General features: G+C 44.1%; 1 protein-coding gene across 6 annotated transcripts; it reads left to right on the top strand.

The window, feature by feature from the left end:
• Positions 1-11,689: 11,689 nt before the first annotated feature.
• LOC138651064 (carnitine O-palmitoyltransferase 1, liver isoform-like) lies at positions 11,690-48,866 on the top strand. 6 transcript variants are annotated; one of them, XM_069741021.1, is made up of 19 exons: positions 11,690-11,841; positions 25,009-25,172; positions 27,030-27,169; positions 27,356-27,527; positions 29,347-29,448; positions 30,147-30,284; positions 30,408-30,485; positions 32,254-32,361; positions 34,748-34,832; positions 36,274-36,469; positions 38,160-38,348; positions 38,555-38,660; positions 40,389-40,505; positions 40,762-40,926; positions 41,144-41,278; positions 42,117-42,269; positions 42,360-42,473; positions 42,788-42,880; positions 44,086-48,866. In XM_069741021.1, exons 2-19 carry the CDS (start codon positions 25,032-25,034, stop codon positions 44,161-44,163), a joined length of 2,310 nt encoding a protein of 769 aa, XP_069597122.1. In that variant the 5' UTR covers positions 11,690-11,841; positions 25,009-25,031; the 3' UTR covers positions 44,164-48,866. The 6 variants fall into 6 exon arrangements, with proteins under 6 accessions (XP_069597122.1, XP_069597119.1, XP_069597123.1 ...); XM_069741018.1 differs by lacking the exon at positions 34,748-34,832 and adding an exon at positions 33,793-33,880; XM_069741022.1 differs by lacking the exon at positions 11,690-11,841 and adding an exon at positions 20,229-20,321.
• The last annotated feature ends 23,223 nt before the right edge of the window (positions 48,867-72,089 follow it).

Here is a 72,089-nt window from a genome sequence, read left to right as displayed (position 1 = left end):
AGGACTCCAATAGAGGAGGGGATGGAGGCTGCAGTGTGTGTTATGTAGGAGCAGGACTCCAATAGAGGAGGGGATGGAGGCTGCAGTGTGTTATGTAGGAGCAGGACTCCAATAGAGGAGGGGATGGAGGCTGCAGTGTGTGTTATGTAGGAGCAGGACTCCAATAGAGGAGGGGATGGAGGCTGCAGTGTGTGTTATGTAGGAGCAGGACTCCTATAGAGGAAGGGATGGAGGCTGCAGTGTGTGTTATGTAGGAGCAGGACTCCAATAGAGGAGGGAATGGAGGCTGCAGTGTGTGTTATGTAAGAGCAGGACTCCAATAGAGGAGGGGATGGAGGCTGCAGTGTGTGTTATGTAGGAGCAGGACTCCAATAGAGGAGGGGATGGAGGCTGCAGTGTGTGTTATGTAGGGACAGGACTCCAATAGAGGAGGGGACGGAGGCTGCAGTGTGTTATGTAGGAGCAGGACTTCAATAGAGGAGGGGATGGAGGCTGCAGTGTGTGTTATGTAAGAGCAGGACTCCAATAGAGGAGGGGATGGAGGCTGCAGTGTGTGTTATGTAGGAGCAGGACTCCAATAGAGGAGGGGATGGAGGCTGCAGTGTGTGTTATGTAGGAGCAGGACTCCAATAGAGGAGGGGATGGAGGCTGCAGTGTGTGTTATGTAAGAGCAGGACTCCAATAGAGGAGGGGATGGAGGCTGCAGTGTGTGTTATGTAGGAGCAGGACTCCAATAGAGGAGGGGATGGAGGCTGCAGTGTGTGTCATGTAGGAGCAGGACTCCAATAGAGGAGGGGACGGAGGCTGCAGTGTGGGTTATATAGGAGCAGGACTCCAATAGAGGAGGGGATGGAGGCTGCAGTGTGTTATGTAGGAGCAGGACTCCAATAGAGGAGGGGATGGAGGCTGCAGTGTGTGTTATGTAGGAGCAGGACTCCAATAGAGGAGGGGATGGAGGCTGCAGTGTGTGTTATGTAGGGACAGGACTCCAATAGAGGAGGGGATGGAGGCTGCAGTGTGTGTTATGTAGGAGCAGGACTCCAATAGAGGAGGGGATGGAGGCTGCAGTGTGTTATGTAGGAGCAGGACTCCGATAGAGGAGGGGATGGAGGCTGCAGTGTGTGTTATGTAGGAGCAGGACTCCAATAGAGGAGGGGATGGAGGCTGCAGTGTGTGTTATGTAGGAGCAGGACTCCAATAGAGGAGGGGATGGAGGCTGCAGTGTGTGTTATGTAGGAGCAGGACTCCAATAGAGGAGGGGATGGAGGCTGCAGTGTGTTATGTAGGAGCAGGACTCCAATAGAGGAGGGGATGGAGGCTGCAGTGTGTGTTATGTAGGAGCAGGACTCCAATAGAGGAGGGGATGGAGGCTGCATTGTGTGTTATGTAGGAGCAGGACTTCAATAGAGGAGGGGATGGAGGCTGCAGTGTGTGTTATGTAAGAGCAGGACTCCAATAGAGGAGGGGACGGAGGCTGCAATGTGTGTTATGTAGGAGCAGGACTCCAATAGAGGAGGGGATGGAGGCTGCAGTGTGTTATGTAGGAGCAGGACTCCAATAGAGGAGGGGATGGAGGCTGCAGTGTGTGTTATGTAGGAGCAGGACTCCAATAGAGGAGGGGATGGAGGCTGCAGTGTGTGTTATGTAGGAGCAGGACTTCAATAGAGGAGGGGATGGAGGCTGCAGTGTGTGTTATTTAAGAGCAGGACTCCAATAGAGGGGACGGAGGCTGCAGTGTGTGTTATGTAAGAGCAGGACTCCAATAGAGGAGGGGATGGAGGCTGCAGTGTGTGTTATGTAGGAGCAGGAATCCAATAGAGGAGGGGACGGAGGCTGCAGTGTGTGTTATATAGGAGCAGGACTCCAATAGAGGAGGGGATGGAGGCTGCAGTGTGTGTTATGTAAGAGCAGGACTCCAATAGAGGAGGATATGGAGGCTGCAGTGTGTTATGTAGGAGCAGGACTCCAATAGAGGAGGGGATGGAGGCTGCAGTGTGTCATGTCGGAGCAGGACTTCAATAGAGGAGGGGATGGAGGCTGCAGTGTGGGTTATATAGGAGCAGGACTCCAATAGAGGAGGGGATGGAGGCTGCAGTGTGGGTTATATAGGAGCAGGACTCCAATAGAGGAGGGGATGGAGGCTGCAGTGTGTGTTATGTAAGAGCAGGACTCCAATAGAGGAGAGGATGGAGGCTGCAGTGTGTGTTATGTAGGAGCAGGAATCCAATAGAGGAGGGGATGGAGGCTGCAATGTGTGTTATGTAGGAGCAGGACTCCAATAGAGGAGGGGATGGAGGCTGCAGTGTGTGTTATGTAGGAGCAGGACTCCAATAGAGGAGGGGATGGAGGCTGCAGTGTGTGTTATGTAGGAGCAGGAATCCAATAGAGGAGGGGATGGAGGCTGCAGTGTGTGTTATGTAGGAGCAGGAATCCAATAGAGGAGGGGATGGAGGCTGCAGTGTGTGTTATGTAGGAGCAGGACTCCAATAGAGGAGGGGATGGAGGCTGCAGTGTGTGTTATGTAGGAGCAGGACTCCAATAGAGGAGGGGATGGAGGCTGCAGTGTGTGTTATGTAGGAGCAGGACTCCAATAGAGGAGGGGATGGAGGCTGCAGTGTGTGTTATGTAGGAGCAGGACTCCAATAGAGGAGGATATGGAGGCTGCAGTGTGTGTTATGTAGGAGCAGGACTCCAATAGAGGAGGGGATGGAGGCTGCATTGAGTGCTATATAGGAGTAGGACTCCAATAGAGGAGGGGATGGAGGCTGCAGTGTGTCATGTCGGAGCAGGACTTCAATAGAGGAGGGGATGGAGGCTGCAGTGTGGGTTATATAGGAGCAGGACTCCAATAGAGGAGGGGATGGAGGCTGCAGTGTGTGTTATGTAGGAGCAGGACTCCAATAGAGGAGGGGATGGAGGCTGCATTGAGTGCTATATAGGAGCAGGACTCCAATAGAGGAGGGGATGGAGGCTGCAGTGTGTCATGTCGGAGCAGGACTTCAATAGAGGAGGGGATGGAGGCTGCAGTGTGGGTTACAGTGGGGCAAAAAAGTATTTAGTCAGTCAGCAATAGTGCAAGTTCCACCACTTAAAAAGATGAGAGGCGTCTGTAATTTACATCATAGGTAGACCTCAACTATGGGAGACAAACTGAGAAAAAAAATCCAGAAAATCACATTGTCTGTTTTTTTAACATTTTATTTGCATATTATGGTGGAAAATAAGTATTTGGTCAGAAACAAAATGTCATCTCAATACTTTGTAATATATCCTTTGTTGGCAATGACAGAGGTCAAACGTTTTCTGTAAGTCTTCACAAGGTTGCCACACACTGTTGTTGGTATGTTGGCCCATTCCTCCATGCAGATCTCCTCTAGAGCAGTGATGTTTTTGGCTTTTCGCTTGGCAACACGGACTTTCAACTCCCTCCAAAAGTTTTCTATAGGGTTGAGATCTGGAGACTGGCTAGGCCACTCCAGGACCTTGAAATGCTTCTTACGAAGCCACTCCTTCGTTGCCCTGGCGGTGTGCTTTGGATCATTGTCATGTTGAAAGACCCAGCCACGTTTCATCTTCAATGCCCTTGCTGATGGAAGGAGGTTTGCACTCAAAATCTCACGATACATGGCCCCATTCATTCTTTCATGTACCCGGATCAGTCGTCCTGGCCCCTTTGCAGAGAAACAGCCCCAAAGCATGATGTTTCCACCACCATGCTTTACAGTAGGTATGGTGTTTGATGGATGCAACTCAGTATTCTTTTTCCTCCAAACACGACAAGTTGTGTTTCTACCAAACAGTTCCAGTTTGGTTTCATCAGACCATAGGACATTCTCCCAAAACTCCTCTGGATCATCCAAATGCTCTCTAGCAAACTTCAGACGGGCCCGGACATGTACTGGCTTAAGCAGTGGGACACGTCTGGCACTGCAGGATCTGAGTCCATGGTGGCGTAGTGTGTTACTTATGGTAGGCCTTGTTACATTGGTCCCAGCTCTCTGCAGTTCATTCACTAGGTCCCCCCGCGTGGTTCTGGGATTTTTGCTCACCGTTCTTGTGATCATTCTGACCCCACGGGGTGGGATTTTGCGTGGAGCGCCAGATCGAGGGAGATTATCAGTGGTCTTGTATGTCTTCCATTTTCTAATTATTGCTCCCACTGTTGATTTCTTCACTCCAAGCTGGTTGGCTATTGCAGATTCAGTCTTCCCAGCCTGGTGCAGGGCTACAATTTTGTTTCTGGTGTCCTTTGACAGCTCTTTGGTCTTCACCATAGTGGAGTTTGGAGTCAGACTGTTTGAGGGTGTGCACAGGTGTCTTTTTATACTGATAACAAGTTTAAACAGGTGCCATTACTACAGGTAATGAGTGGAGGAAAGAGGAGACTCTTAAAGAAGAAGTTACAGGTCTGTGAGAGCCAGAAATCTTGATTGTTTGTTTCTGACCAAATACTTATTTTCCACCATAATATGCAAATAAAATGTTAAAAAAACAGACAATGTGATTTTCTGGATTTTTTTTTCTCAGTTTGTCTCCCATAGTTGAGGTCTACCTATGATGTAAATTACAGACGCCTCTCATCTTTTTAAGTGGTGGAACTTGCACTATTGCTGACTGACTAAATACTTTTTTGCCCCACTGTATATAGGAGCAGGACTCCAATAGAGGAGGGGATGGAGGCTGCAGTGTGGGTTATATAGGAGCAGGACTCCAATAGAGGAGGGGATGGAGGCTGCAGTGTGGGTTATATAGGAGCAAGACTCCAATAGAGGAGGGGATGGAGGCTGCAGTGTGTGTTATGTAGGAGCAGGACTCCAATAGAGAAGGGAATGGAGTCTGCAGTGTGTGTTATGTAGGAGCAGGACTCCAATAGAGGAGGGGATGGAGGCTGCAGTATGTGTTATAAAGGAGCAGGACTTCAATAGAGGAGGGGATGGAGGCTGCAGTGTGTGTTATGTAGGAGCAGGACTCCAATAGAGGAGGGGATGGAGGCTGCAATGTGTGTTATGTAGGAGCAGGACTCCAATAGAGGAGGGGATGGAGGCTGCAGTGTGTGTTATGTAGGAGCAGGACTCCAATAGAGGAGGGGATGGAGGCTGCAATGTGTGTTATGTAGGAGCAGGACTCCAATAGAGGAGGGGATGGAGGCTGCAATGTGTGTTATATAGAAGCAGGACTCCAATAGAGGAAGGGAGGGAGGCTGCAGTGTGAGTTATGTAGGAGCAGGACTCCAAATATGAAAATTGAATTGCATTACTGCACTAGAAAATATGAAAAATTGAGAATACTTAGCACATAAAATGACCAATTAATGTGTACCTGGCTGCCACGATAAGGCGACTCTCGCTACCAGGACCTGCCTAATGTGAATCCTGTCTTAGACTAAAGTCTACACATGAATTGGCCAATTTATGCGCTAAGTATTCTCAATTTTTCATATTTTCTAATGCAGTAATGCAATTAAATTTTCATATTTCATGTTTGCATGCTATAGCACTACAGAGTGCTACTTTATTTGGCTACTCTTAGTAAGCACCTGTGCATACCTGATTTCTGTTTGTGATGGTCAGACTTTTGATATTTGTATGCATTAGCCTTCTGCCTGAGCACTCCTCCCCTTAAGGTACCGTCACACTTAGCGACGCTGCAGCGATACCGACAACGATCCGGATCGCTGCAGCGCCGCTGTTTGGTCACTGGAGAGCTGTCACACAGACAGCTCTCCAGCGACCAACGATATTGGTAACCAGGGTAAACATCGGGTAACTAAGCGCAGGGCCGCGCTTAGTAACCCGATATTTACCCTGGTTACCATCCTAAAAGTAAAAAAAAACAAACACTACATACTTACCTACAGCCGTCTGTCCTCCAGCGCTGTGCTCTGCACTCCTCCTGTACTGGCTGTGAGCACAGCGGCCGGAAAGCAGAGCGGTGACTTCACCGCTCTGCTTTCCGGCTGACCGACAGCGATGTCTGCGGGGAGTCCAGCGACCAAATAAAGTTCTGGACTTTCTTCCCCGACCAGCGACAGCACAGCAGGGGCCTGATCGCTGCTGCCTGTCACACTGGACGATATCGCTAGCGAGGACGCTGCAACGTCACGGATCGCTAGCGATATCGTCTAGTGTGACGGTACCTTTAGCCTCAGGCGTTTTTAAAGGGAACCTGTCACCCTCCCTCCCCCCTAGACGTTTGTAACAAAAGAGCCACCTTGTGCAGCACTAATGCTGCATTCTGTCAAGGTGGCTCTTTTAGTTCTTGGTGCTGTAACTGCAGAAATATTCGATTTTGCAATTTGTCCAAAATACCTTGAAATAGTCCTGGGGGCAGGTCTTTCCCCCCCTAATGCAGACGCAGCACCGCCGTCACTTATGCCATCTGTCTTCTGATTTATTCACACTGTGGGGCGGGATCTAGGGCAGCGCGGCCACACAGGCGCAGTCAGCAAGACATCAAATGATGTCAGAAGACAGGCAGCGCTAACTGCACATGCCCAAGGCATAAGATAACAGCGCAGACGCCGGGACAGTTGAAAACAACGCTGAGGAAGCGGTGCCAGGCGCCAAGAGGGCACGAGTGACGGCGGTGCTGCGTCTGCATTAGGGGGGGAAAGACCTGCCCCCAGGACTATTTCAAGGTATTTTGGACAAATTGCAAAATTGATTATTTCTGCAGTTACAGGACCAAGAACTAAAGGAGCCACCTTGTCAGAATGCAGCATTAGTGCTGCACAAGGTGGCTCTTTTAGTTACAAACGCTTGGGGGGGGGGGTAACAGGTTCCCTTTAATTACGGCAGGATCATACCTTCACATAGAGATGTAGACTTTAGTCTAAGAGAGGATTCACATTAGGCAGGTCCTGGCATTGAGAGTCGCCTTATCGTGCCTGCCAGGTACACATGAATTGGCCAATTTATAAGCTAAATATTATCAATTTTTCATGTTTTCTAGTGCAGTAATGCAATTCAATTTTTATATTTCACGTTTGCATGCTATACCGCTACAGACGGCTATTTCATCTGTTCACTGCAGTCACCCAGACACACAGGCATCGCTACTGAGGTCCCATGTGGGCATGATATCATGATTCACAACAGCCGGCGTCATCGCCAGCTCTCTGCAAAACTTGAGCGCCGTTCTTTCATACGAGTTATTGCACCTTTGAAGCCGGTTGTACGTTTCGCACTGCAAATTTATGCAAACAAAGAAGAAGCCTGATGTCAACGGAGGAGCCGGAGATGAAGCTTGTCCTTCGCTTCTGGACATGTGCAGTGCGCCTCTAAAGTTGGAGAACGTAGAGCCAGCTTCAAAGGTGCAATGACGTGAAGGAGCGAAAGTCGTGAACATGTGCGAGTTTTGCATAGCCCTGGCGATGACGACAGCTCTTGCAAATCAGGTTATGGTGCCGACAGGGGCTGAGTGGGACGACTAGTTTGGGGAAACTAACACCCCATCGACTAGTCGAAAGATTAATTTGCACATTAAAAACACACTTTAGAAATACTTTTTCTAAAGTTCTGTTCTGTTAGCTGGTCATCCAGAAAAAAAGGGTCTGTAGGGCACGGGATTTATAAAGGAAGGTACAAATGCTGGCGATTTGGGGGGAATGGCGGACCTATTAGGTTCCCTTTAAGTTTAAACTAAGGGGCTTCAGTAGGGGCACTATTTCAATGTATTATTCTGTGGCCTCAGACGCTGCCCAGCAACCAGCCTGTAATCTGGAGGGGTATCTCATTAGAACACAGCAGGCTGAGCTGCCAATCCCAAGATGGCCGCTCCCATGAATGTGATTTTCTCATAACATAATTCCTCTATTCACAGTCATTATTTTTCCAAAGGCGATTTATTCCAAGTTTATTTATACATACAGCCTCTTTACTATGATATATGCTAATATGTGTAAAGGTGATAGGTTCTCTTTAACTATTCAATCCCCTGCCGCTCCAACACTGGGACCATGACCTCGATTTTTTTTAATTATTTGCTGCATGCATTGATGTTTTTTCTTCTAAAAGGTCATATGCAGTTAATTAATTTTGCTCATTTTCAAAAATGCTCATTATTTTGTCCTTTTAATTCTATTTTTTTAGTGCAAAAAAAGTCACACAATCTATTAAACTGTTGCAAGTTAGTCATCTGCCAAAAACATTACCTGCACCAGGGACTGGAGTGAGATGCACCGAAAAAAAAAAATAGGACATTCGTTTAATAAAATCAGTCTAAAGACATCTAGATAGGTAATGTGACGCGAGTCACTATAGCAATAAGTCCCAAAAATGGAGCGAAAGAATACAATAGCAGATAGTAAGATAATACTGCTTTCTGGATTAGTAAAGGGAGGTCAAACAATCCGAGGTCAGGACCCAGAAATGGCGCAGTACAACAAGGGGTAGTCAGAGACAAAATCCAATTCACGAGCCGGGGTCAGGGAAACCAGGAAGGCAATAGAGTTTACAGGGAGCAGGCACAAGAGAAGTCAGGTCACAAGCAAAGAGTCTAAGTCCAGGAAGGGAATAAAGTCAGGCTGGGTCAGGCGCAGAGCACAGAGGGATCAGAATTACACCAGACAGCAGCAAGTGTAGGATTGACACTGGATGGAGGAGCCAGCTGAGGACTAATCAAGGAAAGTGAACACAGAAGATGCAGCCCAGACCCAGCACAATCCCTACACAAAGTAACATATCAGACAGAAACAGAGTGGAGATCATGACAAATTAAAGAAAATAAAAAAAATTGAAAAATTACCTAAAAAAAACCCTTAAAAAATGGCGCCAAGGTTTCCCAGATTAAGCCACTTCAGAATAACGTTGCGGTTGCTGTTGTTCTTAAGGCGACTCAGCTGACTGCATTTTTTTACTCCATACTTTCAAGTGTAGTAAGCGGGTGGCTTCTTAGGAAGTTGCCCCAAAAAATTAGCATAAACGATTCAGGTTTCCGAACCTTTAAGTAGTGAAATGTTATAAGATGGAACATGTGCACAGCAATGTGATTCATCGTTGCTGCACATTATGTTCATTTTATGGGACGCTTTTGCAGCACTTTTTAAAAGGCGGATTCATGGCAGAATCCACCTGAAAAAGACCCCTAGACAGCCTAAATATGCAGCATAAATTGACATATTGTGGATTTTGAAACCTGGAGCACCAATCAATCAATAGTTTTATAGAGCGGGTCTGCAGATGTGATTTCATAAAATCCTATCCACGATGATGATTGTGTAATATGTAGCCTGCAAAATCACCTGGATTGGAAATCCACTGCATAAATTCTCAGTGGGAAGATGCCTTTAAGTGGTTTACCCACCGGCGTTCTTAATTGTGTAGGTAACCAGTTTGGCTGGAAAGCTAGAACAGAGCATTTTCCTTCTAGTCCTACAACTACTTTCTGGAATATTCCAGAGAATGTCCAGATACAACTATTCACATCCATCCCCCACCGGCCCATGTTTTCCACTTTTCTGCCTGACCTGCTAAATGCCTGTGGGGCAGGGGGGCGTAGATCCACCAAAAACCTAAACCTGAGATTCATGACTAGTGTGATTGATCAATCCTTACTGTTTTACACTACGGTTGGATGTCTGCTAGTCTTATGGAAGTAGCGCTGGAGAATTATTTCCCTGAATGCTGTGCAATGCGGAGGAGCCAACACCGATCCATGGTAGTTTCATCTCATACACCGATCTTATGAGACCACCAGACTCGGGTCATGAGTGGATACTACTGAATCTTACCTTATATTTTGAGTGGTCCAAGTCCAACATCATATTTAATGTCAACAAATACTTAAAAGGTTATCCGGGACTATTTTTTGTTTACCACGGGTTCAAGTACTAAGAGGGAGGTAGTTGCTCCTGCCGGCGATTTAGTGGCTTCTGTTGATATCACATCAACAGCACAGTGGCTTCTCATCTGGTCTGCTCTGTTGATTGGGTGTGATTGCTAACGTCATGCTGATTGACAGCCTGCTCCCCGCTGCCTAACTGTGGGGTGCCGGCTGTCACTCAGCATGACGTCGGCAGTCATGTCCCATTGACGGAGCTGACCAGAAGAGTTAAAACTGCTGTGTTGATGTGAAGCAGCGGAATCGTCAGCAGGAGCGGTCAACGACTACTCTGAGTCGAATAAGCAGGGACTTAACTACTACTTGCCTGTTATTTTTATTTACCATGGGCCTAAAAGCTATAAAGTCTTGCATAAACCCTTTAATGCTGCATTCTGAAGGTCCGACAATCGATCCAAGAAAATTGCTATATTCTCGTTCCAAATTCTCAGCCCATGTAAACATGCCAGTGATCCCCTGGCAGGCATACAAATTATTGTTTTGGGCAGCCCATCTCCCTGTGTAAACATAAACGGGAGATGTGCTGCTGACTAAATGATGCACTATGGGGGCAGAACAATAGTACTAATGATGTTCCTATCAGTATTTGTCAGCCTGTGGAAACAGGCCAAAAACATCAGGGATCGACTTATATAAGGTCCATCAGTACTTGCTAACGGGCAAAATCAGCCGGTCTGAAAGTACCTTTGACTTGCACAGTCCACCGAGTATTAGTACTGGCTAACACGGTTGTTCTGTCCTCAAACAGCATGAATATCGCCAGCAGTACATCCCCTGTTTACACTGGATGATGTGCTGCCGATAATGATGATTTTTATGCTGGCATAAAAGATCCAATCACTCCACAAATGTGAGTGGCATGACCGCTAGCATGTTTACAAGGACTAACAATTGTGAACTTATTCATGACTTGTCTAAATGCAGCTAAAATCAGCATTACTGGCAGTGCAGATCCCTGTGTAAACAGAGGATGTGCTGCTGATAACACAATGCTGAGTGGGTACAGAACGATCGTTACAAGGGTTGTCCAGAACCATTTTATTTTTTTCACTATGGCCCTATAAACTAACAGGCAGGTAACTGCTAACAGAGGCAACTACCTTCCTGTTCAACCCAGAGCCAGCTCAGCACCATCATGAACCGCTCCTGCCGGCGATCCAGCTGCTCCATGTCAACAGAGCAGCATTTCAGCATTTCATTTCAGAGCAGCGTTTCTACTTCCAAGCTGCAATGTCTACATTATTCAGTTATACGTCGTCATTCACGCAACGTCAACAGAGAACCTGCTGCTCTGTTGACGTGATGTCAGTGGAAGCTGCTGAATCGCCGGCAGGAGCAGTCTGTGATTGCAGAGATCAACGCCGGGCACAACAGGCAGGGAGTTAGTTCTTCGGCCCATAGTGAAATGAAAACATTTTATAGTCCTGGATTTGTCCTTTAATATTGCTTCCATCAGTACTCATCGGGGTGCACTAAACGGGCTCTCAATTGAAGGCACCTGTACTCATTCAGGTCTTTGGGATCCTTATTCTCGGGATTGTTGATGGTCTCAGTAGTCGAACCCCCACAATCGTAATAGGTGATCTGTATATGTGGGACAACCCCTTCCTATAAAAAGCTTTAAATCATAAAAGTCACAAGGCCAAAGGTTATACTGTCCCAGGGACGGTTTTAGTATTTCCGGTTACACATTATAGAAGGGTAACCAAACACCAAGTTTCCATCAGCTGCTTGTACTGGGACATACGTCTACAGGCAGAACCTCCAGCCACTCCTACCTGACATACCCTCATCTCTGCTTCAATCACGGCTGTTTGTTCCCATGTCACAGTTGTAGAATTTAAGATCTGAGGCGTTGACTTGAATAATGCAAACACAACTAACCAGTTTGCCGGAGCTGACTTAGTCCTTTTCGAGAGTAAACCGAGTTAACCGGCGGATCTTCCAAAGGCTATCCACGCTTTCTCTCATTTGCTTGGAAGAATTGTCAAAATACAAAAGGTAAGAAGGGAAAGGGGAGAGAAGACGCAGATAAATGGGACCTGGAAATGGGCCATGAGCCACGAGATAAGTGTTGTAGATAGCAGGTAATTAGTGAAAGCTTTCAAATCTCCTTATTATCTGCAGATACTATGTAACATTGCGACATGCTACTGTTTCCGATATCTTGTCTAGAACGCTTTTGCAAATAATCTTAATGTCTACTATATTGGCGGTTATCAACGGACCTTTGGGAAATGCAACATGCGGTTTTATTTTGACTGTCTGCAAGAATTTATTGCTTCCTTATAAAACACTTTATGTGCGGTAGAAGAAAAAAAAACTCTACCTGTTTCTCCATACGCACTAATTCTCGGCTCCTGTTCTTAGAGGAAAGCCACTGCCAGGATCAACTTTAACTCCCAGCCGAATGAATGGATTGAGCAATTGAGTATCAACTTTCTGAACCATATGCCCCCCCCCAAACACAATCTACGTGTTCTATAAAGTGCAATTTTGTATTTTTCTCTTTATACAACACCTACTGACAGTATATCGGTGGGGCGTTCATGCTCACTTTGCGGGGTTGGGCTTGGAGCATAGCACCCCAAGATGCCACACTGGTGTGAACAGTTGCCATCTCATTTCTCTCAAATTCTCGTCTGGGATCAGTCTTGCAATGATGACATTGGAAAGCAGGGCCGGACTGGCCATCTGGCAATTCTGGCAAATGCCAGAAGGGCCTGTCTGGTCATGTTCTCAAGATACCCATGCTGTTAAGAGTTGTGATGGAGCACAAAGTTGCTGACTCCATCACTTACCCCAGCAGGCCACTGGTAGCAGTAGAAATATTGGTCTTGTAGAAAATCTTCCTTTCCTCCATCCAGGGTAATATTAGTAATATATCCCATCTGTTTTTTTGGGGACGGGGACAACATGGGCCTGTGTGATTTCAAATGCCAGGACTGAATTTGAGCCCCAGTCCGTACCTGCTGGAAAGTATTTAAAAAAATGGTTTTTGCTTGGTGTGTTGCTTCAAAGTAGAAGACATACAAACGCGTTTCAGGGCCTCTGTATCTTCTACTTTGGAGCGACGCACCGACCAGAAACCTCAGGTTTTTTTATACTTACTGTGTCACATTACAAGACCAATCCAACGCGTTCATTTGGGAGAAATGGGACCGTCGTCGCTCCAAAGTAGAACATATACAACGCGTTTCAGGGCCTCTTTATCTTCTACTTTGGATCAACGCACCGACCAAAAACCTCAGTTTTTTATACTTTTTGTGTCACATTACAAGACCAATCCCACGCGGTAATTTGGGAGAAATGGGACCGTCGTCGCTCCAAAGCAGAAGATAGAGAGGCCCCGAAATGCGTTGGTTAATGAACAACCATATAATAAAAAACTAAGGACAAAAAATTGTTGCCTCCTGATAGTTTACTTTGGAGAGATGCACCAACCTAAACCTCTGTAGAAGACGAATGGGAGGCCCCCATACACATTAGATGGTCGGCCGATCCTACCAAAATTGGTGGATGACTTTTATATAATGTGTATGGAGGCCTTAAAGATCCATTTAGACCGGCCAATAATTGGAAAACGAGTGTTCATACGAACGCTCATTCCTTATTATCGGCCTGTTTGAAAAGACAGGCAATCGCTTAACAAACAAGCAAAACGCTTGTTCGTTTGCATACAATGATTGAAAAATTTTAAAAAATAAATAAAAAAAAAAGCTGAAAGTTTCCAAGCTTAGTCAGTGAGTAACTTACAACATTTGTGCGCTGTTCTTCTTTTTCATTGACACGTTGGCTTAAAAAGGCGATTTTGATTGGAAAATCAGATAAAAACAGACATGCTCTTTGCTTTTTTTTCCTTTTGGTTCCTGGATCTTTTGTTTGTTTGTTTTTTTTTCCAGAATTTTTTTTTAATTTGTTTGGAATGGATTATAAAGCGAATCCGCTTCAAATATAAGGGTAAGTTCAGACTGCATTTTTCTCTGGAGGTCGAAAACATCCATTTTTTTTTTTTTACCTTTTTTCCCCCTATTTCCTAAGGTGTTTTTACCTGCTGGTGATACTTCTTAGCACTTTTTTAAGCATTTTTGATCGTCTTTTATACTATCATTTTTCAGTGTTTTGTTTTTTAAGCCATTAAACAATGAAGAAAAACACTAGCGTTTTTTACGTAAAAATGCTCAAAAAAAAAAAACACCAGGCCGTGACCCAGATGTTTAGAAGACGTTCAAAAACCTGAACGTATGAACTGCAAGTTGTTTTCCCACACAAATTAGGCTACTTTCACACTAGCGTCGTACGACGCACGTCGCAATGCGTCGTTTTGCAGAAAAAAACGCATCCTGCAAAGTTGTCTGCAGGATGCGTTTTTTCTCCATAGGCTTGTATTAGCGACGCATTGCCACATGTCGCAACCGTCGTGCGACGGTTGTGGCGGACCGTCGGCACCAAAAAATGTTGCATGTAACGTTTTTTGGTGCGTTGTGTCCGCCAGTTCCGACTGCGCATGCGTGGCCGGAACTCCGCCCCTTCCTCCCCGGAGCTCACAATGGGGCAGCGGATGCGTTGTAATAATGCATCCGCTGCCCCCGTTGTGCTGCGCTTACACAGCATGCGTCGGTACGTCGCGACGCAATGCGTCGTGCGTCGTACGACGCTAGTGTGAAAGTAGCCTTAGTAGGACTATTCTTCCTCCAACAACAAAACAGCTCTCAAAAACCTCCTCATGTGAAATGATAGGTTTGTTTAGAAGGATTTTGGAGCAGGTATGCTTTGAAATCCTCCTAAAAACAGGGTTAATCTAGCCATAGGGAATCACGACGATGAACCCTCTCCTTACATGACATATCTGACTGCAATATGGCGCCCTCCTTCCCAGGCCTTACATCTGTGTCAGTATATACAGGTGTCGGTGCCACCCGGTATCATGTGTGAACAGTGCTGACACGTGACACCATTACAGCGTACGTTTGGCCTCCAGTCATGAAAAGTCAGTCATAAATAACCTTGATAATAGCAGATATGTGAGGGAAAATGGAGGTTACCATGTGCGTTGCTAAGCAACAAGCTCATGTACTAACACAGCTTGTGGGTATGAGGTAAAACCGACGGCACCCACGTCCTGTCTCTTGGGAATAAAATGTACAAAGTACTGAGGCTTTCATTTAATTAACTCGATGATTTTTTAGTCATGTTTAGTCTCCCTTCATAGCATTTTTTTGTCATTGTACCTTGGGTGTCATACTGAAAAATCCACCCTCCATTCTGAGTCATAATGTACAAAATATATATATATATAATTTCCACCCGTTAAGCAATATCACGCCCTGCAGCTAAATGATTCCAGATTTTACCGCCATAAATCAGAAATGCACTTTATAAAACAGGAGCACAATATTTAGGAGGTTATATCCGAGGCCATAAAACATCACCGCCGTCCCAATAACGTCTAAATCCTTTGTACGGCATTTAAAATCGAGAATTAAGCAAGTTTTCAAATGATATTGTTTAATATATATATCTACTATATAAAGCTGAATGTGTGTGTATGTGTGTATGTCCGGGATTGGCATCTGCACCGTCGCAGCTACAGCCACAAAATTTTGCACAGTCACACGTCTGGACCCCGAGAGCGTCATAGGCTATGTTGTGAGGTGAAAGTTTAACCCCGCGCGTTCCAATTCACCAAACAATTTTGCCCCTATCTACATAATGGGGAAAAAGTGAAAGGAAAAGTGTTGGAGGCAAATTGACAGCTGCCAGATGTGAACAAGGGGGACTTAAAGAATGAGAGCGATGGCGCCAAAGAGTATATACCGTACAGTTGCTAAGGTAGGACCCCGACATGGGATACTCACCACACACGGGGATATGAACACACACACAAAATGCGCCACACACTACCACGAGCTTGAACACATATCACCCTCAGCACACATTTCACCACACATACACCAACCTCGCCACATAAAAGTCGAAGCACAAAAGTCGCTGCTCAAAACTCGCCACGCGCAAAACTCGCCACATGCAAAAACTAGGCTCACGCAAAACTTGCCACAAGTGCAAAACTCACCTCATGGAGTTGCCACACGCAAAACTTGCACACGCGGAAAAATTGCCACATGCACAAAAGTTGCAACACATGCAAAAGTTGCCTCACACAAAACTTGCACATACTCAAAAGGTACTACACATAAAACTCACCACGCGCAAAACTCGCCATGCGCAAAACTTGCTGCACACAACTTGCTACACTAACCTGTCACATGCAACTCGACACACAAAAAGTTGCTACACGCATGTTGCCACACAAAACTCATCTCACAAAAGTCGCTACATGCATGTCGCCACACGCAACTCAACACACACAACTTGACAAACGAAACTCGCCCTAAAACACACACAAGTCTGGTATTATCCTTCAAAAATAAAAATCTGATTAATAAGCAGACAAACTACAAGAGCAACAAATGTACCATATAGGAAATACGGCAGCTGTCAGTCACATGACCTGTCTATTATGTGTATATGTGAGCTATTATATACTGCCAGGGGGAGGGCTTCCTGTTGGCTGGGGATTTATCAGGCTGCCAATTTAGCTTAAAAATACTGAGGTAAAAATACTGACCAAATAACGTGTGAATGCGGTCTAATACAGGAGGAGATGACACACAGGTATATACTATATACAGGAGAGATGGCACACAGGTATATACTATATACAGGAGCAGATGACCTACAGGTATATACTATATACAGGAGGAGATGACACACAGGTATATACTATATACAGGAGCAGATGACCTACAGGTATATACTATATACAGGAGGAGATGACACACAGGTATATACTATATACAGGAGCAGATGACCTACAGGTATATTCTATATACAGGAGGAGATGACACACAGATATATACTATATACAGGAGGAGATGACATACAGGTATATACTATATATAGAAGGAGAAGACATACAGGTATATACTATATATAGGAGGAGATGACATACAGGTATATACTATATATAAGGGAGATGACAAACATGTATATACTGAGGTGAAAATGAGAGGTGTGAGGTGAAAATGAAAAGGTGTGATTGCAAAATGAGAGGAGTGAGGGAAAATAGTGTAGTGATCGGAAAATGACAGATGTGAGGTTGAAATGACAAGTATTAGGGGGGAATGAGAGGAGTGAGGGAGAAAATGAGAGGTGTGAGGGAAAAAATGAGAGATGTGAGGGGGAAAATGAAAGATGTGATTGGGAAAATGAGAGGCATGATGGGAAAATAAGAGAAGTGAGGTGCTATAACTAACCACAGATATTTACTATGCCCAGGCAACGCCGGGCTCTTCAGCTAGTATATATATATATATATATTTCTCAGCGTTTTATGGATACGACTATAAACACCCTTGTGTTTCCATGGTTACAGACTGCATACCTGTGTGTAGTCAGATACCATAGTCAAAGAACGGACACAGAAGAGGGCGCCCAGTGAAAGAACGATATATGGGTCCTTTGCTGTCCAACACATCATCATAATGCACAATTCCAGCTGTTTTGGAGGTAGAAATGTTCCCCATTGCACTGTGTCATAACTAAGGTCTTTCCTGGTATATATGTCCCCCATCCTGGGACCCTTCCTGGTATATATGCCCCCATCCTGGGACGCTTCCTGGTATATATGCCCCATCCTGGGACGCTTCCTGGTATATATGCCCCATCCTGGGGCCCTTCCTGCTATATATGTTCCATCCTGGGGCCGTTCCTGGTATATACGTCCCCATTCTGGGTTCCTTCCTGGTATATACTTTCCCATCCTGGGACCCTTCCTGGTATATACGTCCCCATCCTGGGTTCCTTCCTGGAATATACGTCCCGATCCTGGGACCCTTCCTGGCATATACGTCCCCATCCTGGGACCCTTCCTGGTATATACGTCCCCATCCTGGGACCCTCCCTGGTATATACGTCCCCATCCTGGGACCCTTCCTGGTATATACGTCCCCATCCTGGGTTCCTCTCTGGTATATACATCCCCATCCTGGGACCCTTCCTGGTATATACGTCCCCATCCTGGGTTTCTTCCTGGTATATACGTCCCCATCCTGGGTTCCTCTCTGGTATATACGTCCCTATCCTGGGTTTCTTCCTGGTATATATGTCCCCATCCTGGGTTTCTTCCTGTTGTACATTCCTGTTTTGCCACTGTTCTCTAAATAAAGTTGAGCAAATTTTCTAAAATTCGGTTGCAATTATGATTGGCGGGGAATATTGGTTCTGTAATATTCGCCAAATACAGTTGAACGTCATTGGAGTCAATGGGAGTAGAAATGAACGAATATGTTCATTTTACACTCAAGAGCTCTGCTAATGCAGCCGCCCCTGCCTGTTAAACTTGGTGAATGAATGGAATGCAGGGGAATGACCTGTAGTTACCTCGAGTCACGGTGATGCGCCCTCTGCTGGATGTCCTCATATGAACTCGAGCCTGGGAAAATATTCTGAAAAATTCCCACGCTCGAGTTCATATGAGTTCATCCAGCAGAGGGCGCATCACCGCAACTCGAGGTAACTACAGGTCATTCCCCTGCATTCCATTCATTCACCAAGTTTTAGAGGCAGGGGCGGCTGCATTAGCAGAGCTCCTGGGTTTAAAATGATTTAACCCCTTCAGATGGATTTACAGCGTGGGACAAGACTGTAACGACGGAAGGTATGGAATATTGTTGTTTGTTTTTTTTAAACTTTATTCCAGGTGACAAGGGTTTTCAGGTGGATTAAGAGTATAATAAAATATTAAAACACCCTGGGTCTTTATTTCATTAAAATACTTTGTAATAATGTGTGTGTGTTTTATTAACCATTTCGTACCATTGGATTAATAATGGATAGGTGTCATAATTGACGCCTCTCCGTTATTAATCTGGCTTAATGTCACCTTACAATAGCAAGGTGGCATTAACCCTTCATTACCCCATATCCCACCGCTACACGGGAATGGGAAGAGAGTGGCCAAGTGCCAGAACAGGCGCCTCTTCCAGATGTGCCTTTTCTGGGGTGGCTGGGGGCAGATGTTTTTAGCCAGGGGGGGGGCCAATAACCGTGGACCCTCTCCAGGATATTAATATCTGCCCTCAGTCACTGGCTTTACTACTCTGGCGGAGAAAATTGCGCGGGAGCCCACGCCAATTTTTTCCGTGATTTAACCCTTTAATTTAATCGCTAGAGCCCCCAAATTTTACACCAAGACACTTGTTACATTAGCAAAGAGGAATATGTAATAAAAGAAGGGACATGAGATGGTTTACTGTATGTAACCAGGTCTCATATCATGTCGGGTTTGAGAAGGAGATAGGAAAAGCCGGCAATTGAATTACCGGCTTTTCTGCTATCTCGCGCTGTATGAAATATTAATATATAAATATATATATATATATATATACATATATGTGTCTCACTGACATTCAGCCTTAGCGTACTGTGCGACAGCAGACTTGTGAATCCTTACATGGCGCACACTGTGCACTGTGAGGATCCTCCGATGCTGCTGGCGCCAGGAGCGGAGCTTCCGACCACAAGTATGCAGCTTGTATACAAGCGGTCACATGCCGACTAGACTAGACGTCTTGTTGGACTGTGACCGGAAGTATGCAAATCACATAGCTGCAGTCACATGACCACACGACACCAGAGAATCCTTACAGCGTGCAATGCGCACAGTGTGAGGATCCACACGTCTGCAGTCACACGGAGTAAACTGCAGACAAAGGCTCTGGGTGGAGATTTCAATTTGGTGCATTTTTAGGACTTTTCAAAAGGATTTGCAACGTTTTGCTGCTGAAAAAAAAGTCACAAAAAAAACTAAAGAAACTATTTATTATTTAATATTTTACAAAACCCTCCCCCCCCCCCACCAAAAAAAAAGGGGACTTTGATAAACCGCAAATAATAAATAGAATAGGTGTGAATATATGCTAACGCTGAAAAAAAAAAAAGCATTAAAAAATGCTATAAAAAAAAAGCAAAACCGCATCAAAACTAGAAAAAAATAGATTTTTTTAAGGGATTTATCAGCTAGATAAATGCACTTTTTTTTGTGTGTGAACCGATGCAATAACTTTTCACAAACTTCCAGTGTTTTTTTTTACCAGTTTCCCATCCCCCTCCTTGTCATCAGAGGGCAGGGCAAGCACTTGACCAAAGGCATTCCGACTAATTAAGCTACACCCAGGTAGACGAGCCTCGGCACTACCATCCCATGCTCCTTCCTCTACCACCCCCATCATCCTCACATTGCTTACTGACAGTGTTGCCTTTGGCTCGCTCATTATGAGCGGCGAGCGCTGGTGACGTCACGCGCTCCTCTGCGCAGGCGCGCTACCTTCCTGGGCTCGCTTCCACCTACGTCTGCGCATGCGCGTTCTCATCCCAGGGAAATCATCGAGACCTCCCCGGCTCATGCGCTGTCCCGTACGGTGAGTTCTGCGATGATGCTCGTGCTCGGTTACCGTTCATTACCGGCCACAGAAAGCAAAGTAACTGCGCTGCTTGTTGCTGTAGACTCTGACGGACAGGAAATGGAGCTGTAGAGGACCTAGTGACGTAAAAGAATGATTGGCAGGCAGATGTGACGTCACTAGATGTGTTGTCATAGATGGGGGGGTGATGAGTGAATAGTTTGTGACCAGATTGGAAGATGAGGTGGCTGATATCTCCTAGAACTGTCACTTTGTGGGTCGGTCATTGTTGGCGGGTCGCAGCGGTGACATCACTACAGCGCATCTGACCGCTGCAGCCAATCTCGGGGGGGGGACAGGTCTTAGTGATGGTCAAGTGTGTCATAGTAGTGATGTCACCGCAAACAGAGCGGAAGTGGAAGAGCTGCTCTGTGGATGTGACGCCAGGGGTGGCCGCAGGAGAGGTCGGTGACGTTTGGTGCCCGGCACAACTTGCCTGTTGCTTCTCAGCCCCATAGTAAAAAAATAAAATAAAAAAATAGTCCCTTTTAACCCCTCTTGTACCACAACCCATCAGCTTTGTATCTCTGCCCCCTGCAATAGCTTTTCGAAGTCTCCCGCGCCATATGCTAATCAGCACGGTTCGATGGTGTTGGTGGTCTGTGACCTGCGCCGCCTCTATCAACAGAATCACCGTATTCCTGCCTTGCTTACTGTGGATGATGCGTCCTATGTCACCCACAGATCCCTGCACATAGAGATGAGTCCAGCATCCAGTGCAACGACACCCAATGGCTAAACAGGAGGCCCGCGAGTCTCTTTACTTCCGGCGTACCCTGCACATAGAGATGAGTCCAGCATCCAGTGCAACGACACCCAATGGCTAAACAGGAGGCCCGCGAGTCTCTTTACTTCCGGCGTTCCCTGCACATAGAGATGAGTCCAACATCCAGTGCAACGACACCCAATGGCTAGACTGGAGGTCCACAAGTCTTTACTTCCGGCGTTGCCTGCATATAGAGATGGGTCCAGCATCCATTGCATCGACACCCAACGGTTAGACTGGAGGCCCGCAAGTCTCTTTACTTCCGGCATTTCCTGCACATAGAGATGAGTCCAGCATCCAGTGCAATGACACCCAACGGTTAGACTGGAGGCCCGCAAGTCTCTTTACTTCCGGCGTACCCTGCACATAGAGATGAGTCCAGCATCCAGTGCAACGACACCCAATGGCTAAACAGGAGGCCCGCGAGTCTCTTTACTTCCGGCGTTCCCTGCACATAGAGATGAGTCCAACATCCAGTGCAACGACACCCAATGGCTAGACTGGAGGTCCACAAGTCTTTACTTCCGGCGTTGCCTGCATATAGAGATGGGTCCAGCATCCATTGCATCGACACCCAACGGTTAGACTGGAGGCCCGCAAGTCTCTTTACTTCCGGCATTTCCTGCACATAGAGATGAGTCCAGCATCCAGTGCAACGACACCCAACGGTTAGACTGGAGGCCCGCAAGTCTCTTTACTTCCGGCGTTCCCTGCACATAAAGATGAGTCCAGCATCCAGTGCATTGACACCCAACGGCTAGACAAGAGGCCTGCGAGTCTCTTTACTTCCAGCGTTCCCTGCACGGTTTAGGATTAGTAAGGGCTGGCACTACATCACCTGGGTGACATTACGCACAGACGACGTCGCGCCATCTCTGACAATTTTAAACCACAGTGGAAAGTAATTGATTCACGGGACCTTCCATGTAGCCATCGGGTGTCGTTACACTGGATGCAAATCGATCCGCTCATCTCTACCTGTAAAGCAGATGCGCCAAACTCACTTCCGGTTAATCGGCACTGGCGGAGCGTCGGGTAGAGTAAAATTCACCTTTATCTACCTACACAGGCGCGAGAGTCCGAGCAGTGCAACATTTCATAAAATAAAGTTACTTTATTTTTTATTTATTTATTTTACTTTTATTTACACAAATGTATCCACTCGCCCAGTAGCATTTTCTTTTTTTTTATGTATAGTTTTAAATGCATTTTTTGCTGCAGAAATGCCGGGATTTTGCCCTTAAAAAAAGGCAACGGCGGATTTGAATTAATTTTTTTTATTTTTCCGCATAGAAGCCTATAAAGAAAAATCGCCCCAGAAAAGGCACAATTCAACAGTATCTATAAATGTGTGGGGGGCAGGAGTATTCGTGAAATCGCATTTTCTTTCATTAAAGTGTTAAAAGCAGCTTATTCTAAAAAATGCTGTGTGAACACGACCCTAACTGTCCTGTTGCTCAGCGTTGGGGGCACGGCAGGACAGGCGCGCTCGGCGTTCCTCTTCAGTTTGAGATCCAGGAAATGTGGTGACGTAATGTAGCGGTCATGAGGCTTTTTTGCCTAGCGTTCAGTCAGTTTGTGGTTTATGGGTGTGTGCAGTGCGATGAGCGGGACCTCTGCCCTATATACGTGCGGCATCACGTGGCCGAGTTTACATACACGCTGGGTGTAGTAGTCGTCAGCACTTCTCCTTTTCCGTCTCTCTGATCCTCGGGCTTATCAGACACATTGCCATGAATTATCTTCCAGTTATTAAGATCCGTCACCCAGTGCCTGCTTGTTTGTGGTTTCCATCTCTACATTAGTTGTCTGTGGGTGGAACGAGTTTTTCTTCTCTGTCGGATCATGTGAGTTGTAGTGCTTTTATTCCTGATGCGTTCGTTCTCCTGGGGATCGGAGTCGCTGTAAATTTTGCTGCATTGTTGCGACCACTAGGAAATCCGGTAATGCTGAATTACTGGAATTTTGTTGTATTGCTATAAAATAATCTACTAAAGCGGATATCATAAGACTATGTGCCATAGTATGGAGGATGCGGAAAAAGCTTCAGATTGACAGGTTGCTCTGTACGCAGCAGCATGAGGGGCTGGTTGCTAAAGCTACCCATGTACAATAAAGCGCTATCGGACAAACTATGATTCCACCGATCATTCTGGCCAGCAGCCGCCTCTGTAGAGCGCTCTTGTGTTGCCTCTTGTGCTACTAGACATCTCCCATGGCACGTATATATGTTTTTGTGACCTCTTAAGGCTGGTTACTAAAGCTACCCATGTACAATAAAGCGCTATCAGCCGAACTATGATTCCACCGATCATTCTGGCCAGCAGCCGTCTCTGTAGAGCGCTCCTGTGTTGCCTCTTGTGCTACTAGACATCTCCCATGGCACGTATATATGTTTTTGTGACCTCTTTAGGCTGGTTACTAAAGCTACCCATGTACAATAAAGCGCTATCGGCCGAACTATGATTCCACCGATCATTCTGGCCAGCAGCCGCCTCTGTAGAGCGCTCCTGTGTTGCCTCTTGTGCTACTAGACATCCCCCATGGCACGTATATATGTTTGTGTGACCTCTTTAGGCTGGTTACTAAAGCTACCCATGTACAATAAAACGCCATTGAACGAAATATGATTCCGACGATCTTTTTGTCTGGCAGCCGTCTCTGCAGAGCGCACCTGTGTTGCCTCTTGTGCTACTAGGCATCCTGACACCTTGTATATACAGTATGTCTGTGTCACCTCTACGCATGACCTCTTTAGGCTGGTCACTAAAGCTACCCATGTACAATAAAGCGCTATCAAGCAAAAGATGATTCCGGCGATCGTTTTGGCCGGCAGCCGCTCCTTTGTTGCCTCTGCTGCTACGAGACGTCCCAGACAGTGCTAAGGATCCGACAGCCCAAAATACGACATTCCAGAGCCTTAGCACCCCCATTGGGAGCATCCATACAGAGTTGACTGTCGGATTAACCTGTCGATATCGGAGGGGGTCTGTATTTGGGACAGCGGATCTCGGACTTCCTCTCCTTGCGCAATTCGACAGGAGGTGGGGACAGTATCGCCAGCGCTGATTGGATGTCACATGTCCCAACAGTGCCGACATCGCAGGAATGGCGCCAGCACGGCAGGTGAGTATAGGCTTTATTTTTTTATGGGGGCAAAGTCAGGGGTGTGAGAAGAAGTTGTCCAAGTAGTGGACAACTTCTTTAATCCTTAAAACAACCTAGACTAATATATTCTGAGATTTGACTCTTCTTTTTTTTTTTTTTCCCCCGCTCATCCGTACGAGCCCTTATGGAGAGCAGGGGTCACCCAACCTGCTTGGTTAGACAGCCGCATTCCATAATGGCTTATGGTACACTTAGACGGGCCGATCTCTGCCCCGTAATGAGCACCTGTCGACAGTGTACGGTGCGATTGTTCTGTCCCCATACATCATCATATTCTCGGCAGCACATCCTCTGTAGATGGGCCCACGTGCTGCCGATGACGATGATGTTTTTGAGTCTCAAGCAGAAGTGGTCGACACATGATCGCCTGCGTGCTAATCCCATTTTTGCTTACTCGTGTGACCCCCGTGAGGGCTATCCCAACACTGAGTGTATTGCATGTTACACTCCCAGTCTAGTGTTAATCATGGCTTGGGACACCCCTTTAAGGATGGACCGTCAGTTATATATAATTTTTTTTTTCCATAAAACCAGAAAAAAAAATGTATGTCAGTAAAGCTGAAGTAACTTTTATACTTTTATCTATTGAGAAAGTATTGTGGTTGTATCTGGCGCCCTGTGGGGGACCGACGAGAATCCAGGGACGGTAAGAGTCGGTGTAGATGACTTTTTTCCTAGAATTAATGGTCATTTTTCATATTCAATTTGTAGTTTGGGGCTGAAGTGTCACAAACATGGCTGAAGCCCACCAGGCTGTGGCGTTCCAGTTTACGGTTACCCCAGAAGGGATCGACCTCCACCTGAGCCATGAGGCACTTAAACAGATCTACCTCTCAGGACTGCGCTCATGGAAGAAGAAACTCGCCCGACTCAAGGTGACTAGTACATGGTTGTGGTTGGGTGGTTCAGTGAAGAGCATCAGGGCCCCAAATCGAAAAAGATGCAGGACCTGTTGGAATTTATGGCATCTCCTGTGGATATGGGAATACTCTTTTTAAATATATTGCTTGCCACTTCTGGTCTGTAAGTGTTTGTGTAGTCCTTGGATACAGTCATGGCCAGAAAATGTTCCAGAAATGAAGTGTTTCGGCCAAAAATTATTGCAATTACACATCTTTTGTTATACATGGTTTTTATTTCCTTTGTGTGTATTGGAACAGCACACAAAAAAAAGGCAATTTCATGCAGAACCCCAAAAACGGCCCGGACAAAATTGTTGGCACCCTCAACTTAATATTTGGTTGCACACGCTTTGGAATAGATAACTGCAATCAATCCCTATAGCCATCAGCAAGCTTCTTACACCTCTCAGCTGGAGTTTTGCGCCACTTCTTCTTTTGCAAACTGCTCCAGGTCTCTCATGTGTGAAGGCGCCTTCTCCCAACAGCAATTTTAAGATCTCTCCACAGGTGTTCAATAGGATTTAGAACCGGAACACATTGCTGCGACTTCAGAACTCTCCAGCGCTTTGTTTCCATCCATTTTTGGGGGCTTCTTGAAATATGTTTGGGTCGTTGTCCTGCTGGAAGACCCATGACCTAGGACTCAAACCCAGCTTTCTGACACTGGGCACAACATTGCAACCTAAAATCCTCTGGTTATCGTCAGTTTTCACGATGACTTGCACACAGTTAAAGCACCCATTGCCAGAGGCATCAAAACAACCCCAAAACATCTTTGAACCTCCACCATATTTGACTGTAGGTACTGTGTTCCTTTCTTTCTAGGCCTCATTCCGTTTTCGGTAAACAGTAGAATGATGCGCTTTACGAAAAAGCTCTATCTGTCCACGAGACGCTCTCCCAAAAGGATTTTGGCTTGCTCATGTAGGTTTTGGAAAACTGCAGTCTAGCTTTTTATGTCTGTCAGCAGTGGGGTCCTCCTGGGTCTCCTGCCATAGCATTTCATTATATTTAAATGTGGATGGCTAGTTAGTATTGACACTGATGCACCCTGAGCCTGCAGGACAGCTTGAATTTCTTTGGAAATTGAGACTCCTTATCCACCAGCCGAACTATCCTGCGTTGCAACCTTTCATCAATTTTTCTCTGCCGTCCACAACCAGGGAGATTGGCTACAGTGCCATGGGTTGTACATTTCTTGATTATGTTGCACACTCTGGATGAAGGAACAACAAGATGTCTGGAGTTGTACTTGTAACCTTTCGATTGTTGATATTGTTTAACAATTTTGTTACTCAAGTCCTCAGACAGTTCTCTTTTACTCTTTCTGTTCTCCATGCTTAGTGTGACACACACAGACACACCATGCTAAGACTGAGTTAACTTCTTTTTTATCTGGCATCAGGTGTGATTTCATATTGCCCACACCTGTTACTTGCCACAGGTGAGTTAGAACGAGCATTACATCCTTGAAACAAGGTTGTCTACCCACAATTTTGGAAAGGTGGCAACCAGCTCATTTTTTTTTTTTTTTTCTGAACTGATGTCCAATTTGCCTCGTTTTTTTGTTTTTTTTTTGTGTTGTTTCAATACACTAAAAGGAAATAAACGCGTATAATAAAACATGTGTAACTGCAATAATTTTCTGGGAGAAATACTTAATTTTCTGGAGCAATTCCAAGGGTGCCAACATTTTCTAACATGACTGTCTCTCTATCTATCTATCTATCTATCTATCTATCTATCTATCTATCTATCTATCTATCTATATAGAATCTCTATATCGATGCCTGTAAAATGCTCTAATCTGTCTACCTTTCCTCTCTATAGAATAGCTTCATCACTGGAGTGTATCCCGCCAGCCCTTCCAGCTGGCTCTTTGTGGTGATTGCCATTATGGGGACCATGTATGCTCGTGTGGACCCATCCATGGGCATGATTGGCAAAATCAAAGAGCATCTGCCTGTAAGGTATGTATTCATTGTCTCGGTGTTTCTTTTTTTTTTTTTTTGGCCTCTCTGCCCAGTATATGCATCAGCGTTGGCCTCGCCCGATATTAAAGGCTCGAGATCAGACGCAGGTTTGCTTACTCCGTTGTCTCATGGTGACGTTGGCGTTTGTGCATTTTTCCTATCTTTTCCTTTCTTATCTCGCAGTGGCTACTTATCCCACCAAGGACAGAGTATTGTCAGCGCCTTGCTCTTCTCCACCGGCCTGTGGTTCGCACTCATCATGACCATGCGTTATATCCTAAAACAACTCCTATCATACCACGGCTGGATGTACGAGCAGCACGGCAAGATGTCGGCCACCACCAAGTTATGGCTGGTAGGTAGCAGATAATAAATATATTTCTTTCATGACGTCCAATGTTAGATTGAAACCGTGACCGTACCGAGGTTCTGTGCTGAAATGGAGCAAAAAGATTTGCACAACCCCGATCCAGCGACCACATCGGTAGTCCATCGTTAGTACATGGACATCCTCCCCGCGGCAGTTCCAGCCACTCTTCTGACTAGTAGGCCGCTGCGACTTGTGCGTGCAAGTGCCTACTAATCAGAAGGACGCCGCTGTAGGAGGTACGCTGGTCTGGTGGCCATGGACTACCAACATGGCTGCTGGACCAAGGTCGTGAACATGTTTTTGCTCAACTCTTGGTTTGCACACATTCATGTTTGTAAGATCCAGCACGTCAGACACAAATGGCGCTTTACGGACGCTATTGACTGTAATGATTTCCATTGTGGTGTCTTATCACTTTCCTGGGGAAAAAAAATTCAGTTAAAAAAGAAGAATGTTTTTTATTTTTCACCATATTGTTTTTCTCTTGAACCTGCGGTCGTTTGATTGCTTGTTTTATATACTTAGTATTGCAGTCTATAGTGAAAAACCAGTACGTCACGGGAAGGAACGGACGTTGGGCGTTAGGACCGGCATCCCACCGTGCTTGCGCCACTTAAATGCCAATGTCAGAGATTCACAGTGGCATTTAACAAGTTAACAGCAGGAGCTATCTCCACTTGGTCCTGCGAGAGGCAGGTGTTGGTATAAAACAGCCAGCATCTGCCCTGTGTGGGTGGTCTGCAGCGCTACCTGCTTGGTAATTTCCTGCTCCAATCACATTCCTTTTTGACTGTTGGACAGTGGAAGCCCCGCCCCCGAGGGGACAAGGCTAGTTGATCCTTTGACTTAGTGCGGACAGGGCAGAAGTGGGAGGCTTCCGCTGCAGCCAGTTATCTTACAGCCACACATCGGAGGATTGGGGTCACTCCGCTGATCTTCTGACACAAATTGAGAACATTTCTTCATATGTTTCTTGTTTTTAATTGGAATACAAGATACAATGGGGTCAAAGGGAGGGAGTGCTGGGATATTTTTTCAATATTGTTCATTTTCTGTGGTTAGTATTCCTTTAACCGCGCTGTTACGCTATCTTGAACTTTGAAGTCTTGGAGGAACAGTACTGGGTGTGACGTGTGATGAATTGTTGGCTAAATCCTAATTAATCAACGGAATAAAGTCTGAACAAGAGGAAATGGGTTTTTGGAAAACCAGTGATCATTAATCAGTTGTAAATAAATAGAATCTCAAAATGTAATCTTGATTGGACACGTTGTTCTGTCAATGATCAGAATCGTTGTTTGGAAACCCTTAAGGGGAATCTGTCACCAGATTTTTACCACTTAATCTGAGAGCAGCATAATGTAGGTATTGGAGACTCTGATTCCGCCAATGTATCGCTTACTGGGCTGCTTGCTGTAGACTTTATAAAATCACAGTTTTATCAGCAGGAAATTATCCATCGAGGACTATTTAACCTGCTGCCAAGTAGTCCAACCACGCCCCCACCACTGATTGGCTGCTTTCTTTGTACAGACAAAAAGCTGCCAATAAGTGGTGTGGGCGGGGTTATACAGAGCTCTGCGGATCAGAGAAATGGTAGATCTGCAGCAGAGAAATCAGTGAGCAACAAGCAGCCAAGTAAGTGACACATCACTGGAATCGGGGTCTCTGCACAGCCTTTATCCAGTGACCTCACATATCAGAACTAGGCCATAAACTTCTAATGTTTATAAGCAATTTAAGAGGTTACAGCAGAAGGACCTTTGGTCTCCTGACCCCAACTAACAGTTTCTTTGATTTACAGACTTTAGTGAAGATCTTCTCTGGCCGTAAGCCCATGCTGTACAGTTACCAGGCGTCGCTTCCTCGCCTTCCCGTTCCAAAAATTAAAGACACAATGCAGAAGGTAAATTTAGACCAACTTAGACGTGTTTGTTCAGTTTTATCACATGATAGGATTTCAAGCACTAATAATGGCAAAAAGTATGTGAGCACCGATGCTGATCGCTGAGTAAATGCATATGGCTCCGACCTCACCCTAAACAGTAGGGTTGGGCCTTAAAGGGAATCTTTCAGTAGGATCAACCCTCCTATCCACCTATATGGGCATGTAGGTCATAGGAAACTGAATAAAACGATACCTTGATATCTGAGATCCAATGTCTTATTCCAGAGAAATCCACTTTTTTCTTAATATGTAAATGAGCTGTTAAGATCTGACCACGATTCTGCCTCCAGAGCTTCATTTAAATAAAAGGGAGTGTTGTCAGTGTGAGATACATGGATCAGGAGAGCGCACTGTCAGTTTTTACATGTCTCAACTGGTAACACCCCCCTTTCATTTACAATAAGCTCTGGAGGCAGATTCTCAGGGAGATCTATATCCGGTCCATAGATCTTAACAGCTCATTTACATATTAAGAAAAATGTGGATTTCTCTGGAATAAGACATCGGATCGCAGATATCAAGGTATCGTTTTATTCAGCTTCCTATGCCCTACCTGCCCATATAGACAGCTTAGGAGGTATGATCCTACTGAGAGATTCCCTTTAAGTGCACAGTGATGCAATGCGATAACCTCCATGTTAACGCCTTCTCCTCAGTACCTGGAATCGGTGAGGCCTCTAATGAACGATGAGGAATTCAAGCGCATGACCGGACTTGCCAAAGACTTTGAAGCTAAACTGGCACCCAAGCTGCAGTGGTACCTGAAGCTAAAGTCCTGGTGGGCTTCTAACTATGTAAGAACCCTTTTTTTTCTCATCGTCATATCAATTGTGATATGTTCTGCTGATAAATGTTTGGGTCAACTCTTCGAAATGTATTCAGATGATTGAATGAACCTGGTTTTCTCTGTCTGGTAGGTGAGTGATTGGTGGGAAGAATACATCTACCTGCGCGGAAGGAGCCCCATTATGGTAAACAGCAACTATTACGCAATGGTAAGCAAGACCTTACAGAGGAACCCCCCCTTACTAATTTATTTATCATATACCTGTCATATGGCAGATGACAAACACAGCTCTGCACTGCCTTTGTCGGGAAGTGCAGGAGAGTTGAGCTCTGCTAGAAACTGGCTAACAGTCATGTAAAACCACACACTGATGTAGGTGGCAGAAGATAGGACTAGAGTGTGCACAGGAGCATATGGGGAACACTAAACTTAGATTATCTGGGTGATAAGTTAGAGAGATGAGACCAGTAGACGAGGAAGGGGTCTGCAGCACTGAGGAGAAGCAGGTGCTGCTGGAAATAGGACAACCCGTTCAGCTATGTGAAGCGGGATGCATCAGCGGGCATCAAGAGGGAAAAATACACCAAGGTACAAGAAACAAACGTTCGGTTGAGCCTAGTCTGTATGCTAGCAATAAGTATGTATGTGCTGTGCTTTGTGAAAAATGAGGTTCTGGGAATAACCTTTTAAAGGGTTAAGGTATCCATTATCGGTAGGATAACTTACTAGTTGCTTATAGTTGTCGGATCCCCCCACCGTTACTAAGAACAGGGTCCTACGGAGACCCATCTGAATGGAGCTGAAGTCGAGGATGAGCTTTTCTACTGCATTCATTGTCTACGGGACTGGTGGTTTGTGGCTCTCCCATAGAGAATGAATAGAGCGGAGGTGCACATGCTCAATCTCGTCAGAGCCCCATTCTCGGGATCTATGGGGTTTAGTGAAGTGCCCATATTCATAGGCCAATAATGGGGAACAAGCGTTCTTAGACACTCGTGTTTTCTGATTATCAGACAGGCAATCATCCAACAGACAAGCAAGACGCTTGTTCGTCGGGTGAGATGATTTTTACGCCGGTTTTCGAAAGTACGTGGCCACGTGTAAACCGGATACGCGCTGCCCATAACATGGATGATGGGATTATTGAGCATTCTAGATCTATGGTTGGCCTCTCTAAACAGTTTATTACGTGACCACCGATCAGTTTGCATGTGGCCGTCGGGGGGTCATTTATGGCTGTGGCTCGGTGGAGAAAATCAGGTGAACTGTTCCAAGATCCGTTAGTCATAAAGCTGTCGGTCAGCGCACAATAAAGAGCAGGAAGTCCAAAGAGGATAGCAGGAACCTTTCTCACCAAGTCTGGCGGGTGTTATCTGTCCTCCGCCCCAGGGTGTGGCGCAGGAATGTGTTACAAGGCTCGCACAGGAGGTCGCTGTCACTTTAAATCTGGCGCGATGATAACTTTATGGAATTTTGATCTTATAAATGATCCGTTTCTCACCACAGTTAAGGTTGAACAGTGTAGAACGGGTCTCTAGACGCCTTTATTTTGGATTTCGTCTTTTCATACAAATAAATTGAAGCTCATTTTGTCTTAAAGGGGTTGTCTGGGATGTAATAAGGCATGAAATACGCTTAAAAAAAAAACAAAACAATTTCCCTATCGCGCATGTGTTTCTCGTGGTGACCACTGCAGCCAGTGTCTGTCCTCAGCAGTTTCCCTATTTCTGCTGCCAGTGATTGGCTGCAGGGGTCACATGTGATAGCCAGACATGGGAGTTAGCAGGTAAGTAGGAGTTTTTTTTTCTTTTTTTCTTTTTACTGTGGCTTATTTTAAAGGGATCCCATACGTTGATGGCATTCCTCGTTATTAGATGGTAACTGACCGTTTAAAGGGATGTTCCAGCGCTCCTTGCCAACTACGCATACATTAACTATGCTGATGTTTGTCATTTTCCTTTCTGCCTCCACATTAGGACTTTCTATACGTTACACCAACCCCGATCCAGGCGGCTCGCGCAGGTAACACGGTCCACGCCTTGCTTTTGTATCGACGCAAGCTTAGTCGCGAGGAGTTAAAACCGGTAAGAAATCTGATATTTTTATTATACGGCGTTATTACAGCACGTCTATTGGGGCTATTAATATACGACATTGTCTGATGTCTTTGCCAGTGTAACCTCTCGGGTCATGTTCACACATTATTATTATAATGCACAGGACGGCCGTCATTTTGAGCCACTACCAAAGATAAGTGAGGGTTATTTTAACTTCCTCACTAATAATCTACTTTTAAAGGGACGTTCGTATTGATGGCCTATCCTTCTATATCAGGTCAGCTCCCAGGACCACCACCGATCCGCTGATATAAAGCACCAGTGATACAGGGGAAATGGCACAGCGCCATACTGTGTAGTGGCTGCAAATGGTACTGCAGTTCTCTCCCATTCAAGTAAATGGGAGAGCTGCAGTGCAAGGATTGGCCGTGTGTGCATCATGTTTAACCTTTAGTATAAAGGATCAGGCATGTTAAAATACAACATGCCCAGTCCGTATTTTTAAGGCTTAAAGGGGTTCTTTGGTGAAAACAAGTAATTACCTATTCGGATGATAGATGATAATGTATGGGTGGGGGGTCCGAATGCTGTTACTCAGCAGAACGGGACAGTCAACAGTGCCTATGCCAAACGCTGTGCTCAGCGTTTTTAAGGCAGCCCCCTAGGGAATGAATGGTGTCGGAACTGACGTTCCATTTTGAAAGGGGGATAAGAGCTAATAATTTCCAGCCGTTCGGCCCCCCATGATCAACAATACCGTGGATAAGTGATAACTTGTTTTTCACCGGAGAACCCCTTTAAGAATAGTTTGCCGAATATCAGATATACATTGGTCAGCCAGGTTCAGTTGACCGAAGTCTATTGTGTATGGCCGCCTAATACAATTTGGACAAAGTGTGAATTTAACCCTTTGATTGGGTGGAAATGTCCCTCGTGCTCCTGGTGTGACAGATTCTCTTTAAAGTGTACCTGTCGCTAAAAAAAATCAGATTCAGTTGTGTATTTGATGCACAGTGTCGTGCGTGAATGTATTACTTCACACTTTCTGGTGTTGTGCCCTTACTTTGATAAAGCTTCTTGCCCACATATCCCATGATGCTGTGGACCGCTCCCTGAGCCAATCAGATATCTCCTCACTCTCAGCATACAGAAATAGAAGCTGCAGCTGCATCCCCTTCCTATCCCTTTTAGAGTATTTCTACAGAATTGAGATAGTTTGCAGGCAAATGAGGGCTACTACTATCTAGAAGCCCCCCAATAAGTATATATTACACAGCTTGATATGTTTTTGTACTGGCTATAGGTACACTTTAAAGAATATCGGACTAAGTCACTAATGTTATTTTTTTTTTAACATCTTCATGAAAGTCTTGATTGGGTTCATTGGGCTGGGGTCTCGGCCAGTTATTGATATCACCTCTGTGTTATCTCCCCTCCCGTTGTAATAACTGGGTACAGAGCAGGGTCCCAGGATCCATTATCCCGCTGTGCTCGTCCCAGTGGGAGCGCACCTTTAACACCACCCGCATCCCCGGAGAGGAGACAGGTAAGCAAGCGGGTGAAACCAAAATCAACGTCCTCATCCGTCCCTCATGGTGAACGGGACCTAACAAAGACCAGAGTTGGCCTCCTTACCTTTCCTTCTAATGAGATTTGCGTGTGAAACCCGCTACGTATAGGTTTTGAGGGAATCCACATTTGGAGCTTGGATTGAGGACACAAACAAAGGCAAATTACAGAAGAGATCTCTGCGCTCTACCAATCAGATAAAGACGGATTCGTAAAAATTGTAAAAATAAAAATATGAGCTCCAAACGTCTCCCGCAAAACCTAACGGGCACTAAAGCAGCAACCTGAGCTCTGGGCCGGGTGTCGGTTCGCCTTATCTTTGCATGTGAGCTGAGACTAACACGGACGTGTTATGTTTCAGCTAATAAATAATAATAATCTTTCTTTGGTAGCGGATTGCCTATTGATTACGGTCTTCTCTTTGCCTTCTTCTCCCCTTCCTTATCCTTTTACCGTCACCTTCTCTACTCTTTTAACGTCCGCTTTTTATGTCGTTCCCTTCCTCTTCCACAACCTCTATTAACCCCGATACCCAATCCTGCCTTACGTCAACCACAATCGTTTTTTATTTTTTAATATTTACATTTTTTATAATTTTTTTTAATTAATTATATATATTTATTTCTATATATCATAATTATTATATATATATATATTTTTTGCATTTTTGGCCATTTTTTTTTATTATATATTTCTATATATTTATTATATATATTTTTTTGCATTTTTGGCCATTTTGCCCCTTCTATTTTATTTTATTTTTTGCGCCCCCAACCCTTCCACCATCATCTGTTACACCGTCCTCCTGTGTGTGGCTCCCTCCGTTTTCCCCCCTCTTATACAGCTGATGATCCAAGATTGTTTGCCCATGTGCTCTGCTCAGTACGAGCGCATATTTAACACCGCACGTATCCCCGGAGTAGAGACAGGTAGGAACAATCTTGTGCATTTCTATAACCTTTGACGTTGGGCTTTTTTTCCACTACTTTCTAGCACAGATCATTGCCTTGATTTATAGAACATGATTGAATAAGTTTGTCCCAATAAGGGGGATTGTTGTCCATTTGAGGATCCCCTCCAAAATTCTCTTTTAGCCAGATATGACAGCATTGCAGGTGAAATTCGCAGCAAACAACTGCAATGTAGATGGTGGCTGATTGCTGGGGGTTTGAAAGGGTTGTATAGCACATAAATGTTTTGTTTTCCCGGGAGCTGAGAATTTGGTTAAATAATAAAATGATGTACACGCCCCATTAAGTATTTGAGGACCACCCATAGACCTCAAACATCTGGATGGTCTGCTCTTCAATTACGTTCTAAAATGTCAACACCACTAGGTTTTGCAGGAGCAGCTGCCAGACTCCGCAAAAAGAAAGCAGAGATGGTTTATTACCAACTCTGCCTTCCCAATCGCTGTGTATGCGGTATAGGAAGCGTTGGCTTTCTTCTCCCATCCGATATGATCACTGGACGACGGGAGTGAAAAGAAGCTGTTGGAGGCAAAAGATTGAATTTGCCCTGTAACCGGGGATAATATGCCAACCTCAGTTACAGAGGAAATCGGCAATGTAAAAATGTATTTAAATGTTGCAATGCTCCCAAAGGTCTTTTATGATCTGTCGTGGGGGAACAAAGTGATTGAATGAATAAATAAAAAGCATGAAAAATTAGGTAAATAAAAAAACAAAAACAAATAAAACCTCGAAATCAACTGTTACTAGCCCCACCACAAGATCGAAACGTGTCCGATATGTAAAAATTATAAGAGGAACAATATTGAAGATGTATTTTAGGGGTCCTTTCAGTCATGTAGCGGCTACCGTCACTGCTCAGTATACATTGATTGGCGGCTGTAAGAACGCCCCTGGGCTTTGATTGACAGCTCGAGATGGAGCGTATATGTGCAGCGTGAGCTGGCAGTCAAAGGGCCGGGGTGTGCTTACAGCTTCCGCTCTGCCGGCACACCTTTATGACTAAAAGCCGGCGGCTCCTGGGAGAACTGAGGCTTATTTTCTCCTGGCAGCTGCACTTTCAGTAAGGCAACCGGAGAGCAATTGTAACGCTATTTCCCTACAGAATAGCCCTTTAAGTAGCTTAATTTTGCATTTTGGGGTTGTCAGACTCCCTTTAACATCACTGCCCTGCAAAGCGCTCTCTATCCGCACCAATTGGGTGACCCCCAGCAATCATCTAACCTGTGGACAGATAACTTACTAACGTGGGACCACCCCGGTAGCGACAAGAATCCATATTTGATATGAGTGGACCCCATCTAATAGTGACGTTGGGTTCATACTGTGGAGCTATTGGTACAGGTAGATTCGGGATACAGTGTGTGTAAGTTTGATCATTTCTGTTTTCTACGGCCAGATACCATCCAGCACTTCTCCGACAGTAAGCACATTGTGGTGTATCACAAGGGGCGCTTCTTCAAGGTCTGGGTTTACTATAGTGGACGCCTGCTGAACCCCAAGGAACTGGAGATCCAATTCCAACATATCTTGGATGACACAAGCCCTCCACGGCCGGGAGAAGAGAAACTGGCTGCTCTGACAGCCGGAGAGAGGTGAGAGGTCCTTATCATGGATGACCATGCCGTAGAGTAGGGGCCATCTGTGGGCTGAACCTTCTCAGCAGCCCCCTATGGGGCCACAAGTACAGGCCCTGGTTTACCGGAGGAGAGCCAACTTCAACCAAGGCATTTTTACCGTTTCATCAGCTGGCGGAGTTTTCGTTGTTCTTGCCGATCTTCCCTTTGTCCCTTCATCCCGGACAATTTTTCGTTTTCATTTATGCCTCCCCTTCTTCCCAGAGCCATAACTTTTTTTTTTTTCCCGTCAACATGGCCATGTTAGGGCTTGTTTTTTGCGGGACGAGTTGTACTTTTGAATGACGCCATTGATTTTACCACATAGCGTACTGGAAAACGAGAAAAAAAAAATCCAAGTGTGGTGAAATTGTAAAAAAAAAAAAAAAGTGGAATTCCACAACTTTTTTTTTTTTTAATTTATTTACCATGTTCAGTATATGGTAAAACTGACCTTGAAATATGATTTCCTAGGTCAGTATGAGTACACAGTTATGAAAAATGTATATTTTTTTTATTATTTTAAGTGGTGAAAAAAAATTTCCGAAATCTTTATGGAAAAAAAAAAGGTTTCGCGTTTGTCTCCATTTTTCGAGATCCATAGCTTCTCCATTTTTTGGGATCTTTAGCTGGGTGAGGTATTTTTTATTTGCACCATGAAGTGACATTTTTATTTATGCCATTTTGGGGTGGATATAATGTTTTTATCACATCTTATTGCATTTTATTACGGCAAAAAAACGTAATTCTGGCGTATCTGTTTTTTTTCTCATCATTCCGTTTACTGATTGGATTAATTTACATTATATCTTGATAGATCAGACATTTATGAATGCCACAATACCAAATATGTGTATTCTTTTTTTTTTTTTTTTTCAATGGGGGTGATTTGAACTTTTGTGGGGGTGTGTATGTATGTATATATATATATGTATGTATGTATATATATATATATATACACGCACACACACACACACACACACACGTACACACGTATATTATATATATATATATAATATACATGTATGTGTGTGTGTGTGTGTGTGTGTGTATATATATATATATATATATATATATATATATATATATATATATATATATATAATATTTTTTTTAATTTATTTATTTTTTTAAATGTGTCTTGTTTTACTTTTTACTATGTTCAGCAGTTTCCTTAGGAAAGTTGAAGCTGTGATTGTCTGATCGCCTGTACGTATCAGCGCTTATTCACTACTATGTGTAGCAGAAATCATGATCTGCTATGAACATCGGCCACAGGCTGGCGTTCACAGTAGGATCGTGATGACAGGCACGGGGGTCTTCTGCAGACCCCTGATTGTCATGACAACCCATTGGCACCACATGATCACATGACCGGGGCACCTATGGGCGGGACTTGTGACGCGCTTCTAGCGTGTTAAATACCGCTGTCAGTGATTGACAGAGGCATTTAACTGATTAACAGCCACTGGTGGATCGCGACTCCACCCGCGGCTGTTAGAGGCACTTGATGGCTGATCAAGCAGCCATGAAGAGCAGGCTCAGCGCGGTAGCCTGCATCAAATGCAGGAACACTGACAATGACGTAAATATGCATATTACTTGTCTTACCATTTTTACTATCCCATCTTCATTTCTTTCATTTTGTTTCTCTCTCTCTCTCTTCAAGGACAACTTGGGCAAAAACTCGCAAGTCTTATTTCCGCAGCGGGAAGAACTTGCACGCCCTGGATCTAGTGGAGAGAGCTGCTTTCTTCCTGACTTTAGATGACAGCGAGCAGGGTCTCCGCACAGATGACCCAGTAAACTCTCTGGACGCCTACGCCAAATCTCTACTACACGGGAAATGTTACGACAGGTCAGCAGTCAACATCTAAATCTAATCCTTGAGGGGTGGGCCAGATTTCACCTGGGTCCTCTAGACCCTGCCTGACCGGGCATATATGAAGCTGTTGGCTAGGGTCAGGAGACCCGGCGGTCAGATGGAGCCTTCATCCTCACAATTTTCTGCATTATTGTCATGTTTCCTGTAAGTGACTTACACACGGTCTGTTCTCCTCTTAGATGGTTTGACAAGTCGTTTTCCTTTATCGTATTCCAAAACGGAAAAGTGGGATTAAATGCCGAGCATTCGTGGGCAGATGCCCCCATCGTCGGACACATGTGGGAGGTAAGGTTAAAAATGAACACCTAATTATTAATCCTGTTTCTCGATTCTCCACAAGGCAAAGTGTGCACATTATTAAGTAGACCTTATGAGGCTGGTGTAGTTACTATGAAAATCCTTGTCTCAATGGCAGTATAGTGCTTTTTTGAAACTTTAAAGCACCTTGCTAGTATTTTTTTTTTGTATTTTACCCCCTAGAGTGGTATCACTAATGTCCGATCTCTGCCTGTAGTAAAATACGTACCAGCCGCCATCTTCTACTGTTCCCGGAGCCGCTCTGGTCCCGTTCCTCACAAGTTCTCGGTATAAGACTATGGCACACCTCGTTCTCACTCTCATAGACTTACATTGGGATGTGACCTCCGGCTCGCCCCGGAGCATTCCGGTAGGTCACAAACCAGCAGAACAAGACCAGAGCAGTGCCAATGACTGTAAGCATAAGGCTACATGTATTGCTGATACCACGCCAGACTAGTGCTTTAGCACAATCTCCATCCACCTAGCCTGATTGACAGCTCCTCAGTGTCCCTCCTCCCTGCTGCTGCGAAGATCTCACACTGCTCAGTACAAGCTGCAGAGACTGAATACACATACATAGCTCTGCTATAATCTAAGTACATGTATGTCCTCCGCTGCATATATGTTACATAAACACACAGCTCTGCTATGGGCACATTATATGCAGTCACGCTTCTGTCACCAACAGAGGAGGGAAACTGAAATGCATGGCTGTGATTGCAATGTGTGCATAGCAGAGCTAAGTATACTTGTATTGTAGGCAGTAGAGGTGTAAACGCATGTCCTGTGTACATATATACGTTACATAGCAGATCTGTGTGTGTGTGTGATATATCGGAAATTCTACCGCAAGGCATCCTTTGTCATTGAATTGAACCTCTTTAAAGGGGTTTGTTTCAGGTACTTTAATGGGGTATTCCCAGCTCCAAGATCTTATCCCAATATGTAGTAGGTGTAATAATAATAATAATATTAGCAATACTTGCAATTAGAAGTGTAGAATAGTTCTTCTGATTCTCTGTCTTTTTCCTCATGTGCAGGATCTTAGGTATCCATGGTTACAACCACTGATATAGTGAGAGCTAGTTGCTAGTGGTCGTAACCATGAATACCTAAGGTCCTGCAGTGCCTGCACAGACATAGCTTATCAGAAGAACTATAATACATTTCTAATTGGGGGTATTTGCTAATATTATTATTATTACAAATACCAGATATTAGGATGGGTTCTTGGAGAAGGGAATTTCAATGTGCTTGTAAAAACAAGCAACTCTGCAACTTTGCTTCTTATTAAAAATCTTCCCCGTTCTCAAGAATGATGGGAGTTGTAATTTTCTGTCTCAGAGCAGCTGGTTAAAAGAAAACAAAATAAGACCCAAAGTTATTAAACAACTTTGTTGAAAGAACAGCGCCACATTGTGGTCAGATGATGATCTAACCCAAGTGCATAAAACTTTTTTCTATTCGCCACGACAGCACCCTTTCACATCTCTAGTGGGTGCTGTCGTGGGCTCTATAAAAGAGCATTACCGGTACGTAATCCGGTATTTTCTATTCGCCACGACAGCACCCACTAGAGATGTGAAAGGGTGCTGTCGTGGGCTCTATAAAAGAGCATTACCGGTACGTAATCCGGTATTTCGACTGTATAATAACAACTAATTTTTATCACTTTTTGGTTTTTTTTCCCTCTGCTTATTTTTTGCCTCCTAGTCAATGTTGGCCACAGACTGTTTCCAGCTCGGGTACAACGATGAAGGTCACTGTAAGGGGCAAGTAGATACCACCGTGCCATTACCAAAGAGGATGGAGTGGGAAATCTCTGACGAGGTGAGCGACCGCCCACCAACTTTCCCCGAAAACAATTTTTTGACTTTGAGAAATCTCTTCCAATAGGTTACATCTTTATTAAAAAAAAAAAACCCTCTTCTCTCATATTGGATAGGTTCAGGGTTCCTGCTTTTATGTAGGAGTTTATAAATGGATCGGTTCAGGATTTCTGTATTGCTTTCTTCCATAACTATACTAAATTACTGCTTTTTTATGTTGTTTCTTACATTTTATGCTCCTGTTTTTTCCTTAACAGTGCCAAGAAATAATCCAAGATTCCCTAAAAGTTGCCCAAGCCATAGCGGACGACGTCGACTTCCACACTTTCCCCTTCAAAGACTTTGGCAAAGGTTTAATAAAGAAGTGTAAGACGAGCCCCGACGCTTTCATCCAGATCGCTCTGCAGCTCGCGCACTACAGGGTGAGCCTAGACTCGACAGGATAGCCCTTAGTATCATGCATTTACGTAGGAAAACTTCAGTCTTCAGGTGGATGAATGGTGTTCAGGAGCTTTGCCAACTCCATATCCTGCAGGTGCCAACTGTCTTATACAGCCAGCTCCGAGAAGTAACAGCAGCGAGCGGAACTAACTCCGATCGCTGCTTTTTAACCTAAAAGTCTCTTTATTTTTTTTAAAGGATAAAGGAAAATTCTGTCTGACCTATGAAGCTTCCATGACGAGACTTTTCAGAGAAGGAAGAACAGAAACCGTGCGTTCATGTACTATAGAGTCCTCAAACTTCGTCAAGGCCATGATGGAGCCATCTAAAACGGTGAGAATCCAAAAAGCATTTACAGTGATCATTGGATGCATGCACTGGAGACCTCCTTGTGCGTAAGCCAAAAGTATTCTCATGTCACCTTTTACCCATTGGAGACCAGAAAAGGAGTCCTTTTTGCCTCCTTTGGCAGATTTTTATTTCTCCACCTATGTGGAATAAAGTACTCAGCAAGGTAAATGACTGATAGTTAACTCGCTGACAATGCTTCTCCATGTTGTCGATGAGGAGAACCAGGAATTTATTTTCAGGAGAAGCACAAGGTCTAGAAACGTTCCACCACCACAATTGATGTGTCCACAATGGTGTTGTGCCCGAAGCCCAACAATATCAGTACTACTCTCATAATGCTCGCTTTATTAGATCACCTTGCTCTTAGTATATGTTGCTACAGTGAGCCATCAACTAGAGTTGGAACGAATTGACTCAACACATCCTAGTGCATCGCTCACAACAGAGGTCAATGGCTACGGGACGGCGCAGAAGAACGGCCTCTTACCTGACGGCATCCACGGCTCTTCTTTCCATTAACTGGCCACAATGATGACGTCAGGACAGCTAATAAAAGAAGAGCCGGTGATGTTGGGAGGTATCAAGCTGTTCTTCACTCCCATCCAGCAGCTCTTGAACTCTGCAGTTGCCGATGGACGTGCAAATTGATTTGCACCCATCAAATGGACTTGTCCATGTGAAATCCATCCTCATGGGTCAGCGTTCCAGATACCATGATCAGTGGGACATTTGGTCGTATTTGAACACATGGCGCGGACATCTTGGCCTGATACCTTGGATCTCACAGCCATTCTCTATTTTATATCCCTCCCGGTGATAGAACGAAGAGAGACTGAAACTTTTCAGATCGGCCGCTGAGAAGCACCAGTTGCTCTACAGGAACTCCATGACCGGGGCCGGGATCGATCGCCACCTCTTCTGTCTCTATGTAGTTTCTAAGTACCTTGGCGTGGATTCCCCTTTCCTGAAGGAGGTATGTAATCCTGACAGCTGGAGACGAACCTCTCACTCACCAGACTGACGGTCTTATTAAGTGATTTGTCATGTCCATGACTCCTCCTAGGTCCTCTCTGAGCCCTGGCGCCTCTCCACCAGCCAGACGCCTATTCAGCAAGTGGAGCTGTTTGATTTAGTCAATCACCCAGAGTACGTCTCGTGTGGCGGCGGCTTTGGACCTGTAAGTAAATTTATACTATACATATCTATAGATTTATTTTTGGGCCCTTCCCCACCTGGGTGCGACTGCAACCCTTGCACCCACTATGGTACATAGCTGCCGTCTGTCATTGTAATCCACCTCCAGTGAGAAGACGGTGATTCTAGAAACCCAAATAGTGGACCACCTAAGCCAGGACATGTCTGTTGTCAGTGCCCAAGTGGTCAAAGTGGAAACTGCAATATGGCCGTTTTCCAGGCTCATGTGTATCTGATAGTAGCAGGAAATAATGTCCCTAGTGTCTGCTGTCTCTGAGTCCATTTTTATTTTCACAGGTGGCCGATGATGGATACGGGGTCTCCTACATCATCGTTGGTGAAAATCTTATCAACTTCCATTTGTCCTGCAAATTCTCCAGCCATGAGACGGTGAGTTACTTGGCTTGTCCGCCATAGAGAGTCCTCCTGATCCATCGCACATGGTCCAGCTTCAGCCATCTAGCGCGGACATCCATTTTCACCCTGAGATTTGATTCCTTCATCTCCAAGTGTCTCTATTCTGATTTCTGTTTTTATCACAAAATCAGTTGGTCCATGTAAAATAATTAAAATGGGGGGGAAATAAAAAAAAATAGAATAGTGCTCCCCTTTGGTATAGAAATTCCCCTCCGAACTATTTTAGTAGTACACATTGTATCCCCACTATTGTGTCAATGGTCACAGGAGGGCACAACATGTCCCCCGTAGTCAGATCAGGTCTTTCCCATGACTCCCCAATAGTTGACACAACCTACTCCAATTTTTAGCACTCGCAGCTGCACCCCTTGCCCTCTGAATCACAGACCGGCTCGGTAGTGTGGTCATGTGTGTTTCTCCAGAAAAAGTAGCTTGATATGGCAGCTGGAGATGACTAGGAAGACTAGTCCAAGAGGTAGGTCCTCGGGTAGCTTCTCTCCACCACGCTCCCTTTGACTGACGGGTCTCTCCTTCACATATACACACACAGGGATCAGTGTAGGGGGCGAGGAGAAGACACTAGGCACTTGCCTCCTGGACTAGTCATCCTTGTTGCATAGTCCCCAGCCGCCATTTCAAAGTATGTTGTCTCTGAAACAACATGGCGTTTCGGAGTGAAACATAAACTGCTGCCATAATGCAGTCGGTCTCTGATTCCTGCTGCCCGTGGGTCAGACAGCATGAATAAACTGACAGGTTCCCTTTCAGGGGGTTATCTATTAAAACAAGTTGTGACCTATCCATTGGGAGATTTTATCCCCAACGCGGAACTTTTATTAACACCATGACCGCCATTTTGTTCATTTTCTATGGGGCTGCTGGAAAAAGCCGAGTGCAGCGCTGCACTCATTACATAGAGTGAACCGCCACTCCATTCATTCCCTGTTAAGGATAAAAGTTCCCCGTTCTGCCTTTTATGGTGTGTCCAACTACAAGCTATCACCTATCAATGTCATCCCAGTGATTCTGCCATTTTTTTTTCTCCAGGTGACGCTCGGTCACCTGCTCTCTTCTGAGCCTCCATTAATACCTGGCTACAAGCCTTTAGGCCCTGTACTTAGTGCCCATTCGGCCGGCATATTAATCAGTCTTTTTTTTTTTTTTTTTCCTCTCCGCAGGATTCCCACCGTTTTGGCCGACACATTCGACAATCTCTGCTGGATATTCTCAGCCTGTTCAAGCTGGATAAGATGTAGGACATCTCGACATATGCCAGGCTTAAAAAAAACATCTCCGTCAAGTTACCCCCAAGGAGCAAGAAAAATAAAACGTACCAATAAATTGCTGCCGAATACAGGGACTATTGCGTTATTTTACAGTAACTCCGCAGACTGTATGGACTGCCTTTACTAGCAGTACAATCATGGCAGCCAGCGGCCTGTCGGGTGGAGAGATCTCTGGGGTCCTGTGTTCACGGCTATGGCCGACGACTTATTGTATGAAGTGCAATGTGACCAAGCATCTTGTGTGGGGTACTAGAGATTGGACAAGTCCCATGTGTGAGCTGGTGCCTTATGTGTTCTGTCTTATTGCTCATAGTGATTGTTTTATACCGACTATATTCAACCATTCCTCATCAGTTGCGTTTTCTAGGTTTCGCCTCACCTCTGGGGTTTCGTCCATTACTTTCAATACGCTTTGTATTTTTGGCTTGTAATGTTATAGGAGTGTTTGATTGGCTGCTTTTTGTTTTGTAACTTTTTTTTTTTTTTTGTTTTCTACCTTTATTCCATTAACTATTTTCTAATCTACAGATACAGAATTTTTCTGCTTCACTTAAAGGGAACTTTATTTTTACCTATCTTTTTGAAGGGTTAAGGGTTTTGGTTTGCGAAGGCAGCATGAAGGTGCCGCACCGTTTGGAAGGAACGTGATGTTTCGCACAGCACTCAACACCTCTGGGGTGATTTGGTAATTTTTATTATTTTTTTTTTAACCGATTTTCTCCGAGACCCCATTCACTTCAATGGCTTCTCATAGCACATACACAATATAGGGCTATTAAGTTAATGGTGATCCCGAAGGAGCGCTGTGTGACATTTTGAGGTAGGCCACTCACAGATTTTGCAATGTATTGACCTCTCGGACCATGGTCAATCCATATATTGCAGCCATAATACAGGCATGGCAAGAATGTTTCATCAGAGAAGGATCCTCTGTTTAAATCTGGTTTTTATCTTAAATATAGGGTTTTTTTTACTTGTTTTTTGGGGTTAATTTATTTTTCATTTCACAATTTGGACTTTTAAAAAAAATAGAAATCTTTTAATTTTCACACTGGCCACAGGGGCCCTTCTACACTCCTATTTTCTGTTCTTTCAGGAAATGCACATGTACATTAGCAGCAGTGAGCAGACCCCGCCCCTTTCTTTTGCATTGAAGCATCTAATCAACGTGTGCAAAGGTCACTATGAAGGGAGGAGGTGATTTGGGACATCACTTTCTGTGAGTGGTGGATCCTGTGTTATTAGCTGTTTTTTGTTTTTTTTCACAGATTTTAAAAAGGAAAAAATGCATTTAACAACAATAATCTGATTTAAATAAATAGGTCATCTTCTGAGGATACATTTCCTTTTACAGCCACTGACATTGATACTATTTGCTTTATTAAAAGGGAAGATCTAAAAATCCAAATAAATGTTTCCGAACATCGCCAGCATTGGCTACAAGACCGGAAACTGTGATTGCCGTTTTTCTAAATACACCAAATCTTCTAGCTTGGGTTGTTCTCACACCCCGACATTTACTGTCCGAATTCGGACTGTGATGTCGCCGGTCAGTAGACGCACAGCCGGTCTGATCATCGCGGTCCGTACTCGCACCGTGAATGTTAGAAAAGTGTAAGCAGCCTTATGCCATTGTTTTTTTTCTAGGCAAAGTAACTAAAAGCGGACAAAAGCAATCGTACTCAATTAGGACCCGAGCATGCTCATATAACACCTTATCTGAGCACGCTCGCTCATCACTACTGCCTATCCTTCACCGTCGGAGTTGAAGCTAACATCTGACATGCTGACAATCACTTTACTGACAGTCGTTGCATAGTTAGAGTAGGATTGGTCCAAAAATGGAAAAATGTGACTGACTATATTTATTGGAAGACTCTGCCTTTGTCTTTTTTGAAAAATTTTCCAAAATTAGGGCCAATTAGAATTTACACACCGGGAACCAGGGCGTCTAATCGGGATAAGAAACTGGAGGCATCGTAGGGGTTAATGTCGTAGTTTTACTAATCCTAAATATTTTTCTCTGTTGCAAAATATTAAGAAATGATTTATACTTGATCCGAAACCAAAAAAACGGGTAAAAGAAAGTAACAGTCTGTTTTTTGCTGTGGTCTTTTTTTGTGCACGTGGCCTAGTCTCTAGCTATGATTTCTACCTACTGCTGATATTTCAGGTTTTTCTTCATTTTTATTGTATTACCTCTCTTACTTGCGCGTTGAACCTTTTGTTTCCGTCTTACTGAGCTGAGTTACCGTTTCTGCTGTTCGTAATTTCTCTCTCACACCATATGACGTTAGATTGTACCGTGTACGGAGCGCACGCGTATATACGCCAGGACAACGTGACACCAGTGATGGTGCAGATAGTGCTCTCACTAATAACACCAGCAAGGGGCATCCTACCATGTAATTAGTGACATCAGTCAATGTGCACCCAATCATTTCACTAGTGACACCGGCGAGGGGACAGCCTATTATCTCACTAGTGACACCGGCGAAGGGACAGCCTATTATTTCACTAGTGACACCGGCGAGGGGACAGCCTATTATCTCACTAGTGACACCGGCGAAGGGACAGCCTATTATTTCACTAATGACACCGGCGAGGGGACAGCCTATTATTTCACTAGTGACACCGGCGAAGGGACAGCCTATTATTTCACTAGTGACACCGGCGAGGGGACAGCCTATTATCTCACTAGTGACACCGGTGAGGGGACAGCCTATTATCTCACTAGTGACACCGGTGAGGGGACAGCCTATTATCTCACTAGTGACACCGGCGAGGGGGACAACCTATTATTTCACTAGTGACACCGGTGAGGGGACAGCCTATTATCTCACTAGTGACACCGGTGAGGGGACAGCCTATTATCTCACTAGTGACACCGGTGAGGGGACAGCCTATTATTTCACTAGTGACACCTTCGAGAGGACAGCCTATTATTTCACTAGTGACACCGGCGAGGGGGACAACCTATTATTTCACTAGTGACACCGGTGAGGGGACAGCCTATTATTTCACTAGTGACACCGGCGAGAGGACAGCCTATTATTTCACTAGTGACACCGGCGAGGGGGACAACCTATTATTTCACTAGTGACACCGGTGAGGGGACAGCCTATTATTTTACTAGTGATACCGGCGAAGGGACAGCCTATTATTTCACTAGTGACACCGGCGAGGGGGACAACCTATTATCTCACTAGTGACACCGGTGAGGGGACAGCCTATTATTTCACTAGTGACACCGGCGAGGGGGACAACCTATTATTTCACTAGTGACACCGGTGAGGGGACAGCCTATTATTTCACTAGTGACACCGGCGAGGGGACAGCCTATTATCTCACTAGTGACACCGGTGAGGGGACAGCCTATTATTTCACTAGTGACACCGGCGAGGGGGACAACCTATTATCTCACTAGTGACACCGGTGAGGGGACAGCCTATTATTTCACTAGTGACACCGGCGAGGGGACAGCCTATTATCTCACTAGTGACACCGGTGAGGGGACAGCCTATTATTTCACTAGTGACACCGGCGAGAGGACAGCCTATTATTTCACTAGTGACACCGGCGAGAGGACAGCCTATTATTTCACTAGTGACACCGGCGAGGGGGACAACCTATTATTTCACTAGTGACACCGGTGAGGGGACAGCCTATTATTTTACTAGTGACACCGGCGAGGGGACAGCCTATTATTTTACTAGTGACATCGGTGAGGGGACAGCCTATTATTTTACTAGTGATACCAGTGAGAGGACAGCCAATTATTTTACTAGTGACACCGGTGAGGGTGCAGCCTATCATTTCTCTAATCACACCGGTGAGGAGGCAGGCTATCCTTTCACTAGTGACAATGGTCAAGGGGCGACTATCATTTCTCTAGTGACGCCAATAAATGAGCAGGTTCTCATTTCATTTGTGACATCGGTGAGAAGGCAGCTATTATTTCACTAGGGAAGGGACGACCTAGGATTCCACCAGTGATGCTAATGAGGAAATGAATTTGGATATGCCATAAATCTGACTGGTGTGGGTGATGGCTGCCCCATCCACATTTCCAGCAGCGCAGTGGCCGCATGTCTGGTTATTCTCCATTCTATTCCATGGGAGGTAGAGCGCTGGCGGTCTATCGCTCGTACAGCCGGCAGCGCGCTCTCCCACATTTGGCTGAGCGTTCAGGTGCATTTCACATCAGTGGTTTCTGACGACTTTCCTCTGTTTGAGTCCTGTACATCATGTTCAGAGGCTTCATTATAATGCTTACTTGTATTTTATTCAGACCTGTATAGGATTTTGCATTGCCTCCAGTTATTTAGTACTGCCATCGACAATGTGCGGCATTACTAACTCACGTCACTCCACTCATCCTCTTCTCATTTGCTGCCGTATTATTTAGGGCGACTTTACGGTAACAGATATTTAATGTCATTGTGCTATATTTGATTGCACTCCGGAGAAACTTATGAAAAGGTTTTCGCATGAGTTTAAGTATGTTTCTTTATATATTTTACGCCTTTTTTTTATTATTACATTCAATTTGCTTTTCTGTGTTCTTTGCATTTCTTCTTGTTGAGAAAACATTTGTATATTTTTGTTTTTGCCATTATCAATGCAATTTCAATTTGGGAAGGACTTGAGGGCAATAAAAAGCCAATGTTTAACGTGTCGTGTCATAGAAGTGTATAAAAGGGTGTAATGTACCCTCTACTGTGAATAATACGGAGATTACAAGTCCCTTAACCGTATAATAAGACCAAGTCCTGGAACTACATGATGAACAGATTTTTTTTTTTTTTACATTTTTCAAAGAGATTCAATTTTTTTCTTATACACTTCAGCACCTCATTTTTAGAGCGTAAAAAGAAGGATTTTTGGTACTCACCTTAAAATCTTTCTTGGGAGCCTTCATTGGGGACACAGCTTAAACATGGTTACCTGTGTCCCCCAATGAAGCGATAAAGAAACAGAGGTTCCTGTCCATATGAGCTATGCCATAAATGGCGGGTCCCAATTCTGCGATCCCTATGTCTGCAGAACAAGGATCCTTTGTTCTTGCCCTTATCAGCCACCACTGAAGGGAGACTTGGCTGCTATTTACTACCATGAGAGTCCTAGAACAAGAAATGTGACGCGGTAAATGAGCCGCCACATCTCTACTTCTTTTTGGGGGGGATGGCATGAAGCGCCGTAGTCGCTGTATTCTTGGTTGTCAGAATATCCCTTTAGTTCCGTAGGAGATAGAGGGATTTTTTGGTACTCACCGTAAAATCTCTTTCTTGGAGCCTTCATCGGCAGCAGCATACACCCATAGTTACCTGGGTCCCCCAATGAAGCGATAAAAGTGGTTTGTGATACAGCCGACTGCTCTCCCTTTATCTTACCCCATTTTGAGACAAATGTCTTTAAGGGTCTCCCAACCCGAACCCAACAATCTTCTAGACATATGTAAGGTTGTTGAGTGAGGGCTATGTTCACATGACTCAGATTCCAACACCGATTTTTGTGGATATGGCGCAGAAAATCAGACATGACAATGGGGCTGTATAAGGTAGCCATATATGAAGTTGTCTGGATCCACCACCCATCTAACGTATATGCTTACGATTCTCCCCTTTATAGATGATGTTGGTGAAGAAAAGGATCCAGCTTGTTGAGTATCAACCTTTGATCCTTCCGATTAGCGCAGAGGTAAATCGTGGCCAAACATTTCTGTGTATGAGGGAGATAGCTGTAAGTCCAACGCTATCTAATGTGTATGGGCGGGCTATAAATTGCACATCTGCAGCAGATCTCCAAGGGTCGGTATGGATTTAGCCAACCCGTGTGCACAAACCCCTAAATGTGCGTATCCGGTCCAGGGCTACACTCGTTTCGTAGTGAGGTTTTCCAATTTTATCTACGAGGATAGTCCAGAGGAGAACACTGGGCTGCATGCAGCAGTGGACTGATATTTCATATACCCTCCCTCATATACCCTCCTCAAGCAGAAGTATCAAGTATCGACTACTATGATAACAATTACCTATCCTGGGAATAGATCATCAATATATCGGAAGAGTCTGGCACTGGTCATTGGTTATCAGCTCCGACAGCGGCTTGACTTTAACAGTGGATAGAGCAGTGCAGCTCCATCATGCTGTTTAGTGGCCGCATCAGAGCTGGTAACAGCTGACCGTTGGGGGGTCCTGAACCCCACTAATCTTATATCCTAAGTCATCAATATCATAGTGGTGGAAACCCTTTATGCAATGGTCACACCTTCTATCTCTATTAGAATTAGGGTGTGTTCGATTTGGACAATGGTCCCATATGTACCCCCTGCCCAGGCCTTTGTTGGTTTTAACGTATGACATGACAGAGTGTGGGTGTACGTTAACATCACATATGGTGAAAAGACCACGCATACTGTGTGACTGAAAGTTTATTGGATGTAGAACAGGGATGAGATAGCAGAAGTTATGGGTTCGGGGAGGGCTGCACGATGGCTCTCTGCTCCTCGATGTTGTCAGTTAGACCTTCTTGCTGCTCCTTAGCACAACTCCCCTGAGATAGAAATGATTCAACCCTCGTGTCGATGTGCATGACCGTTTTCTGCACGCTCATCAGTAAACTGCTCATGGTCTCGAAATTCACACAAATTTGGGCTGTACTTCTCCTGTTAAAAGTACAAGTTGTCATAAGGTGGTTAGGATCAGAAGGTCTCAACACATGAAGATGCAAAATAAAACAAGCAATTGTTGAAAAGACTTCTGCAAAGTTATCAAACCCAAACCAGTGGTGCACTGTATCATCACGACAACATGCCTTGTCTTTTATTTGGTCGGCCTTATAATAAGGTCATTATTTTATGTGTTTATGATGACTAGATCCAGCGACCAGTTCAACATCCAATGGCAGTTGGACTGGAATCGTGGATCGCCTCCTACCCGACTGAATCTCTGGCTCCTCTTATGATTAGTCGGTCTGGTGTGACATCGTGTGTTGTGTCACGCCATGCTGGCTAATCAAAAAATATCCATAGATGCCTACATCAGGAGGTGGTCACAGAATACTGACCTGACTGCTGGACCAGGGACCTGCAAATTTATTTGCTCTTCTCTAGTCCCTATGGTTGAAAAAAAAAAAAAACACCAGAGCACTGGACAGCAAGTGCTGCCTTGAGGACATTTAAGTAGAAGCTTCATGAGTCTCCAAGTTCCTCCAATATACGTTAGATGAAGATCAGATGGGCTCGCCAATTTTGGAGGAACTGATCAACCTGACCGGTGATGTTGGGATAAAGAAGAATCGGGCAGTTGGAACGTCAACCGCCCATCCTGTTATTTTCACGGGTAATAAGTGGCTGCCAGAAGAGTGTCGAGCTCTCACAAGTGTGAGAGAGTCCGGAGCGATAGTTGTTGACCCAACTGACGTTCGTCCAAAGATATTTCATGTGTATAGCCAGCTTTAGTCTCGTGAAGAGATTGTCTCGTATTGTAGGTGATAAATATAGAATCACGGGGTGTCCAATAACAAGAACGTAGGTCCCAAAGTCTACTGTGTGAATGGAGCACTAATGCACGTTGATATCCACTGCTCTATTGACTGGTAATGGGAGCGGTGGTCGCGCATACTTTCTACTGCTTTCAAAGACCCATGCAAGGGAGTAGAGAGTGGTGGTCACACAATGGATTTTGGGACTCCCCAGAGGTTGGACCCCCAGCAGTTATATAATGCATTACTTTTTTTGTAGAGCGGTAATAAATGCTTGTGGGACAACTCCTTTAGTTAGGATTGACTATCCATGCTTGATTGGTGGAGGTCTAACTTCTGAGACCCTTGTTAATTGGCACGATAAAAGGTGCAATGGTGCCCAAATACTTCAGCCTTACCGTGAAAGCTGAATTCAGATTTTAAGACCTAGTTGAACAGGATTCTGACTATTACCCAGCCCTAGATGAGGGGCCTTATGTGACCAGTCCACTGAGATCACCATGAATGGTCACGTACCTTATCTCCTCTATTGCAGCCATCAGTTTGGTCATGTCCTGCTTCTCCACATCTCTGCTGGGCTCTGCTTTTGGCTCGGCGGTTTCCAGGCTACGCTGCTGGTCTTTTAAACTGTGGCACAGGGAAATCATATTTTGGTCCATATCTCTCAAGAGAGCAGTCTTGTTTTTGGAGTCTACAGTATGTAGCAGGCCTTGCAGAGAAGACATGTCCTTCAGGACTTCATATTTCATGTTGTTCAGGTTATCTCTTTTCCCATCGATGACTCTTAGCTTTTTAGTGATGCAACTTAGTTTATCCTTTAAGAAAACGTATGAAATACCCATTAATACTGTGAATAAAAGGTAAGATCGTTCCTGCCTTATAAGGAACCTGGCAGTAGAGTCACAATGCCTGAACCACGGGCAGCATGAGGCAGAGTTTTGCTGCATGATTGCAGCCATTTACGTTAACGGGTTTTGTTTTTTTTTTTATCTTTTAAAACACATACTATGAGAAGCTGTCCGGGGGCGATTCATCAAAGTGTTTTCTGTAGAATACTAACATAAAACACATTGAAAAATTGCAAAATTTGTAATTTTCAACGTTTTTACACAAGTTTGAAGCAGTTCCGCCAACATTGGCGAAGTTGGGAAGGTGGCTGGGCAGTGCGGGGCAATACCAGATGCTGCGCCAAATTTACCAGTGTCATAAGATGTTTATTAAATCTGTCGCATCTTTAAGTACGACACTACCAATTAGCGATGTGACTCCAAATTTTGCGCCGCCTCCCTACTGGAATGAGAAATTGCAGTTTGCTACCTTTTAAAAAGCTGCAATGTATAAATCTGGCGTACAGCTATTCTCCTTGCTAACCACGGCCACGTTCAGAGGCATAAAAATAATAAAATAGGATGGGGCAAATTTTGCAACTTTTTGGCACAAAATCCATCATATGTTCCACCCAATTAATTTTCTTAAACTATTAGAGAGAAAAGGGATCATAAAATGTCTTTCCTTTGCCTCCTTTCCATCTGCTATTTGTTTTTGGCTGGATAAAAAAAATAAACGTAGTCTGCACAACTTTTTTGTCAGGCCAAAATAAAGGGAAAAAAAATCTGATAGTAACTTGAACCATTTTTTTTTTTACATTGAAGTCAATGATCATCTGTTATCGGATCTGGTTTCTAGCACTACGTATGTTCAGAGACACCGCTGGTAAAAACAGATCCATTACAATCCGAGCAAAAACGGATGCAAAACAGAAACCATAGTGTGAATACGTTTTTAAATAAATACATCTGTTTTTCTTTTTAAATATTGCTCCATTTGTAACGTCCGTTTTTTTTTTAAATACTTGGATCCGTCGCAAATGGATGACAGCTGGAAATGTGAGCAGAGCCTAAAACTGTACATCATCTCGCCTCCCCCTACAAGAACAGACATTACCTCCAATTGATTGCACATGTTATCCAGATCCTCCACCTCCTGTTGTTCTTGCTCCATGTTCTTGCATAGTGCTACCTTTTCAGTCTGTAACCACAAAGCAGGAAAATAAAATTTGTGGGAACCATAAAGCTTTACAAGTATGCCGCAGAATAGGTCCGGAGTTTATGGAACTATATGAGAACCAATGATGGGTGGTAGGGCCAGAGAAGGTCTCATCCATGGGAATGCAAAAAGGAGGGAACCACATGGCTTGGATTCGGGTGTCAAAGGACTATGGTCATCAGGTCGATAGTGGATGGAGCAGTGTGACATTGGTTGGGCAGTGCGATTTGGGAAGCAGGTGAACCCACATGAGCCAGTTCACTTGAGAAGAGGGTTAACTTGACGTCGAGGAGGAAGCAGACAGTCACTGTAGAAATGGAGGGGCCTACTGAAGATCCACCTCCAAAGGTGAAGAAACAGATTGATATTCAATGGTACAAGAAAGATGTGCATAAGGCAAAAACAATGGCCAGACCTGGAAAGGTGAAAGCTTTTGCCAAGTTCTCATCCCGTGCGACCCCATTAGTCTGTACTGAGCCCAAGCTTTTAAAGCCAGGCTGTTTCACAATTACCACATCCATGTTGGGCCCAACCTGTAGCATGTCACCTGGTGCACCATCGAGTGACCCGGTGCACTTCTCCGAAGCAGTATTATGGAACGTAAGTGAGGATGAAATGACCTCTATGACACAGAAGGAGATGCTTTTTTGATCCCCTCCATGTGTCTGAAGTACATGGAGGGCTCGAGGGGTAGGCCTGCCATGCATAATGTCTCCAAGATGTTCACTAATATTGTCCAGAGTTGTCGCTCAGGTTTATGTAAATCTTTTTCTGAGTTGTACTTGTAAACGGGTGCAACAGCGCAGAAGATGAGGACACAGCGGTAATTTAACCAAGGCTTATTTATTACTCTAACACAATAATTTGAATGATTTGGATACAAAATAAATCAAGGTTGGCAGATTATTACAGCGCAATAGAATATTTTCCAATTTTAATGTAAATCACTTCTTTGGATTGAGGCAGCGGTAACGAATATAACAATTAAACCCTATTATACAAGGCGCTAAACATTTACAATAGATTCAAGTGTCTCTATGCTCTTATTCTGTCCTACAGTAGGTCACAGTCGCATACCCATCACCGCCATTACCCTGTTACTCTGATGGTAATGGCGCACCCCGTCCAGGCCCTAAAGGGAGTCCATGCTACTACACAGTTAGGCTGCAAGTCCCTTCTTGGTGAGTCGCTTCTATCAAACGTTGCGCTGGCCACCTTTGTTTCATGAAGAGCGGCCTCGGTTCCAAGTAGCCCTCACGACTCGGATCTCATGATGGCCCCTCAAACACGGTCCACTTGCTTCTCATGGCTCTGGTCTCACTCGCTCGGTTCTGGCTCCATCGGTTCCTTCTCAGGGCACTGGTCACTCGATCCTTCACTCATGTCTGGTCTTTCTGTTCTTCTCTTGGGTTTGGTCTCTTAGTTCTTCTCTCGGCACTGGTCACTCGATCCTTCACTTGGGTCTGGTCTCTTGGTTCTTCTCTCACGTCTGGGCTTTCAGTTCTCTCGGATCTGGTCACTCGTTATCTGGTCACTCGTTTCTTCTCTCAGGCCTGGTCTCTCGATTCTTCACTTGGGTCTGGTCACTCGTAATGGCGGCTATAAGCCAACCTTGCTGCACCGCATGTCCATCCTGTTACAGGCTGACTTCACCCCTTCACTGGCCTCTTGGGCCTTTTATAATTACTAAGTGAGCCACAGCTATCACCTGACTTGGTGTCTCCTCAAATCTCTTCCTCCCTGGGAAAGTGCATTTCGCTCTTCAGTTCCTGTTACTGTAATTCTTTCGGTGCTCCCTTTTTCTATCATCGTTGACCAGCAGATGACAGTGTTCTCTTGCAGACACTCTGTTAGGCATTAACTGTGTGAGTCTTCCGACTTGTACATCTCCTTACATACTGTGTACATTATGTCCATGATCAGATTATAGCAACACATCACTATGCATCACACTCATCACCAGAGAAGTGACAAATACGAATGATGCGTTGCTAGATATTCGTTCCTAAGGAAGCATCCTCAGATTCCACTTAAAAATGCGCGTGATGAAGTTGGAACGGGTAGTTCTATGGGTAGTTGTCATGCTATTCTGTCTGTTTCTGGTTTTTGGCATGACAATGCATATGTTTGCTTTAACCTTTTACTCTTTTCCCCTTAATTTGAGCTGGGATACTGTTGGCTGTTACCTTAATGGAGCCTTCTCAGTTCCCTGCTCTGCTGCGCAGTCGTACATGGGTGTTTAGGTATTTGCCCTGCTGCATACCTTCCTCATGTGCGGTCCCTGGTTGCTGCTTTGAAGCTGTCCACGGGTTGTGAGGTCATTTGCAGTTGGTGCATGATTTTCCACGTGGTTCAGTGCTTGCAGTCTCAGCCAGGTGCCCTGAGCCTCAGATCCTGCACTGATGGTGCTGTAATGGCTTCTGTTTGTGCTTAGGGCGTGCGCGGCCACACTTCCCCTGCTTTTATCAGGGTTAGGGTGTGTACTTGAAATGCTGTCCCCAGCCAATTGCTGAGGGGCAGCTCATATATAAAGCTCCCCTGCCTTATGGGCGGGGCCTGAGCTACACTCACAAAGCTCTTGAACTTTGCTATGTGTGTTTGTGTTCCTGCACCTCTCCTGTCTATGTTTTGGTACCAAAGTCCTTACCTTGATTCCTGTTTTGTCCTGTTCTGGCGCCTGTCCTGGAGGCGAAATATCCAGGCCTGAATCCTTGATCCTGTACCTGTCCTGTACCTGAACCTGTCTGAACTGTGTCTGCTGTAATTATGCTCCTGGAATCCCAAAGTCCCAGTGACTTTGAGTCTCTTGAAACCGGTGTTTCTGTTGAGCATCTACTACTCTGTGCTCTGACTACCATGCGGTGTTTACCCCGTCTGGCTCATGTCCAGTACGGCGGTGTTTGCACCATCACGCTTGAGTTCCTTCCTAGGTCCGATGCCCGGAGCCTGACAACCGCAGTCTGGAACCTGATGACCGCTGTCTGGAGCTTGGAGCCTGATGTCCCTGGTGGTGCCTGTAGGTCGTGTCGGATGTCCGGAACCGAACGACTCCTGTCTGATGTCTGCCGGTGACCCTGGGTCCAGATGTCCTGCCTGTGTCTTGATGACCTCATGGACCCTGATGTCCTGATATCCTGTCTGTTCCCTGGTGTCCCGATGTCCTGAGGTCTTTCCCGAGTCCAGATATCCTGCCTGGGTCCTGATGTCCCGCCTATCTGTGCCTGGGTGATCTGTTGGTGCCTTGGGGTCCACTGGGTGGTACCCTTCTGAGGTGTGGAATCGGGAGCCTGACATTGTCATGTTTTGTTTATGTACTTTACTTTTTCTATACCTGAAGTATCGGTGTAATCAAGTCCTACGTGTCTCTTTCCTTGTCCACATGCTCAGCTGCCATAGAACCCCGGTCTCTGCCCTAGTTCAGGTAGGCCGGGTCCCCCTCTGCGGTTTAAAGGGTCCGTATTTCGTCCCTGGGGGACGCACGCCCCACGCCTTCTGAGGTTGGTCGGCTTTGGGGCGTCTATGGGCTGGGCCACATCTGCGGCTGCAGCTGATCGTGACAGTAGTTATACACACAGCCATAAGTGTATTCTACCAGCAGTTGTGCACACAGCGATATGTGTATTCTACAGGTAGTTGTACACAGCCATATGTGTATTCTATGGGTAGTTGTAAACAATCCTAGGTGTATTCTACGGGTAGTTGTACACAACTATATGTGTATTCTACGAGTAGTTATACACAGCCATATGTATATTTTATGGGTAGTTGTGCACACAGCCATATGTGTATTCTAGGGTAGTTGTACACAGCCATATGTGTATTCTACAGGTAGTTGTACACAGCCATAAGTATATTCTATGGGTAGTTATACACAGCCATATGTGTATTCTGGGGTAGTTTACACAGCCATATGTGTATTCTGGGGTAGTTTACACAGCCATATGTGTATTCTTGGTTAGTTGTACACAGCCATATGTGTATTCTACGGGTAGTTGTGCACACAGTCATGTGTATTCTACGGGTAGTTGTGCACACAGTCATATATGTATTCTATGGGTAGTTGTGCACACAGTCATATATGTATTCTACGGGTAATTGTGCACACAGTCATATGTGTATTCTACGGGTAGTTGTACCTAGCCATATGTGTATTCTACGGGTACTTGTACCCATCCATATTTGTATTCCACGTTGTAGTTGTTCAGACGATAACAGCAATGGGCGCAGTAAGAAGACCAGTAGGTATCTGCACACTACTATCAAATGACAGACCTTTACACTGTAAACATCATCAAGTTTATCCCTTTTGTCCTTCAGGTGGATGACAGAGTCTTTAACAAGCATCTGTCCGCAGGTCATCATATCCTGAGGGAGAGACAGCAGATACATGCCACTAAGATTGTTAACATCAGAGACAGTTTTAATCAACAACCCACAGAGCCATTCCTCCCGACTTCCCAGCCCTCCACCTCCAAAACCAACTTCTCCACCATTACAGAAGATCGACACTCCACTCTACTCTGAAGATCGCATCTCACCACATGTGCACTTGACCCGCTCCCATCCCACCTCATCCCAAACCTCACCACAGTCTTCATCCCAACCCTAACCCATCTCTTCAACCTATCACTAACAACTGGTGTTTTCCCCTCAAGCTTTAAACATGCCTCCATCACACCTATCCTCAAAAAGCCTTCTCTTGACCCATCATCTGTATCTAGCTATCGCCCTATATCACTTCTCCCCTATGCCTCCAAGCTACTGGAACAACACGTCCATCTTGAACTGTCCTCCCATCTCTCTTCTTGCTCCCTCTCGACCGCTTACAATCTGGCTTTCGGTCACACCACTCCACTGAAACTGCCGTAACTAAGGTCACCAATGACCTCTTAACCGCCAAGAGCAAGCGACACTACTCTGTCCTCCTCCTCCTCGACCTGTCGGCTGCCTTTGACACAGTGGACCATTCCCTATTATTACAGACCCTCTCATCCCTTGGCATCACAGACTTGGTCCTATCCTGGATCTCATCATACCTAACAGACTGGACATTCAGCGTCTCCCACTCACACACCACGTCCTCACCTCGCCCACTATCTGTCAGAGTCCCACAAGGTTCAGTCCTAGGGCCCCTGCTCTTCTCCATTTACACCTTTGGCCTGGGACAGCTCATAGAATCTCATGGCTTTCAGTATCACCTCTATGCTGATGACACACAGATCTACATCTGTGGACCAGATATCACCACCCTACTAACCAGAATCCCTCAATGTCTGTCCACTATTTCATCCTTCTTCTCCGCTAGATTTCTGAAACTTAACATGGACAAAACAGAATTCATCATCTTTCCCCCATCTCACGTGACCCCCCAACGAACCTATCTATTACAGTAAACGGCTGCCCACTCTCCCCAGTCCCACAAGCTCGCTACCTCGGGGTAATCCTTGACGCTGATCTCTCCTTCAAACCGCATATCCAAGCCCTTTCCACTTCCTGCTGACTTCAGCTCAAAAATATTTCACGAATCCGTTCATTCCTCAACCAAGAATCTGCAAAAACTCTAGTCCATGCCCTCATCATCTCTCACCTTGACTACTGCAACCTCCTGCTCTGTGGCCTCCCCTCTAACACTCTCGCACCCCTCCAATCTATTCTAAACTCTGCTGCCCGACTAATCCACCTGTCTCCCCGCTATTCCCCAGCTTCTCCCCTCTGTCAATCCCTTCACTGGCTCCTCATTACCCAGAGACTCCAGTACAAAACCCTAACCATGACGTACAAAGCCATCCACAACCTGTCTCCTCTATACATCTGTGACCTCGTCTCCCGGTACTTTCCTGCGCGCAACCTCCGATCCTCACAAGATCTCCTTCTCTACACCCCTCTTATCTCCTCTTCCCACAATCGTATACAAGATTTCTCTCGCGTATCACCCCTACTCTGGAACCCTCTACCACAACACATCAGACTCTCGCCTACCATCGAAACCTTCAAAAAGAGCCTGAAGACCCACCTCTTCCGACAAGCCTACAACCTGCAGTAACCACCGATCGACCAAACCGCTGCATGACCAGCTCTACCCTCGCCTACTGTATTCTCACCCATCCCTTGTAGATTGTGAGCCCTCGCGGGCAGGGTCCTCTCTCCTGTACCAGTTATGACTTGTATTGTTTAAGATTATTGTACTTGTTTTTATTATGTATACCCCTTCTTACATGTAAAGCGCCATGGAATAAATGGCGCTATAACAATAAATAATAATAATTAAGCCACATTCAGCTGCCCATCATACAGTCGCACGATCTGGACGTGACTAGAACTGCATGAACTGCGGCCTACCCTAAAGCTATCTGAATGAAGCCTTATAACAGCTCCCAGCGACTCCTCTACTTCTCCTCCCCCACCATACAAAGCTGCGTCCCAACTAGGCAGTGACAGGTGAAAACTACACGGGTTGCCCAGATTGAGCGGTGGAAGATGGTTTCTGATACAGCAAATGACCCACCCTACCTCCAAAGTTATGTCTTTTTTTTGCTAAGAGAGTACTCACAAATGATCCAGCTGGTGGGACCCCCCATCGTATGGGGTAAACTAGGCAGTCAGTATTGTATTTTTCCAGCTGCAGCCCCACAGGACAAAATAAGTATTACACATTTTCCATAGAAATCAATAGGTTGTCTCCGTTTTTATGCAGCTATACTAAGCCCCCCCCCCCCCCCAGAGTGATAGATGCTCCCAATTTGCCTTTACCATATAGCCATAGGATCCCCTAGAATTTTAATAAAGAATTCTATAATAAAGAAATAATGCCCTTAGTAGCTTTAGCATGCACAACAGAATCCAATAAACCATTAGTGGAGATAGTAAGGTCAGAGATGGCTCCTTGCAGGCCACCAAGTTTCATGTATAAGAAGAAGGGTAGGATAACCCCTTGAATTGGCCTTAAGTTTGTGAGATTCTACAAGTTGTAGCAGATTTTTCCTGCCCCTCAGGTATTTTAACACTGGTGCCCCTGCCTCGTACAAGGCCACCACCTAAAATTCTGGAACGGAGAGGCTAAATATTATCTCCAAATATGCAACAGGGCTAGTCCTAGTCTTCTCTGGTCTTTAGGCAACTGTAACTTACAATTTTATTCTTGTGATACCCCTTTTCCAAACCAGTTCTCTAAATATACTATCCATTTTCGGGAACCATTATTTAGGTATCCATATACGGGATGTCACGACACAGCTGTGGTGTGACCTGGGACCAGGGGCTCCTTCCCTGTCCCTAACACTAGCATCTTCGCCAGGATACTTCAGATGGCGAAGATGCTGGAGCCCCCAACCTTGCTTTATCTCCTAAGTTAGCCCTCCATCTGTTCTCTTCCCCCTCCCTGGGAAGAGGGGGCGCTACTGTGCACTGTAGTACACCAATCCGATAAACAAGGCTTCAAAGACAAGGGTTAACAGAAAACTCCAGGTACACGATATATTCACTCACATGTAACAGAGGAATGCACCAGGGTGTGAAAGTAAGGGAATAAACAAAAACAGAGAAGGATAAGGAATTACCACGCATACAAACCAAGCAACAGTCACTAATAACTCCTTCAACTCTCCTTCTCATATGTACTCCTCTCCCACCAATAGCCATGCAGCAAATGCTAGCTCTGACAAGGATTAGTAACAGAGCCCAGATTACAAAGGGGAAAGGAGTGGCTAACCAAGCATAGCTGTGATCACAGGGATTTCCAACACGGCTGACTAACCCCTGTTCTGCCAGAAGAAATAAACACATTTAAAATGAAGGAGAAGTGCTTCTTCTCAGCGCCAAAGTAGGAGCAATCAGACTCTGTGGTCTTCTGGCTCCACACTGTTGTGGTAACCCCGTGACAGGGAAGTTTTGGAGAACATAGAGAATGCAAGGCATAAGACACATTTTTGGCTATTGTCACACTATCAGTATTTGTAAGCCAAAACCAGGAATGGAATATTCAGAGAAAACGTCTAACAGAAACACATCACCACTTCTGCATTTATCACCCACTCCTGGTTTTAGCTTACAAATACTGATGTGAAATACTGACCAAATACTGATAGTGCAACTGTGGCCTTAATGAGATTCATCCTACCAGAGCTGATAGGAGCAAATTCCCCCAAGCATTAACTTTATTTCTAATTTTAATCGCCAAAGGACTCAGATTTAAAGATACAGTTATGGCCGATAAGTGTTGGCCCCATTGAAATAGTTCCAGAAAATAAAGTATTTCTCCCAGAAAATTTCAGATGTCTTGTAATACACATGTTTATTTCCTTTGTGTATATTGGAACGACACGAAAAAAAAAAAAAAATAGGCAAATTGGATATAATTTCACACAAAACCCCCAAAACAGACTGTTTCAAGCATGTGATGCTCAGTCAATCTCACCTGTGGCAAGTAACATGTACATGTTATGTCACAGTGTAAAGGGATCATCCTTATTCTCATTTGCACATGGAAACACGAGAAGCAAAGACATGAAACGGAAAGGGAGGAGATACAGATATTAGAAAAAAACTTTTTGACAGTGAGGGTGATGAATGGGTGGAACAGGCTGTCATGAGAGATGGCGAGTTCTTCTTCAATCGAAGTCTTCTAACAAAAGTCAGACAAACATCTGTCTCAGATGGTTTAGTGAATTCTGCATTGAGCAGGGGGTAGGACACAAAGACCTTGGAGGTCCCTTCCAACTCTAACATTCTATGATTCTATGATATTATTATTATTATTATTATACATTTTTATAGCGCCATTTATTCCATGGCGCTTTACATGTGAATATCATAACATGATATCCAGAGATCTTGATGTTCTTTTGTCCACAGTGCCCAACATTATCAAGAAGTTACAACCGATGGAACTGTAGCCAATCTCTCTGGACGTGGACGGCAGAGAAAAATTGATGAAAGGTTGAATTGCAGGATAGTCTGGATGTTAGGTAAGCAGCCCCAATCAAGTTCCAAAGAAAATCAAGCTGTCCTGCAGGCTCAGGGTCCATCAGTGTCAGCATGAAGTATCCGTCCACATTTGATTGAAATGAAACACTATGGCAGGAGATCCAGGAGGACACCACTGCTGACACAGATATAAAAAAACTAGACTGCAATTTGCCAAAATGTACGTGAATAAGCCAAAATCCATCTGGGAAAACGTCTTGTGGACAGATGAGACCAAGATAGAGCTTTTTGGTAAAGCATAATATTCTACTGTTTACCAAAAATTGAATGGGGGCTACAAAGAAAAGAACACAGTACCTACAGTCAAATATAGTGGAGGGGTTGTTTAGGGTTCTTTTTTTGCTGCCTCTGGCTCTCGGTGCCTTGAGTGTGTGCAAGGCATCATAAAATCTGAAGATTACCAAGGACTTTGGGTCGCAATGATGTGCCCAGTGTAAGGAAGCTGGGTTTGAGTCCTAGGTGATGGGTCTTCCAGCAGGATAATGACCTCAAACATAATTCAAGAAACCCTCAGAAATGGATGGAAACAAAGCGCTAGAGAGTCCTTAAGTGGCCGGCAATGAGTCCAGATATAGATCCCATTGATCACCTGTGGAGAGATCTTAATATTGCTGTTGGGAGAAGGCATCTTCAAATATGAGAGACCTGGAGCAGTTTGTAAAAGAAGAGCGGCCCAAAATTCCAGGTGAGAGGTGTAAGAAGCTTGTTGATGGTTATAGGAAGCGATGGATTGCAGTTATTTATTCCAAAGGGTGCAACCAAATATTAAGTTGAGGGTGTCAACAATTTTGTCTGCCCATTTTGGGGGTTTTGTGTGAAATTATGTCCAATTTGCCTTTTTTCAGTTTTTTTTGTGATGATTCAATACAGACAAAGAAAATAAACATGTGTATAACAAAATGTGTAAATGTAATTATTTTCTGGGAGGAATACTTTATTTTCTAGAAGAATTTTAAGGGTGCGAACATAGAATCTTTAAAAATATGTTTTAATTGAAAAACTCTAAAATCACCCCAAAAGAAACCTTATTGCACAAATGGTGATACCCATACAAAGAATATCAAACTACAGGTCCTTCTCAAAAAATTAGCATATAGTGTTAAATTTCATTATTTACCATAATGTAATGATTACAATTAAACTTTCATATATTATAGATTCATTATCCACCAACTGAAATTTGTCAGGTCTTTTATTGTTTTAATACTGATGATTTTGGCATACAACTCCTGATAACCCAAAAAACCTGTCTCAATAAATTAGCATATCAAGAAAAGGTTCTCTAAACGACCTATTACCCTAATCTTCTGAATCAACTAATTAACTCTAAACACATTCAAAAGATACCTGAGGCTTTTATAAACTCCCTGCCTGGTTCATTACTCAAAACCCCCATCATGGGTAAGACTAGCGACCTGACAGATGTCAAGAAGGCCATCATTGACACCCTCAAGCAAGAGGGTAAGACCCAGAAAGAAATTTCTCAACAAATAGGCTGTTCCCAGAGTGCTGTATCAAGGCACCTCAATGGTAAGTCTGTTGGAAGGAAACAATGTGGCAGAAAACGCTGTACAACGAGAAGAGGAGACCGGACCCTGAGGAAGATTGTGGAGAAGGACCGATTCCAGACCTTGGGGAACCTGAGGAAGCAGTGGACTGAGTCTGGTGTGGAAACATCCAGAGCCACCGTGCACAGGCGTGTGCAGGAAATGGGCTACAGGTGCCGCATTCCCCAGGTAAAGCCACTTTTGAGCTACAGAGAAGCAGCACTGGACTGTTGCTAAGTGGTCCCAAGTACTTTTTTCTGATGAAAGCAAATTTTGCATGTCATTCGGAAATCAAGGTGCCAGAGTCTGGAGGAAGACTGGGGAGAAGGAAATGCCAAAATGCCTGAAGTCCAGTGTCAAGTACCCACAGTCAGTGATGGTGTGGGGTGCCATGTCAGCTGCTGGTGTTGGTCCACTGTGTTTCATCAAGGGCAGGGTCAATGCAGCTAGCTATCAGGAGATTTTGGAGCACTTCATGCTTCCATCGGCTGAAATGCTTTATGGAGATGAAGATTTCATTTTTCAGCATGATCTGGCACCTGCTCACAGTGCCAAAACCACTGGTAAATGGTTTACTGACCATGGTATTACTGTGCTCAATTGGCCTGCCAACTCTCCTGACCTGAACCCCATAGAGAATCTGTGGGATATTGTGAAGAGAAAGTTGAGAGACGCAAGACCCAACACTCTGGATGAGCTTAAGGCCGCTATTGAAGCATCCTGGGCCTCCATAACATCTCAGCAGTGTCACAGGCTGATTGCCTCCATGCCACGCCGCATTGAAGCAGTCATTTCTGCCAAAGGATTCCCGACCAAGTATTGAGTGCATAACTGAACATTATTATTTGATGGTTTTTTTGTTTGTTATTAAAAAACACTTTTATTTGATTGGATGGGTGAAATATGCTAATTTATTGAGACAGGTTTTTTGGGTTATCAGGAGTTGTATGCCAAAATCATCAGTATTAAAACAATAAAAGACCTGACAAATTTCAGTTGGTGGATAATGAATCTATAATATATGAAAGTTTAATTGTAATCATTACATTATGGTAAATAATGAAATTTAACACTATATGCTAATTTTTTGAGAAGGACCTGTATATGTTATAAGTGACTGTTTTAACAGATAAATGAAATACAGTCACAGATAATCCAACAGAGCACCACTATCATTGTCTCCCCTCGCACACACCAAAATGGAGGTAAAATGATTATGGGGCAAGAGGGGAGAGAAGTGGACTAGATATGCTCTGTAGATAAAGCAGCTCTGCGGCTGCTAGACAGCCTGAATACATGTAGGGAGTCCCTAACAAACAGGCAATCTCTGCATGTGTTCAGGTTGTCTAACAGCTGCAAATCATGCATCAACGGGAACACAAACATAATTTACGAGCACACTCAAAATACTAGGAGAACACCCGAGCATGCTCGAAAAACTCGGGTAACGAGCACACTCACTCATCGCTGATGGAGAGATAGATAGATAGATAGATAGATAGATAGATAATAGATAGATGATAGATATGTAATAGACAGATAATAGATAGATAATAGATAGAGAATATAAATATATAGATAATAGATAGATAATAGATAGATAATAGATAGATAATTGATAGATAATAGAAAGATAATAGATAGATGATAGATAATAGCTAGATAGATAATAGATAGATAGTAGATTAATAGATGATAGATAGATAATAGATAGATATATAGATAGAGTATATATAATAGATAAATTATTATTATTTATTATTATAGCGCCATTTATTCCATGGCGCTTTACATGTGAGGAGGGGTATACATAATAAAAACAAGTACAAATAGATATATAGATAGATAGAGTAGATAATAGATGAGAGATAATAGATGATAGATAGATATATGATAGATCGTTAATAGATAGATGATAGATAATAGATAGATAATATATGATAGATAGATAATAGATAGATAGATGATAGATAATAGATAGATAGATGATAGATAATAGATAGATAGATAATAGATAGATAATAGATAGATAGATAGATGATAATAGATATAGATGATAATAGATAGATAGATAATAGATAGATAGATAGATAATAGATGATAGATAGATAATAGATAGATAGATAGATAGATAGATAGATAATGGATATAGATGATAATAGATATAGATAGATAATAGATAGATAGATAGATAGATAGATGATAGATAATAGATAGATAATAGATAGATGATAATAGATAGATGATAATAGATAGATAGATAATAGATAGATAGATAGATAGATAGATAGATAATAGATGATAGATAGATAGATAATAGATAGATAGATAGATGATAATAGATATAGATGATAATAGATATAGATAGATAATAGATAGATAGATAGATAGATAGATGATAGATAATAGATAGATAATAGATAGATAGATAGATGATAATAGATATAGATGATAATAGATAGATAATAGATGATAATAGATAGATAATAGATGATAGATAGATAGATAATAGACATAATAGATAGATGATAGATAATAGATAGATAATATATGATAGATAATAGATAGATGATAGATAATAGATAGATAATAGATAGATAGATAGATAGATAGATGATAATAGATATAGATGATAATAGATAGATAATAGATGATAATAGATAGATGATAGATAATAGATAGATAGATAATATATGATAGATAATAAATAGATAGATAACATATTATAGATAGATAATAGATAGATAGATAATATATGATAGATAGATAGATAATAGATAGATAGATAATATATGATAGATAGATAGATAGATAGATAGATAGATAGATAGATAGATAGATAGATAGATAGATATAAACAGAGTTACTGGATACCTCAGATTTTGGAGACTCTTCTGATTCGGATTCTGAAGAAGATGATTGCTTATCAGCTAAATTCAAGATGGACACGTTGGTGGAGGCTGAAGATTTTTTCAGGTGAAGGCTCCAGGCCATGCTGTCAGCGGGTCTTGGAGCTCCAGGTCTGAAGGAGAAGAGAACCTTTTGCTTTTGTGCTTCTGGACTAATTCGACAAACTTCTGATACCATGATTAAAGTGGTGTCCGCATGGGATGAATACTGAGCAGATTTGCCACCACAAATTTACTGGTGGAATATGCATTGTGCATTAGGCTGGGTTCACATGAGCGCATTTCAGAGTCTGCAGCATATGGCCCGCAATGCATGGACTGACCGCCGGTCTACCGGCCCGAACCTACAGCCTGGAGTCATGTGAAATGTCAGGGATGACAACGGGGGAGGTGTCACGCAGATTACTCCGCTTGACACCAGTTTATCACGGATAACACCAGGGAGGTCACAAAGATCCCACTGCTGCCACCACTTTGTCACTGGAAGAAACACTACTGCCTTCCATCGTCAGGACAATTAGGCAATATATATATCTTCAGGATACTTTTCAGAGGTCTCATTATCATCACAGACAGGATTACAATAGACTGTAGTTCCTGTTCTCTTCAGGATCTTTTTCAGAAGTCTCATTATCATCACAGACAGGAATACAATATACTGTAGTTCCTGTTCTCTTCAGGATCTTTTTCAGAAGTCTCATTATCATCACAGACAGGATTACAATATACTGTAGTTCCTGTTCTCTTCAGGATCTTTTTCAGAGGTCTCATTATCATCACAGACAGGAATACAATATACTGTAGTTCCTGTTCTCTTCAGGATCTTTTTCAGAGGTCTCATTATCATCACAGACAGGAATACAATATACTGTAGTTCCTGTTCTCTTCAGGATCTTTTTCAGAAGTCTCATTATCATCACAGACAGGATTACAATATACTGTAGTTCCTGTTCTCTTCAGGATCTTTTTCAGAAGTCTCATTATCATCACAGACAGGAATACAATATACTGTAGTTTCTGTTCTTTTCAGGATGTTTTTCTCATTGTCATCACATACAGGGTATAATATATCCTTCCTGTTCTGTTCAGGGGACTTTTTCAGAAGTCTCATTATGATCACAGACAGGAATACAATAATAGACAACATCTCTATATACAGTAGACAATACAGAATTCAACATTCACAAAAAGCAATGTCACAGCTCACCTCCACCACCTCCTGTACAATATCACCAGATTGCAACATGCCCAGAAAGTTTCTATATAAACAAACCAGGTCTGAGCTAGTCTTATAGTCTTATGCTGCTTATGTCCATGTGAAAAACAGGAAGCAGGAGCCTAAGATCAGGACTAATGGCCAGTGTGAAAATTGCAAGATTTTTTTTTATATCGAAATTAATATTCAAAATAAATTTTAAAAAAATCTAATATATATATATATATATATATATATATATATATATATATATATTTTAAATACATTTAATATAAAACCTTGATTTAAGCCATAGGTCATTTTCAGAGAAGCTAATGAACAGCTCATCATATATGTGATCAGTCAATGCAATCACATCCTCTTTTTAACACATAAGCCAAACATAGTAAAGGGGGGCACACAAAAAACTGCAAAAAGTGGCATTTTGGTGTCATTCTTTAGGGTGGTGTTTAAATGTACCAAATTGGTCCTTATAAAAAAAGAAAAACAAGATGTGAATGGGGCATCAGTTCCTAAATAGGGAAGCACCATGATTACAGAGGTGGACATAGAGGTGAACCACCAGTACGTCTGCATGTACTGCACCATCTAAGGGGGCTCCATGGTCCCTAATGGCCTCAGCACCTAAAGCTGGTGTCTTATTCCAACACTTCCAAACTATAATCCCAATAATCAACGGGGGCATCAATGGTGTTTAAATATACCAAATATTTCCTTATAAAGAGACAAACAAGATGTGAATGGGGCATCAGTTCCTAAATAGGGAAGCACCATGATTACAGAGGTGGACATAGAGGTGAACCACCAGTATGTCTGCATGTAGTGCACCATCTAAGGGGGCTCCATGGTCCCTAATGGCCTCAGCACCTAAAGCTGGTGTCTTATTCCAACACTTCCAAACTATAATCCCAATAATCAACGGGGGCATCAATGGTGTTTAAATATACCAAATATTTCCTTATAAAGAGACAAACAAGATGTGAATGGGGCCATAGAGGTGAACCACCAGTACGGCTACATGTAGTGCGCCACTTACGGAGGCTCCATGGTCCCGGGATCTAAAGCTGGTGTCCCTCATTCCACACCTGGTAGTCAAAACTATGGGAATCCCAGTAACCAATGGGGGCATCAATGGAAGGTAGTGATCAGGACGTCATTTAACCCAAGGGTGATCCTGCAGGGAGCGCCCAAATAATGCCCCCTTTATGCACATATACATATTTTCCAATACTACCAAATCATTTCAGATCTTAGCTGGGCTAGACAGACAGATTCCATCCTACATTTCAGAGGCGAGCAGTATACATTTACCTATAAATCGAGACAGATTGTGATCTTCTTTGCTTGGTGGGAAATCTGGTAGGCGGCTTCATTTCTGGGGTCTCTTTCCCCCCCCCAACTAATACTTCCTGGGACTGAAAGATGGTCTTTAGTGTTAGCTCCATGAAGATCCTGAGAGAAGAGACCTACAGTGAGTCCTATGGAATGTGCGGAACCTATGTACATAAAGAGTCATGCGTGAGGTCATAGAGGCGGAGTCTAGGTGACCATCATATTCTGAAGGCCACAAAGAAAATAAATGTATTGAATTTTGAGACCTTAAAGGGGTAGTCTACTTTAAATACATATTTTTTTTACTTAAATGAATATGAGGCTGCAAACATTTTAATGAATCCTTTGTAAATATGATTTTTAGATCCAAATACGTGCACCCAAGTAAAAAGAGAAAATGTCCCTAAAGGTGGACAACCCCTTTAAGCTTAAAGAATTTGTACAGGATTAAAAAAAAATATGGCCTCTTTCCTTCAGAGACAGACCCACAGCTGTTTGATAATAATTCAGCCCCATTGAAGTGAATGGAGCTGAGATGTAATACCACGCCCAACCTATGATCAAGGGTGGCGCTGTTTCTGAAAGAAAGCAGTCCTATTTTTCTGAGCCTAGACAATTACTTTAAAAGTTTACTGCCAAAATTGTAAGTTATCACTTATTCACAGTATAAGTGATAGTGTCTGATAAAAGAAGGTCCCTACGCTGCAATGGCCACCAATCACAAGGGCATGTCCAGCATCTTTCCACAGGATATGTGATAACTTGCTGATCGCTGGTGGTCCGACCTCTGGGACCCACAGAATGGGGCACGTGTTTCCCCGTTAGAATGGAGCAACAGGTCAGACACCGGATCGCCACTTTATTAATTCTCCATGGAGCTTCAGAAAAAATACAAGTGCAATCCCGTCCAAGCGGTGGTGTAACTACAGTCCGATGGGCTTCTGTGCAAAATTTAAACCTGGGCCCCCGCATGTTGGTCAGATATATGGGCCCTTGTAGCGTTCTAAAGTCTAAAGATAAATAAGTGTTCCCTCCTCCCCCCTTGATTATGTAGTAATGTCTCCCATCCTGTACAAATGTCTGACATCCTGGTATATAGGTCTCCCCATCCTGGGCCCCTTCCTAATATATATGTCCCCCCATACTGAACCCCTTCCTGGTATATATGTCCCCAATCCTCATATATATGTCCCACTCTTGGTATATATGTACCCCATTCTGGGCCTCTTCCTGCTATATACATCACCCTCCTTGGTATATATGTCCCCCTTCTTGGTATATATATATATATATATATATATATATATATATATATATATTCTGGTATATATGTCCCCTTTCTTGGTATAACTGTCCCCCATCCTGGTATAATGTCCCCCATCCTGGTATAATGTCCCCCATCCTGGTATATATGTCCCCCATCCTGGTATATATGTCTCCCATCCTGGTATATATGTCTCCCATCCTGGTATATATGTCCCCCATCCTGGTATATATGTCTCCCATCCTGGTATATATGTCTCCCATCCTGGTATATATGTCCCCCATCCTGGTATTTACTGTACAGTTTTCCCGCTTCTTGGAGCATATGTACCCCACCCTGGGTCTCAGCCTGAAATACTGTATATGTCCAGCTTCTTGGTATATATGTCCCTCATACTGATATACATGTCTCCCATCCCGGTCCCAGCCTCTTCCTCCTAAATATGTCCTCCTTCTTGGTATATATGTCCCACTTTCTGGGCCTCTACCTGATATATATGCCCCCCTTCTTGGTATATGTCCCCCCATCCTGATGTATATGTCTCCCATCCTGGTATATATATCCCCCATCTTGGACCCCTTGCTGTATATATGTCCATCATCCTGGTATATATGTCCCACATTCTGGGCACCTTTCTGGTATACAGTATGTGTTCCCTGTTCTGCAAAAAAAATAAAAATAAAACATTCTTCTCACCTTCCTCTGCTTTCTTCTTGTGCAGCGTCCTCTTCCAGGTCCGTGCGGGATGGAAGGCCGCCGACCCCAGCACCTATGTGCACCCTCGGACGCACATCCAGTTGAAGTAGGCATTGGGGTCGGCGGGCCTCCCTCCCACACGGCCTGGTCGCACCCTGTGCAACTGCAATTGCTACACCCCTGCATCCAAGTGATCGGACCCCCACTGATCAAAAAGTTATCACCTATCCTGTGGAAAAAGGGGGATGACTTGTTTTCACAGGGCAACCCTTTTAAGGAGAAAATTGAGCAATATTCTTGTTTGTCTCCATTAGGCTGAATGCAGACATCCATGAAACTCGAGTCGGAGTATGGACCATAGTGTCCGGACTGGCTGTGGGTCTCCTGACCCAAACTCACATGATCGGACCCCTTTTAGC

The sequence above is a fragment of the Ranitomeya imitator genome, chromosome 10 (assembly GCF_032444005.1).
Source record: "Ranitomeya imitator isolate aRanImi1 chromosome 10, aRanImi1.pri, whole genome shotgun sequence".
Taxonomy (NCBI): Eukaryota; Metazoa; Chordata; class Amphibia; order Anura; family Dendrobatidae; genus Ranitomeya; species Ranitomeya imitator.
The sequence above is the reverse complement of the archived record's forward strand: the minus strand, read 5'-3'. Positions and strand labels throughout refer to the sequence as shown.

What these genes read in the sequence shown, in the direction of transcription:
- LOC138651064 (XM_069741018.1), top strand. Translation starts at nt 25,032, where the DNA reads ATGGCTGAAGCCCACCAGGCTGTGGCGTTCCAGTTTACGGTTACCCCA. An exon ending in CCTGGTGGGCTTCTAACTAT is followed by an intron (nt 30,285 to 30,407) that starts GTAAGAACCCTT and finishes TCTGTCTGGTAG; the next exon opens with GTGAGTGATTGGTGGGAAGA. An exon ending in CACGGGAAATGTTACGACAG is followed by an intron (nt 38,349 to 38,554) that starts GTCAGCAGTCAA and finishes TTCTCCTCTTAG; the next exon opens with ATGGTTTGACAAGTCGTTTT.